The following is a 60,948-nucleotide window of genomic DNA, read 5'->3' on the forward strand; positions in this document are numbered from 1 at the left end:
CTGCCGCCCCTGCACTCCTCTGGATCAGCTCCAGCCATCCCGCCTGTCTCACAAGAGCATTTAGGTGTACGTAGTACGGTGTATTTACACTCCTCTACGTCTGCCGAGGTATCTTCTATGCAGGCAGCACAATGAATAAAACAAACAAGGCACGCAACAGAGGGTTTTGCTGACGTGTCTTTGGTGCAGTCGGGGCTCCCATTGCTGTGTACCAATACCACTTTTGCCCATGAGGAGATGTAAATCTGAGACCAGCTTCACCTGCTCAATGTTTTAAAGATCTCCTTTCTTAAACCACCATCATATTTTTTCATCACAGTTCTTCTGCAGATGCCTTATCTTTTTTCTTTCCAGTAGTGTTCATGTGTCCAGCTCATTCAAGATAAAAAGCTCAGAAATAGCTCCTTGATTAATTTTAGTAGCTTAGCTGAAATTGCTGTTTACAACACAAGAGTGACACCAAGAAAACAAAGGCTGGGGAATGGCAGAGGGGTGGCAGCAAAAGCATTGCCCTCTGCCTCTGCCATCTCTCCTTCACCCCCACCACCCCATGCAAGCCCACCTGCTGCACCTGGAGCCATGGTTTTTGCAGATCCGGTGCTGGCCATGGCCACAAGCCTGACCTTCTGGACTTCAACTACGTAAAAGAAAAAATATGGATTCCACACCCTGATGTCTCTGATGTCTCCGAGGCTGCAGACACAATCCCGCTGCAGTTTGTATTCATAATTCAATGGAGTTTAGATTGTCTCTGGGGGAATTAAGGAAAATGGGGTTACAATGAAAGATCCAGTTTTATTTTCAGAATGTGCCTTGTGAAATCTCTCCCAGGATTCACCTTTATGCATTCCTTGAGTCAGGAGTGAGTAATGTGATTTAGCTTCTACGTTTTATGGGATCTGCAGCTGCAGAATCAGGAACCAGAGCCAAAGTAAATAATAAAAATACAAGTGACAGAAAGACACTATTGCCATTCTAAGCAGAAGGCAGCTCCTGTAAATGGGAGTGCCAGGCAGAGCCTGCTGGGATTCCTCAGGGAAATAACAGGACAGCGTCTTTCCATCACCAAAATCATCTGGGAAACAGTCTCTGTAGGAAGGTCTCTACAGCTCCTTGTTTCTCGTGCTGTCTTAAGTTAGGTCGGTCATTACTCAGTGACCTGCCGTGGCTTATAGTTTGGCAAATAAAGGATCATGTGTGCACAGAGCCGAGCAGCTGGCAGTGAAGCAGATGCTGGCAAGTGTGAAAACGGGCAGCGATGGCTGGTTTCTGGCCACACACACTCTCCTTCGTGGTGCACAGGGATCGACACTAAGCAAAGCCTGAGTTAGTATTTAGTTTTTTGTAAGTAAAGATAATACGAAAGCCTCACCTGATCTTCTGGGAGGGAGGGAGTTAATATTTTAGGAGTTATTTTTTTGGAGGGGAACTAAATATCAGAAAAACCCTTGTCAAATGCCAAGTTTTCTTCATTGCCTCTTCACTGGCTGGTGTGATTGCTGTGTGGCACAGTGCAGTGGGGCCAGGGTGCATCGCTCCCACCGCGCGGGGAAAGCACTGGTACAGGGCCGGAGGACACACGATACAGCCAACTCAGCCCTCAGCGCAGCAAACAATTTTAAAGCAGATGGTCTGAAGTATTGTACAGTTTTAACACGTTTTAACTCTCTTTCTTTCCTTGCCTCCCCCTCCAGCCACACATCTGTAATAATTTGATGGTTTTGTTTGATAATGGAGTGAAAGCAACTGAGAGCAGCAGCTCTAATGCTCAATGAAACACACCTCCCCTGGAGTCCAGAGTGTGTGAAGCAGCACAGGGGAGCGCTGAAAGTCAGGTTGGTGTTTCTGTAAGGGACCTGTGCAGCAAACTTGAAGTCCACGGCTAGAAACATGTGGGCTGACTGATAATATCTTTTCCTTCTCCCTATCACTTTGCAATAAAAGTCTGAACAGTTTTAGTCTTTCAAATACCAATTAAATGTATTTTTTAACAGTTTGGAAACTTCTTTCTGCTTTTACTCTTTTTCCCAGACAAGGACTGCTCTTCTGTTGGGTACTTACTGGAATTGATTTTTAATTCAAATTACTCCACCTCTAGGTCATCCTGTCAGCTTGAGATGTGCAGCCATTACATTTCTGCCTTCTCAAGTTTGGAACGTATGTTTCATTTTGCAGCTATAGAAATCAGCTCTCTTTGCTCCCAGAAGAGCAGCAGTTACAAGAAATGTACATCTTGAGCATCAGAAAAGCAAAAAGTGGCATTAAGTGAAGCCCTGGCAGAAAGCCTGGGGAGTGCACAGGTGCCCCACTGCTGTGTTTTGGGGCAGCTCGTTTGTTTGTAGCTAATCGGGCCAAAACTCCACGAGTTCCCTGGGAAGGGGGAAGGTGGCTGTAGTGAGGGGAAACACGTCTGTAAAGGTGCAGCTGAACTGAAGAACGATTTGCTGTGATTTTCCTTTGGATGCAATTATCAGATCAATACTTTGATGTGTTGGGGCAGGTAGTTCCACTTCATTTTTATTTTTGTTTTTTCTTCTAATCCAGTCCAGTCCAAATTTTCCATGAAAATCTAATTTCTATTTGGGATGGAAATTTCCATTTTCCATCAGTTCTGCTGAACTGATGAACTTGGAGTTTCTCCCTTTTTTGTTTTGGAATGTGCGCAGAGCGCTGCCTCTCCAAATGCTGCATGCTTTCTCCTGTCTAGCTCCCATTTATCCTTCAGCCTCTGCGCGTACTGGTCACCTTTCACATTTTGGAAATTGCTTTAGATGCAAATAAGCCCATTTGTGGCTCTGCACTTAAGATTTTAAAAGTAACTAGAAAATTCAAAGTAACGTGACATATCTGAGCCTTTGCTGCTGATTCACATAATTGTTTTTAGGGGTTTTGGTTTTCTCATTTTCTTCTTTTATTAACAGATGTTCTCTTCCATTTTAAAGATCCTCAAAATGTTAATTGTTTAAAATACCAAGCCTCATCATTCTTTATCCTCTCTCTGTTTTTCTGTTTTTTCTTTTAGCAAGATCACCAACCAGTGCATAGTGTATTTAATTCACTCTGTAGACCTCAGATATGGGTTAGTAGACCGATTCCTTTCATACAGCATGCTGAGATTTGGAGAAATAGAAGTAAGTAGAAAACATTGGACTTTTTAAATAGGGGTTCAGGTACAAAACCAAGTTACTCTGGCATGTAAGGCTTGCAAGGAGCAGCTGGGCTGAGGGAACTGTCTACTCTATGCCTTTAGCATGAGCCAAACAGGAGAATATCGATTTAGTTTTGTCTGTAAGAGGGAAGGATGAACAAAGTCCAACTATCTGGTATTTCCAGCGGGCTCAGACCATGCACACAAAGCGTAGGCACAGTTCAGCTTGGGCATGGCAACTTCTTCATCTACGGCCCCATTTTGCTGCCCTTGAGCTCAACACTGTCATTGACTCAGATGGAACATTGTGGATGGGCATATTGTCTTAATTGTCTTAATTATCATTAAATATACATTTGTGCCTGAGCTTCCTGTCAGTTTCTGGGCAGGTGAGCACTTCGACGCTGAAATCAAGTAAGGTGCTTTGAATGATCACCTGGAGAGTCCTGGCTCCAAAACGTGCCTCCAACCACAAGCCCCAGAGCCCCAGGACACTCTGTCTAACTTAGAGCCATGGGAAGGTACCTAAACTTGAAGAGGATAAATATCATCCCCTCCTTCCAACAGTTACACTTCCCAGACCCATTCACAAGGCCCAGAGCACAGCAGAGGACAGGCCCCAGGGTAAAACTTACACAGACATCAACTTCTTCCTACTTAAGGGTTTTTCTCTAAGTATTCAGAAATCACTTGAAGAAATGTTTTTGGCCATTGAAAACTGCTGAAGTTGGCCCAGCGAGCAGACAGCAGTAATGCTGCTTTGCCCCTGTATTTCCCTCCTGCTGCCTTCCCTGCTCCTTAGACATGTCTGTCATGCAGCGTTGGAAAATGAAGGGGTTTCCTCACCCCCACAGACATGTTTGTGAAGCTCAAATAAAGGTTTTGAAAGACTTGCATGGAAAGCACTAGAGAAATTCAACATCTTGTCAGTGCTAGGCACAGGTTGACTGAGGATATGACGCACAGCCCTGGGGCTGCCTCAAGGAAGGGTTTCTTGTGCCCTCATTCCTGTCTCTGTCTATGTTGCAGCTCCAGCGAAGAGCCCTGGGATAAACACAACGTGGGCCTTTAATAATGCACAGCTTACAGCAGGCAAGACAGCAAACTTGTGTGCTGTTTCCACTTCAAACGGTGCTTCTCCTCTGTTTTCTCCCTCAAGTTGAGGGGCAGAGGCAGGCTCAACACTTCCCTTTCCCTGGCTGATAGCAGGATGGTTTGGTGATGGAGAGAGGTCAAGCACAAAGGCTCCACACCCAGTGCTGGGGACAGCTGAAGCAGTATTAAACACAGAGCGTCCTGGGAGGGTGGCACAGAGAGGCTTGGACCTGCTTCCTGCAGTTCTGCCAGTAACTCACTGTTCTCATTTTGGAGTGAAAAAATTCGGCATATGATGCACTGGTGTCTTATCTTAGGAGGCTGCCCCATACATCAATGATATCAAGGGCTCCTTTCATCTGCCGGAGGGGTTAGTGCCATCTGAGGGGTGATTTGAGGAGCATCTGAGACATTCTCAATGCAGATGTGGCACAGGACCCAGAGATACCCACCCAGCTGAAGGCATAGCAGTGTGCCCCATAGGGCATCTCAAATGGCACCAGATACCCGTGTTTAAGCAGCTGATCTGAGTGGCCACCTTGTGGGTGTCTGTCCCACTGGACTGTAACATGGGAGCACAGCTCCAAAAATGCACATTTTGTACCTTAACATGATTTAGGAGTCACGTTGGGATACAAGTTACAGATACAAGGGATGACTTCACCTGTCACTATTCCCAGGCAAGACCTTTCAGCTGGACCAATTTCTGGTAACTGCCTGCAAGCCATTTCTTTTAGGATTTCAGCAACGGGCCTGGCTTCCAAGTGACATTTCTGAGCACTTTTTCCTAAGCTGAGGCAGTCTCTGATGATCCAAGCCACACTCTGAAGGCATGAGCAGTAATCTGTTCAAAGACACAACCCTCCTTTTCTCTCAAATGTTGTTGGCAGTTTGTTTGTTTCTGAAGGAAAACAGCAAGAACTACAATGTGATATATATTTTATTGCTATTAATTTTTGGGACATTTTATTTATATAGATTCCTATATTTATAGAATATTTATTTATTCTGTCTCTCAAAGTTTTTTATTAACTTGAATAATTTTCACTATTTAAGAAAAACTGCATGTTTAATTGTAGGGCTTTTTTCCTAGTTATTTAAACTCCAAATTAATTTCACTGTTAACTTTCCTGATATCCGTTTGCTTAGTATGGATAAATGGGACAGATGTCCTGTCAGCTCTGCCCTGCTGCTATAAAACACATGCAGCTTATCGTTGTAACAAGGACCAGTTCACACCCTCTGTAAGGATGAGGAGATATCTGTAAGAGGATATGTCTGAATAAGTGAAAACCAAAAGCTTTCACTGGCTGTCTCTAATCACCAGCACTGCACTTGGTCAGAGCAGAGCTGGGAAAGAGGCAGATAAAAACGAAAAGGAGACTTAACCAAGACACGTGTTCCCAGTTTGAGGCCTTTGTTAAGCAAAGATTTCTCCTCATGCAATGCTTTCCAGATCACCTTTTCAAATAAGTTGGAATGGCCAATGAAACTTCTTAGAGAAAAATCTGGAGGCAGAATAGGAATTACTAGAAATGCCACCACCAGACACCTTGTCCACTGCTTGTACCTGCACCTGAGTCAGCCCACTCCGTGGGCTGTGGCATCAAAGGCTACAGTCACTTAGGATGTTATTTCAGCTGGCTGAAGAGAGGGAAGTTCAGAGACAACTTTTCCAAATTCTTGAAGTGATCAGGTGTGAAGTTTGAGTCTGTTTCATAGTTGGGAGAGGGCAGAATAATATATCACTTTCCTTCTAATTCTGCATAATATAATTTTTCTATCTCATTCTGTCAGCTACAGCATCTCTCTTCATTGTCACTGCAACCCAAGAAGTTTTTGCTTTATGTGTTCCCCCATCACTCTTCTCTGTCGAGTCTACACCAGCCTATACATTATTGCAGGACTTCATCATGCCTCACACAATGCTACGCATCTCCTCTCATACTGTGTTCTCATTTTATTTCACATCATTTATTTTACATTTCCAGGCAGTTACCATTTCTGTTAGTCCCGCTATTTTACATTATCCTCCTGACTTGGCTATAAGATCATCCTACTGATTACATTTCACCTTCTGCTTTCCACAGTTCTTACGTTTTCAACAATTTTATTTTGCTGGCAAGGTTTTGGTGGCCATTTACCAAGTAATTCTTGCTGCCACCACCTGCTATTAACATGGGTTAGACAACGACACACCTTTGAGAACTTGAGCCCTAACTTACACCAGTTTTAAGGGAAAACAAGCAGCTCAGGGCTGACCTGCCAGTTTGGGAGCCTTAATGTCTTCAAAGGATGCCTGTATCGGACTGGGTGGAAGAAATCTGCAGTATCTTGAATGAGGAAAAGAATGAAAAGTGCAAACATATCTTGTTTATTACAACAGTAACAATATCACAGCCAGTATATGTTGCCTTATTCCAGATTCATAGCTGGGATCTGTGAATGCCCCAGGGCTCAGCAGGCAATCCCAAAGACACTCTATTTACATGTATTCCGCATTCTATAAATAAAAAATTGAAGTGTCAGAGAAGCATTTTAAAACACTCTTATTAAGCAGTTACCGGCAGATCTTGTGCTTTTCAGTCATTAGTCTTCTACAAGCTTCCCTGTGTGTTGTGACAAGCTGTAGATGTTCTAGCTTTGGCACCAGAATGAAAACCAAAGCAAAGAAAAAAAAAAAAAGGAGGAGGAAAAAGTAATCTTTAAATCTGTGTGCCTTAAGATAAACTCCTGCCTGCAGACAGACCCAGCCTGGCAGAAGGAGTGATGGTTAAGCCCCATTTCCTTCTGTGAACAGCCACTTCGCTGACAACCTTAGACATGCAGTCCTGTGCACCAAGGGACACTGATAGTCCATGAAATTTGAGCCTGTATCAATGACACATTTAATTTCCCATCCTTCACTCCCATTCTAGATAGACATAATTCATAAAGGACAGGTTTTGCAGTTAGCAAACAGAAACAAAGCTGGTGTTAACACAAAAAGGCTAATTTTTTACCCATCCACTGTTTTCCTACAGAGATTCAGGACCTGAGAGATGACTAAAGCAACACAAGATTATTACTCAGGTACAAAGCACAAGGATATTCGTTCCCTCTGAGGTGTAAAGCATGCAGAGCAAAGAGTGAGACCTCCGAGGTCTCTGAGCAGCGTCCTCTCCACGCCTCCCTCTCCTTTTCAAGCTGTCTCTGCCCTCCCCAGACCAGCTATCTCTTACCTCTGACACAGGACCATCACTCCTGCAGCACATCTCTGCTTCCCCAAAAGCCCTCAGGAGTGGACTGACAAGCAGCTCTCCCTACCTCTTCCTCAACACCAGCAAGGTTGAAGCTTAACATCTCCTTTCATCGGGGCTGCCAGCCTGGAGGACAAAACCAAGCGGCCAGGAAGGAGGTCCCTGCATCCTCACTGATGTCCTCCCCATGGTTACCTGCCACCTGAAGCTGTCCACTGCCAGGACCTGTCCTCTACTTTGCTGTCCCTTTTTTTGCTGATTTCTCTCTTACCAGGATCTTCTGATTTCACTTCTGGGCATCACACAGGTTCATGTCAGCTAGATAACCCAGGGAAATATATGATGTATTTAACCACTACAGCCAGCTCCCTTACTTTTCACTCTCTACAACGTAACTTTTATTTTATTTTTTCTTTTCAGCAGAAGGCAGAGCATTGCCATGCAATGACCTAGTAGAGATGAGTAAATTTATAGCTCTCCTGCCCCTGCAAAGGCAAAAGTGAAAATTTAATTTGCTTTCCTAAAGCAGGACTCTTCCCACTCCATTATGTTAGCACTTACCCACTGTCAGGGCTGCAGTGCACGGTGTTTAAGAAAGAAAAGCAATTCCACAGTCACAGGAAAGAAAATAATCTGTACCTCAGTCATTAGGTAATTAATCTGAGTTCTTTTTGTGTTTGAGCTGGAATGGAAGGATGAATCCGACCTCAGTAAGAGCTGAATGTTTGTATACCCCAGATTTGTCCCCCATGCCTGCAGACGTTTCACCATTAAGGGTCACACCTGACACCTACACAGGTAACAACAAACACCAGCCGGCACCTGTCACCTCCCTGCTGTTTCTGCCAGACTTGGTGACTCAGTCGAGATCTTGCTCTTAACCAAGTGTCTTGAAGCCGTAGCCCCCAAAGCTGAGGTGCCAACAGGGAGATGAGCGAGTGGAAGGAAACTTGTCTCTAAGCGTCCATGGGCAATCCCTCCACTGCTATATCCCATGTCCGAGAGCTTCCACAGTTTGACACTTTCACAGCCTCTGCCCTCCCCTGGGGATGGGGCTGCAGCTGCCAGCTCTGCCCAGACAGATGGGTGACAGAGCTCATGGTCTCAAGGAAAAGCAGCTGAGCCCGAAAGCCAGGAGTCAGGCAGGTCCACCACGCAAACACCTTAGCAAGCTAAGTCCCTTTTTGCAAGCACACCTGGGACTGGGTAAACATGACGCATGAGCTAAATCTGTCCCTAAACTTGAGCTAAGCCCTGGGCTTCCCAGAGCAGGTGGTCACCAAGTGGGCAAGGCCACAAGTGGAGAGTTCCAATTCCCCGTTTCCCCAAAACAAGAAAACAAGAATTTCCCTTCATTTAAGCAACTTCAGGAGCCAGTTACATGCAGAGGACTGCAGGATCAGCACGCTGCAGCGAGTGGCAGGGGAGAGGGGAGAAAGGGGGAGTTTGCAAACTGCCTTTGTGTTTCATACACGTCTTCACACTCATTTTTTTCATGTGTCAGTAGAGGGTCCTACCACATGTGAAATTACCTGCACCCCCACAATCATTTTCGTGATTTATTATTGGGTCATCCCAGAAAAAGCACCATCGTAGATGAAGCTGCGAGTCTGAAAATCGCTGGCTTGGGCTTTTTGATTATTATTCTGTTTCCTCTGTGAGAGATGAGCTGCACTCCCAGCTCTGTGTTCTTTATTTGCAGGTGATTTTTACTTAACTGCGCTATTGATCCCAAGATGGATAGGAAGCCCAGCAGCTTAAGCCCTGTCCCCGAAGGTGTGAAAGCTTCATTAGATTTATGAAATTCTCCAAGATACACTGAGGCTCTGCAGTCCATCTAGCAAAAAGGCTTTACATTTTACTCACGCTCTCATGATTTGTATGCCTTGTTGAATTATTACTTTATTATTATTATTGTTGTTTAGACTCAAGGTTTCTCCTCTAGCTCAACTGCACGTGAAATGCAGTCAATTAACAGATGCAGAGAAGAGCAGTCCACTCCCCATGAGTCTCAGATATCCCATCTCTTCGCCTCATCCTAACGCTATAATCTCTCCTTCACGTCCTTTCTCTCTGGCGGGACAGATTTGGCATTTTCCTCCGAGGGAATTAATGAGGCTTCAGGAGTTCCTGTATTTTTCGCCTGGGATAAACGAAAGCGTCTTTAGAAACAGTCAGAGAAAAACAAGAAACAACGACCTAGAGGTTAAAGATGCAAATAAATACTGACATTCTCTTCTGGCAGCAACTGGAAGAACACTTCTGGAGCATCACCCGGCAGTGGAGACAGAGCCACGAGGCAGCACGCTGCACCCAGGGCTTTGTGCAGCAGCAATGCTGTATATGCAGCCCAGGGCAGCAGCTCCCCAGTACCCTGCTCCGGCTTTCTGAGCAAAGTATGGGGTTTAGATCGTAGTTACTTATTTAAGAAAAGGAAAAGGACTGGCAGGATGAGCTACATCAATATTCTGCCTCCTCTCCCCAGCCCCCAAAAGAAAGAGCTGCTGCTCTCATTGTGTCTCCAGCACTTGCTGGGATCCTGCAGAGGGTAAGATATCCCTGGGTTGTTTCATTGCCTCTTATTTAATGCAATAATACTGACTAAAGCATTAGTGGGGCACCAAAGGGACCGCTTAGGACCAGCATTATTTAGTACATTCCCTCACCATATGACTGTGGGAGTTAGTGGCAGATTCATGACACTTGTAGAAGAGACTAATTCAGAGGCTGAGAAGTGCAGAGAGGACAATGAAGTTAGATATCAGCTAAGTGAGAGAGGAAAAAGGCCACCTTGTATATACAGGAAATATAATCCAAAATGTGGGATTTTTATTCAGAAAGAAAATGAAGCCTGGAAAGCAATAACACGGAAGTAGCCCAAGAACAAGAACGAACAATAAATAAAGTAAGTGTAAGCAGAAACTGGTAGATGTCACCAAAACATGGCCATAACTCAGGGCTGCTCCCTGAAATAGCCACAGGCTTTGCAGACCCACTCGGAATACAGGCAGGTGGTACCAACACTAGACGGACACACTGGCAGGACTGGGGAGGATGGCAAGGGCTGTTGAGGACCAGCAAGAGCGGCCTTGGAGGGGCTACGCAGGAGGCATGACACTGACATGCTTGAAGATTTTGCAAAATGAAAGTATTCAAAGAAATGCAAGCAGGTTTCGATATAGTGGTGCCTGGAGGGAATGTAAAATAGCCAGCTGGAAGAGCAGGAAAGCCTCCCTAACAGCCAGATCAGTTTGTGTGTGAAGTCCTGCAGCTTCCAAGAGGTGAGATGGGAGCATCACGCACCCATTTGTGATGAGCGTGAGCCATCTCCCCATGGGTTCTGACACTGGGGCACAGCCACAGCCCTGGCTCGCCACCTCCTCTGGGCTGCCGCAGGGACAACCTCCCACCCCTCCCAAGGCCGTGCTGCTCCAGCAGTTTCCCACTTATCTCATGATAAAATGAAAACATTCTTGTTTGCCCTTTTCCACAGTTTTGGTGAAGGTTCAGCGTGAAAAGTCCTTACAGAAATGACACCTTTTAGGCATTTCTAGTTTTTGTCTGTAGCAGGAAAACATGTTTTTCTTCACGAAAAATAATGATTGTCCTCACTGCTAAATGGCTGTTTGGGTTGTCATTCCATTTCCTACTTGCAAAAGCCATTGGACATGGGCTTTTTTTTTCAAACTAGCTCTATCAATGACAGTAGCAGCAGTAACAAAAATGGAGCTTTAGAAGACTCTTTGCAGCTCTTTGATTTTCCTCATTTCTGTCCTTAAAGCATCAAAGTTTTTGCTTGTTTGTTTTTTCAAGGCAGTATTTTTTCAGAACTACTTCCTGTATATTTTGAAGGAGACATTTCACAAGCAACATCCCCAGGTCCCAGGCAGTATCCGTTTTGTGCAAGCATAATTTTGGCTGTACTTGGTGGTACCCCAGAGCAGCCTGGATCCTTTAAGATCAAACAAGTGATGCCTCGTTTCTCTCCCTTGGCTGCAAAGGGAGCTGGCATGGGGCACCCCAATGTCCCAACCCCACTGCAGAGGGTGACATTGGAGAAGACAATTTCCCCCCACTGCATCCCCTTTCATGCACCCGTGCCCTCCTTCTCAGAGCACGAGGTCACGCAGGTCAGTCAGTCCCATCACAACTTTATTTAACCACCAGTAATTAGCTGGTGGTGAGTGGGGATGATTCGTTAGGCAGAGAGTTTCTGGAGCTTCTCAGACCAAAAACACCATCAGATGTGCAAAGAGTTACTGTAATTAAAACCCCTTTGCTGCAAAACAGTTGCAACAGGCTGTCCTGTGCTAAAGGACCACTTCCAAATGCAAACCTCCACGTATGATTCTGGCTGACCTTTAAAGAGCCTTCCTGCTGTGCCCTTCATTTTCACTGGTCCCTTAGGTGGGCACTTACTTAAGAGAGGCTTCGCTCACGTTGCGCGCTGCAGTTCCAGGGTTATGCTGTTCCCAGACATTGCAGCCAAAGACCTGTGAAGGCTTATTTTCTAAAATGGCTATTTTTATACATCCTCTTAATCAAATATTTGGCTGCAATCATCTGGATTAATGAATGTGAGCGAGACCCCTCTTTGTTCAATGGCTGGGTCCTCTACGTTTCACACCCACATCACACCATTCCTCCTTTAATATCAGGACAGATGTTTACGGCGTCTTGTCAGAATCTAATTTATTATTTCTAAGAACCACTAGAATTTATTTCTTCCTCTTGAACTAGAATCTGAAATAGTGAATCATTTTCCTATAAGGTAGGCTACCTAAATGATTAAACCTGTGACCACGTTGTTTATTTAAATGTATCCTTTTTAAAAGCTATTGAAAGAGGTCCGCATGTCTTCAAGACCATTTTTCAAGATCTTGCTTTATTTAAAAGCATAGCCCTCATAAAAAGCTCTGAATGAAAACGCTAAACATATTTCAAGGCTGTCTAGGAGTTGTTTGGGCTGATTTAACAACGTCCATGCATTACAGCTAATCAACGTGAACACTGGAAGGACAAAGCCAGGCCAGCCAGGTGAAGGTCCTGCTTTGGAAAATCTCCCCACAAGCAGCAGCCCCGGCCCCAGAAGCGCTCACAGTAATTATGGCCCCACAAAGGGCGTAATGGGACATAATCTACTGCAGTCTACCAAGTTCAAAGTACACCCGTGGTGCGCCACAATTCTACAACCAACTATGGCAAACATTATATAGCTCTGCTTCGGGGACTAGTGAAAATTATATACATGGGGACTGGAAATCTATTAAGTTGTTCAGCAGGTAATAATTCCTGCCAAATCAGGCAGTTATGTTAGCTGCTTATTAGCTGTATTAGACACCCGCAGACAGAAGGCATCTGACATTGTTCTGTGGCACAGCGTTATCCTCTGATTTATTTTCAGGCCACTTGTATTTGTCACCACCACCCCCCCTTCAGGAAGCCACCACCTGAAACCTGTGAGCTGTTGGTTTTGGCTCTGTAAATTGATCGTTGTGAATTAAGGCAGTACAAGCTGTGGGCTGAATTACACCCACCTGTCTACAGCGTTGTTTTAAGAGAAGATCGTACTTTAAACTCAGGTGAGCTGAGTGCATCATATTCAGAAGGCTTTGCGGTCTTCTCCAAAACAGTGCTGCACAAAAACATGTATAGACCAATGACCCAAACAGTATCAGCATTCATATCTGGCATAAGACATAATAGATAAAATAGTCTGTGCTCCTGCAAGATAAGAGTGGAGAGAAGATGCATCGATAGACATTTTATAGACATAAAAGGTAAAAATTGGGTTTCTGTAAGTTATGTGGCTTCTTGATCAATTATTGTGTAGTAATCTTGGGGAGCAATCTAATTTAAATTTCTATTTGTTCTTACTATTTTATAGTCACTGAGGACAACAACAGCCCATTCCCTTCCCTCCTTTGCTCCTGATTGCCCTCACGATTTTACTGTGGAGCTGCTTATCTGAAACTCCATCTCAAATCCAGCTGATCTGGGAGCCCTTGGGCTGTTTTGGAACCTCAGGTGAGTTACTCATCCACTTTGTGTTGGGAAGCTGTGCCTTCCTCGCTGGTGGGAGAGTGGAGCAGCAAGCACGGGTGACCTTGGGGAGCTCTTTTTTATCACTAGCAGATGTCACTGGTGATGATGTCTCCTAATTTTTTAGTTGAAAATTTTGTCAAAAGCAATAATATGAAAGCAGATGAAGTGCTGGTGCCAGCAATGCACTCTCCTTGGACAGATCTGCGTTGTAAAAACTTAAAACCTGGTTGTGATGCAGCATAAGAGGCATTACTGAAATTTCCAGCAGTGCTGCTGGGACACAGGGTTGCAGCACCACTGTCCATCCTCTACACTGAACAACCGAAGAGTAAAACAAACAAAAGTCGACTGGAAATGCTGTTGAAATACTTCAGAAAGAACTGATGACCTGGTTTGGGCTTTTCCCAAAATGCTGGCTTTTCTCAGCATTTCCTCCCAAAAGACCTCAAGGTGCTGTTCGATACTGGGGCCAGGACACATGCCAAAGCAGGGAGCAGGTCTCTGCTGTCGCTCGTGGGGGATGAAGCTCCTGTCACCCCTCTGAGCGTTTCCACCCATAGATCCCTGTGCAGGGGTAGTGACACTACCTGCTGGAGCTATGGGCTGGGCGAGGGGAGGAGGATGAAGGTGTGCAGCAGCTGTCTGTCGAGGAAAGCCCCCAGGCACACAGGCTGTAACCCCTGGGGCCAAGAGCCATCCACACTGCAGGATGTGTTAGCATCCCCACTCATGTCATAAGTGACCCAGTCCTCTATCGTATCACTTAAACAATATACTGAATTTTAATTATCATCTTATTTCTATGCAACACCCAAAAAATTATGGTAGAGAGGCACATAAATAAACATTATGCAGCAAGTCACAGAAGACTTATGCTCGTCATAGAAAGACCTGGCTGTTTAATAGTCTTTTACATCACATCTTTTTAATTTAAAAGGGCAGGTACAGCATTATTAGAGTCGCTGCTACCTAAAGTCTAATATACACGACGAGCTTCATGGTGTGTGATCCAGCCATAAATGAGCAAAATGTCCTTTCACTTCAATACTGCCTGGATGCACTTTTGTTTTCATATCAATATAAAGACAATATTGAAAAGTCAGCTTTGTTTACCTAGTTAACACGTGCATTTTTTATGCTCACTTAAGCCAGCACGCTATTTCAGAAGCAAGCCAAAGCTGTTATTAAGATGAATACAAGTACTAGAGAAAAACTCAATTCAGTTTTTATATCTTTGCAGTTGCCTCTTTTTTTCACTCTCTTACTCCTTTTTTATTCCCTATGTGAAGCATCAAGCACCATCCCTCCACTGAACTATTGACACCTTTAGTTATAACTTCCCTGCACCAGAAAAGGCAAAAGCCCCAAGAAAGTGGTTCTGGATCTTGATAGTGAAGTGGTGGCCAAGAGGATGGAAGGTGATGGAAGCAACTGGGTCAGGCTGGTGGCACCACGCTGACATGCTGTCAGAAAGCCTGACGTGCAGTTTGGAATGAGAAGTATCCAGCCACACAGCCCCTGCCTTCTGCTTCTTCAGCAGGTATTGATCATTCCTCTGGTATTGGAAAAGAGCCTTTCTTGATCTACCATGCCAATCTGGGTGAGCAGAAGCCACTGTACAGTTACTACCTTCCTCTTTATGTCTAGACATTTGTTTCCCCTCTCAGGATAGTCTCTGGGAATTCCCAGTCTCCCTCTTCTCTCCTCTGCTGCTCAAACACACCCAAAACAAAATATGTGAAGTTCTCCCTCAAGTGAACAAGGGGAAAACCAAACCAAACCAAATTAACCAGTACTCAGTGTAAATCAGGACTTAAAGATAAAGACAGAAGATCCCAGGGGCTCCCATCGACTCTGCCAAAAGAGAGGGAAGAGTAAGCACACGAAGAGTAAGCGTCACCTACAGATCCCCAGCTCCTGCTATGTGCTGCTGCCCCTCCAACCGAACCCAAACCAATTGCTCACCTGACATCTCAAAAACCTTCTTAAGCATCCCTTCTTTGGCTTGCAGTTTGCACAGCCTGTCTTCATAGGAGAGGTGCTCCAACCCTCAGATCGTCTTCATGGCCGTCCTCTGGAATCGCTCCAGCAGCTCCATGTCCTTCTTAAATTGAGGGCCTCAGAGCTGAATGCAGTACTGCAGGTGGGTTCTCACGAGAGCAGAGTAGAGGGGCAGAATCACCTCCCTTGACCTGCTGGCCACACTTCTTTGGACGCAGCCCAGGATACGGTTGGCTTTCTGCACTGCCAGTGCACATTGCCGGCTCATGTTGAGCTTTTAATCAACCATCACCCCCAAGTCCTTTTCCTCAGGGCTGCTCTCAATCCATTCTCTGCCCAGCCTGTACTTGTGCTTGGGATTGCCCCAACCCATGTGCAGGACCTTGCACTTGGTCTTGTTGAACTTCATAAGGTTCACACAGGCCCACGTCTCCAGCCCATCAAGGTCCCTCTGGATGGCATCCCTTCCCTCCAGTGTGTCCACAACACCACACAGCGTGGTGTCATCAGCAAACTTGCTGAGGGTGCACTCGATTCCACTGTCTGTGTCGTCAACAAGGACATTAAACAGCACTGGTTCTGATACCAACCCCTGAGGAACACCACTTGCCACTGCTCTCCACTTGGATATTGAGCTGTTGACCACAACTCTTTGAGTGCGACCATCCAGTCAATTCCTTACTCACCAAGTGCTCCATTCGTCAAATCCATGTCTCCAATTTAGAGACAAGGATGTCATGCGGGATGGTGTCAAATGCTTTGCCCATTTGCCCAAAAGCTATTCCAACTCACTTATATGAGTTCCCAACACCAACCTGTCCTAAACAACAAGAATTGTACGACACTTAATAAATTGTTACTCAGCTATTTACCAAAATTAAATGCCACTCCTAAGGACCAACAGCCTGCATGTGTAGCAGAAAGCGTGTATTTGGTCACAAAAGCTGGCAGGCGAGATGCTCGGAAGGGCTTGGGAGCGAGCAAGTAAAGCTGCCCTTCCTTCCCAGTGGCAATCACACCCTGCAACCTCCCAGCCTTGCTTGAACTGCCGGGCAAACGCTGCTGGGACCAGCACCTCCAGGGCCATGTACATTTCTCATTTAAAGGATAATTAACCTTTTGGGCAAAAGCCAGGGGCCGTGCTGCTCACAGCGGCTGCGGCCGGGAAAACTGTGGAAACCTTGGCTGCCACATCGAAACAGGGTGTGCTGGAGCTGTGCAGCCACGGGGCTGGTGATTTAAATCCCATTTTACTGTATACCAGCCTCTCTGTCTGCACAAACTCAAGAAATATTTTATCTGTCCTTCTAGCGCACCTGTTTACAGCATGTGTACACTTCCAGGGCATTGGAAAAGATCATGTCATTCAGCCTCTCTGTCTTTTAGAGGCTGGAAAAGCCTCCACTGCATTTCTCCTTCGGGTTGGCCTGGGGCACAGAGTGTGGTCTCCAACAGCTGTTACCTGGAGAAAGTATTTAAACAGCCCTGAGAGCCAGTGGGGTTTTCAGCCGGGGTAGGAGGTGGGGAGCAGACAGGAAGGGGAACGCTGCGTACAGCCATCGCGCCTGGCCGGTGACCACAGCCTGGACCTCACCACAAACGGCACAGAGCCCCAGCACCATCTCCGGTTTCTCAGCCTGGTGCTCAGCTCTGGTGCCATTGCCACAACAAGCCCACCCAGCTCATTAAGGTACTGATGGGCACACAGGAAGAAGACAAAAAGAAAAGAGAAAAACACAGAGGAAGGCATTTGCAGAGCGCTACAAAATAAGACATTGACACCCCAGGTCGTGGAGCGTCATCTCCTGTCATTCCTTCGATCATTAGTTCCGACCTATTTAGCTCTGTAGGGCAAAGACAATAAATGAGACAGCCTTTCCCCGGGAACGACAGGGGAAGGAGTGAGGGACTGTAGGTATTTAATGGGCAGTATTTGTGCCAGCAGGCAGCTGCCATCGCTGCACTTTCCCAAGGCACAAGCTAAGTTGCTTTTGCCGGTGCAGCACGTCCGTGCAGGGAGGAGCTGAATTACCAAGTGACAAGTCTACTGGAGAAGCCCCCACGGGCACCCAGAACCACCAGCATCACCCAGGGAAACGTACAGGGTGCGCTATGGGATGCAGCTCTGTTGGCACCATGTCCCTGCTCCGTAACCCTGTGTTCAGCCCCTCCAGCTCAGCTCCCAAGGCATCAGGCACTGTCTCAGCTTTACCTTCAAGACAGACAGGTCCCCTTTCATCTCACTTTGACAGATTTTAGCGGCTTCCAGGGTGCTGTAGTGAGCTGTGTCCTGCAGGAGGATGAGGAGGAGAAAGGGGAGCAGAAGGAACATCAGTTGGATGTGATGGCACAGACATAGCAAAATCATCCCCCACCTCGAGGTGTTTCACAGCTGAGGGAAGGTGCATTTTGCAGTTTCGGACCTCGTTGTCAGCTTGCACAGTTTGGCAAATAAACCACGTTTAACATTCTGTAAGTGAGATGGGTTAATGGAAGCAAGAGAGGAGCTGAAGGTTGTCAGGTCACAACTTTGACAAAATGAAAGTGCATTAGGCAATAATTAGAGGAGGAGTTCTAAAAATATTCAGAGGTCCATTAAAGGCAAGAGGCATGCACGGCTGCTGCTCAGCCCCAGCCCAGGACCATCTTCATGGCGTCTGCTCAAGTCAAGAGTTGCAACTACACCAAAACAGCCTGGCAGCAGCTCAGCTCCCCAAAAGAAGGCTGCAGGATGAGGCCTTGGCATGTGGCTCCTTAATGCCACATTTCTTATTGAGCAACTCCTAATGTATTTTGGTAGACCTCTGACCCTCCTGCCCTCCTCCAGGACCTCAGTGCCTTTGCTCCAGGTTGGCTCCCAGGCTTGTGAGACCACAGCTGTCCAAGCTCAGCTGCAGGAGGGCTACCAGCGCCAGCTCCCCCTCACTGCATCTCCTCCCTGCACCCACCAGCAACATGAGGTCTAGCCATGGCTTTGCAATGGCTTTGGCAGCAAGAGAAGAGAACAGGCTTGAAAGCGATGGGAATGGAGATACCTACCCCTCATGCTCATGACGTCCCACTCAGCAAAAATAATTGAGGTGGTGGTGTGGCTTAAGCAGCAGGCAGCTAAACACCACACAGCCATTCACTCCCTCTCTCCCCACCAGTGGACTGGAGGAGAGAATTAGGAAGGGGTAAAAAAAAAAAAAGTAAAAATCATGAGTTGAATTAAAGAGTTTAGTAGGATAGAAAAGGAAGGAAAAATAATAATAATAATGATAAAAAAATATACAAAACAAGTGATAACACAATGCCATTGCTCAGCGCTCGCTGACTGATGCCCAGCCAGTTCCCAGCGGTGGTCCCACCCCTCCAGCACACTCCCCCCAGTTTATATACTGAGCATGACATCATATGGTACGGAATATCCCTTTGGCCACTTTGGGTCAGCTGTCCTGGCTGACTCCCTGCCAGCTTCCAGTAGGACAAGCGTGCAGGCAGGCAGGTGCCTCCTGGCCTGGGAGAGGTTCTTTGCAGCCTCTGCAAACCTGGGAAGCCTCACAGTTGCCCCACAAAACTTCTCAGGCATTCAGAGAAGACGTTTAGTCAGAAAGAAAACAAAAGTAGAAATGACAGGTTCCCCACCGTTGCTTGTCAGTCTGAATGAAGCAGCACGGGGTCAGGATATGGGCCGAGGAGTGCCCTGAGCCCAGGCTGGGGGCTGCGCTGGGGATGGATACTGGCAGGAAACTTGACTGAGCACCAGAGAAACCTTTCTGACAAAAACATCATGCTGACGATAAACTTCTGCAAAAACATTCCTCTTTTACAGACCAACTCAGGTAAAACCACTTTTTGCTCAGAAACACGTGACGAGCTATACTGACAACAACGCTGTGACATCCATGTGGCACGTATCATCACATCAGGGGAATAATATCATCATCTACACTTTGTGGATGACAAGTACAACACGCTAACAGCACCTCATTACAACAAATTTCTATCAAGACCCTGATGAGCAGAGCTCTGCCTGGCTTTATCTCTGCTTGTGGGTGCATCAGGTCTTACAAGACATCGGCATTGCCCACAGCATCCCTGGGCTGTCTCCTGTGCCCTCCCTATGACCAGGTGCATGGAAAGATTGAGTTAATTCAGAACTTAATTGCAGTGAGAGTACAAAAACCTCATAATTATCTCTTGAAGTGGCTTCATGTAGCACGTGTGACGTCTCCTCGTACATTGATTCCTCTCCAACGCATCTCTGACACCCTCTGCATTGAGGGACTGGGTCCAGCTCAGCATCCATAGGTAATCTCCCACCACTTCTGCTGGCTGGAGCATCTCGCAGGGGTCTGCACACCCACGTTTGTAGGGAGACACTGATTTATTTGCTTCAAATTGGAAGACAAGGCTCTAGTCTTCCTCACTTTGATGTGACTAGAAGGCATCAGCCCTTCCATGAAGGTTTGCCATCAGAAGCTTTCAGTGAGATGCTTTTCTTTCCAGGCAGGTTGTGCCAAAGGCTTTTGCAGGCTGCAGCGATGCAGGATTTCTTGTGGGAAAGTGCCATCCCGTGGCTGAGTGTGAAACCCTGACTGCACCGAGCCGGGCAAAGCCTCCTCAGACAACCAGAGCAGAACTAGTGAACACAGATTTAAGCACAGCCATGCTGCAATAAGGCCAGTTGCCCACCTCCCATCCCCACGGTGTTTCAGCAGCAAATCTGCACTATAACACACTCTTGCATCTTCCTTATTTTCTGGCTTCCTTGGAGTTTTACTGGATGCTTCATATTTGTTATCTCTTCGTTATTCTTTGGGGCACAACTTTAGTTGTTTTTCACTGTTAACGGGGCCTGGCTAAATCCCAGAGCTTGGAAGCTGGAGAAAACAACAGAAACAAACCAAACCTAGTCAGCACCGTGCCAGACAGAGGGTTTCAGGGGTTTCCATCTCTGACCAGAGCTGCTGAGGACAGACTCCTTGCTGTGCCGTGGGTGGCAGTGCCTGGCCTCGGGGCTCTGCTGCAAGGGAGGGATGGGGAAGGCTTCTGGTGCACCTGCCCAGGTACACAAAGCTGGACACTCGGGCACGTTTTTGCCTTCCCAATTCAAGCCAGTTTAGAAACTCCTCTTCCCCTCAGGAAATACATCGTCTTCAGAAAAGGCAGACTGTCATTGCCTTGAATCACTAAACTTTAGACATCAGCACATGAAAAATATCTCTTGTAAGACACAACATCTTGTGATGGTTTGATGTGGGGGGGGAGGTTCTGGTGGCAGGAGCAGGCCACCAGATCGGAGTCCCATCCCCCTCGGGGTTTTGAGCCAATCGGTGCCTCTGCGAATTGCCCTATTCAAGCTGGGACAAAGGACCTGGAAAGGTGTGCCTTTGCCCAGGAGCGCGAAGAGAGGGGAGGAGGGCACTGCCCCCACTCCCAGCGCCCGGCCAGGGGCTGCCTGCGCTGGGCCGGTGCCACCCGCTAAGGATGGTGGCGGTGGAGCTGCTTGGGGAACTCGGGGAGCGCCCTGCTCCCGGGGTGCCCACCAGGACGAGTTCACCCAGAGAGGACTGAGATCTGAGAGAAACGGCCACACTGACACCAGGTCAGTGAAGATGGAGAGGGAGGAGGTGTGCCGGAGCTGAGTTTCCCCTGCAGCTGGTGGTGAGCTGGCAGGCGGCCCCCCTGCAGCCATGGCAGTCTTGGTGGAGCAGAGACCCACTCGCAGCCTGTGGAGAACCCACGTCGGAGAAGAGATGCCTGAGCCTGAGGACAGTTGTGAAGCATGGGACGCACGACAAGGCAGAGAGACATTTAGAGTCTATATGACGACCCATGCCGGAGTGAGTGGCAACAACACCCTAAGAATCCGAGACTGTGGTAAAGCCCGCAACAGAGCAATCCAATGGGGAAGGATTGCATCCTGCGGGTAGGACTCACGCTGGAGAAGTTTGTGGATTTTCCTCGTGAGTAGGGGATCCACTAGAGCAAGGGAAAATGGTGTAAGGACTCCTTCTCCTTTCAGAAAGGAGCGGCAGTAACAACATGGAATGAACTGACCTGCACTCCCCCATTCCCTGCCCCCTGTGCCGCTGTGGGGGGAGGAGGTAGAGCCGGGAAGAAAAGGCAAGGGGGGTGGAGAGGTGTTGTTTTAAGATCTGGCCTTGTTTTCTTTTTATCCTTTCAAGTAACTGGTTTTGCCTGTCTTTATTATTTTAAGTAGCTGTTAATAAATAGTTTTGCTTTAAGAAAGCTGAGTCTGTTTTGCCCAGGACCATGGTTGGTGGGTGCTCCCTCTGTTCTTGTCTCGACCCTCAGCTCTTTTATTATATTTTTCTCCTCTCTACTTCACTGGGGAAGGAGTGAGAGAGCAGCTGTGTGGAGTTTAGTTGCCGATCAGCCTAAACCACGACACACCTCTATGCTGCTGGGGGGTATTGAGCCCATGTCTACAGGATTTCCATCTAAGAGTTGGTCAGGAGGATGTCATATTCTAATCTGACCTCTATGTTTATTTAAACCTCGAACCTACCTCCGCTTGGAACAATTCAACCAGCAAAACGCACTAAACCATCCCAAAAACAACCAGCACAGACCCTTTGCCAAGGGTTTGGCAAAGTCTTCATCAGAGGCTGGCAGGACTTGCTAAAACACAGAATTTCCAGATGTACTTTACAGGAAAGAGAGACCACATCCAGCGTATGTGATCCAAAGAGGGTGGAGGTTTGCTGGGAGGGTGCAGCAGGAGCAGAGTCCAGCTGTGCAAGCAGAAGGAGGTCTATGTGGGGCTCTGCAGCTCAGGAAGCAGGGTTGAGGCCAGGGTACCAGCAGCAGGCACAGGGAGAGGTGGAGAGCTGCTCCCACCATCCGTGTGTTTCATTCCTTGACAGAGGAGCAACTGCAGCGGTGAATGGAGTAGCTGTGGGTTGTTACTGCTTCTGCACGCCCCAGTTTTTAGGTGCTGCCCCACAGGGGAATTTGGGTCCTTGAGGACCTGCCCAGGTTCATCCATCCCCACCAGCAGTGCCAGGCTGAGGTCACTGAAGGCAGCAAGGGGAGCAGGGAGGTGCCTGCCCAGCAAGCTGGGGAAGGGCAGAAGGAACAGCCAGTCTCCCAGTTCAGCAGTGAAAAGGGATTAATCACTCCACTCAAAACCAAGGGAGACACAATCCTGGGCGCTGAATCATGAGGTGACCAGGGACAAAACTTATCACAGACCTTAGTGGTCAGGGCATCTACCCGGGCAGGAGAGATGCATTTAAGCTCTTCCTCCAGTTAGTGTCCATTCATAAAAATTGGAACAACTTCAACAAGATGTTAAAAAAGATTAGTCCTGGATGTCCATGAAGCAGGGAATCCCCTGGGCTTTGGAGAAGTGAAAACAGCTTCTTCTGTGCTGGTCTGTCTTTCAAACAATACACCTTGCCTGATCTTTCTTGTATTCACAAAAAGAAGGAAAAAAAAACACTAACCCCACACACAACACCACAACTTGATTTTTTTCTTTTCCCAACTGTATCAGTGTTACATGTTCTATATCAAGCACTACATCTTCAGTTCCCATAAACTCATTATTGTTGCATTCTCTGGGTATCTCTACAGCATTGAGTTCACTTGAAAACCCCGCAAGTTTGGGAAAAAACTGCAGCCACTCTCCACATTACTGTGAAGATAGAGCAGAGCGGCTTTCCAAACCACTATGGTAAAACAGAAATCCCAGGAAACACCTTGAACCTTCGCCCAAAACATTATTCACAGATCTCCCTCTCTTCTGGCTTCAGGAAAGATGCAGAAAGACGTTTGCCAGTTGAACTAGCACCACTTGTGAGAGACATTTATGAGTAATGCACACTACAATTAACAGAAAATTCATACAATCTATATAATACAGGAAAAAACAGCTGGGGTAGGGAGAGCAAAATTCCAGAAATTGCCGTCTATCTGCTGGTACGGGGATTCATAACTGAGCAGTACGGCCAAACACATCGGGCATCACTTCTTGTGCAAGTGAGGCACGTGCACAGCCAGCGCTGCTCAGGCCCTGCCTTCCCAGTGGGGATCGAGTTTTCCATAAGAATTCTAACAGATTACAGAGACACCTGCAATATCCACGTAGCACAGAGCGGCCCAGCTCCTGTTGAAAACATGAGGGCTTATACTAAAGCAGGGAGAGTGACTGGCACTTGGAGCTTTTGTTCAGTAGTTAAATCGGAAATGAAATCTGGGCTACAGAATTGCTACCCTACAGCATTTGCTACTTCGGGGGGGTCATAAACTGAGTGATGCTAACAACTGACATATTTCTTTTAATTTTACTGCCACGAAAGTTTTGAAAAAAAAATCTTGTCTTGCCAAACGACCGACCAGATTCCCAGGCTGGAAGCTGGAACAGTCCTGCCCCACCGGCCACAGCACGCTCAGCTCAGTGCGCCCAGCAGTTGCATGTGGTCAGATGGCAAGTGATAACTCACTCGTCCCAACAATACCGTAGTGTTTGGTCACAAGAGTTTTCCCAAAATGAAGAGAGGAGTCTAAACTGACGTGGCAGCGACCTTCGATTTAGTCTAAGTTCAGCTGCATGAACAGGTTGGATATTAGGAAAAAATTTTTTACTATGAGAGTGGTAGAACACTGGAACAGGTTGCCCAGAGAGGTGGTGGATGCTCCATCCCTGGAGACGTTCAAGGCCAGGTTGGACAAGGCCCTGAGCAACCTGATCTAGTTGGAGATATCCCTGTTTGTTGCAGGGGGGTTGGACTAGATGACCTTTGAAGGTCCCTTCCAGCCCTAACCATTCTATGATTCTATGATTCTAACACACAAGCTTTTAACCACACAGAGCCAACTAAACCTGGAGTCCTGCTTTGTCTAGCGGAATAAATCAAACTCCTGGAGACCAGTCGGTGAGTTTTCAGTGCCCCTTACAATTCTCCGTGCTTCTGCACTGCACAGCACTGCTCCAGGTCAGCTGGCAGTCACCAGGACAATAAAAGCACGAGCCACCTTCATGCTGCTCTGTACCATCAGTCCCGTTAAATCCTCCATTACACAACAAGCACAGCATCCTGGCGGTATGTTTGATGATTTGGAAGAAACACCAATGTGGGGTTTTCGCCACTGCACATTTCTACACGTGCATTTTGGACACTTCCTCCAGGGTCAGCTCAGTCGCCCACCACATCCCATGGCCACAGCCCTGCCCCGCTGCACCAGTTGAGCGCTGCCAGGCCAAGGGAGTTACAGCTGCACGCTGCATCCATCCCCAGACAGGTTACCCACGTGTGCTTTATCAAAACAGGGAGAGATTAGGGAAAGGATTTGGTGTATTCTTGGGATGTTAATCAACACAACAGGATTTTGAAACCAAGAGGGGGGAAAAAAAAAAGCTAAATTTGTACAGGAGTACAAATTGTAATCACCTTCTTTATGTAATCTCCCCAGTAGCAAGTCTTAGGAGACAAAAAAAAGATCATTTAATTCTAACCTTTTTTTCTTTAAAAAACAAAAACAAATGAACCACCTGCCTTTGTGACTAACCTTTTGGATGCTTTACACCCAACTCAGCACGGAACAACAACGGGAGGTACAAGTGTAAGGAGAGCAGAGGGTTTTTCTGAAGTTGCCTTTTATTCACACCGTACAGTGTCTGTTTTACACGATCCCCGGGATGTCTTACTCACAGGCTGCTCAGCCCCTCCACCACCTCACCAGCAGCAGCTCAGATTCGGACCCAGAGTTACTGATGCAGAACGTGGATGTGGATCATTCCAAGATTTATTCCCAGCGTACAAGACCGTAATTGAGTATTATATCTGCTGTGTTTAAGTATTGATGACTCTCTGTTCAGTCCAAGTCATTCATGGGAGCTGCTCATAGATTTTTAGTTTCCCAACACACCAGAAACCACCCATGGCTGTACTTCTCTGAAAGCAACCTGATCTTGTGGAATGTGTCCCTGCCCACCGCAGGGGGGTTGGAAATAGATGGTCTTTAACGTCCCTCCCAACCCAAACCATTCTGATTCTAAATGACCTCTACGGTATTAAAAAAAATTAAAATAAAAAAAACCTCCACAAAACATCCAGAAAACCCCACATTGTAAAAAACTTCCAATTCTTTAATTCTATGAGAAACTTAACATCACTTTAAATTACAGCTACAAGCAAACAAGTGCTGTGTAAGGGTACAGGTACTTTCCCCTCCTTTCTCTTCCATACAAATGACTAATAGAAGTTTAGAAAAACTTTCTTGGAGCCATGGGAAGATGAACACACACTGGAACAAACAAGTATAATGGAAGACTAAGCTCCTGCATCTCTGAATGTGTAATTAATGTGCAGGTAGCTAGATAGAATTGTACATGTCTCGTCCAAGCAAGCCAGGGAACATACAGGCTGCTCAGCAGCACTTGGGATACATGTGCTACCTCCTCTTCTGAGAGCTGAGACCCATCAGCAACAGTGAGACAAAGTTGAGACAACACATCTTCTCCTTGGAGCATGAGATTTCTAGTTCCCTACCCAGGATCAGGAGTTTGGTGCAGGAGGTGCCTAAAATCACACCCCCCTGGGCTGCTTCAGCTATTTTTATTCAATTTTAGCAGCAGGCATCCCTCAGCCTAGGAGAAAACCTCCTGCCCTTAACACCTGAACATATATTAACAATGAAAACCCTGGCAGTACCTGTGCTTCCCCTCATGGCTACAGCTGAAATGCAAACCCATGCACTCGGCAGCAACTCCTGCTCTCAGCCTGGCAGTTTTCACACTCAAATGTCAACTCTTTCTTCCATCAAAGAGCTCATGTAGGAGCTGGCTTGTTTCCTTGACGTATAGGCTACTTGCTAAACTAGTTATGATTGTGTCAGATACAGAGGCCAGCTCTAGAGAGCTCCCCACCGCTTGGAAGAGCCTGTTTCTGCAAAGTATCAACCTAGCAGACCTGCCTGAAGCAGCAAGTCTCTTGGACACTGTTCTTTCCTGGTGCAGTTGTTTTTTTCCTATTCCCATCTCCTCTCTCCTGCAAGAGCCCAGCTGCTAAAACACAGGACTTGAGACCCACCTGTCTCTCGTTACCCACCATAGCCAAAACCAGCCAAATTCCAAACATTTGGATGTTACCATGCCCTAATCCAGAGAGCTGTTTGCAGAGCAGAACCACCCAGCACCCAAGCCCAGGGCATCTCTACAACTTGCAGCCTGTAAAGGATCTGTACAAAATGAGATTTGCTTTAAAGACAGTCCCACTTGCAGCACCTCTCACAGCCTCCCCAAATTGTCCGTTACCACTCACTCAGCTCCTGCACCCCAGCTCCCATCCCTCAAGCTCCTTCCATATTAACTGAGTTCTACTGGTGCCTTTTCACTGACTGCCCCAGCTCCTCCAAGATGCAGCAGCGGAGGCCTGAACACAACAGTGAAACAAAGTGGGAGAAAACATGTCCCACCCAGGTTCCAAAAGACCCAAAAGCCAGCGCTGTAACTACCTCTAGGACTAGCTGCAGGACAACTTTCAGCTCCTACACACCAGGCCCGTCCTTCAGCTATCTCCATACCCATATATTTTGTGCATCTTTGCACATAATCCCAGAGATACACACATAGCTCTGCGTGACAGGAACCGGCACTCACTCTTTTTAATTTCCTCACCATGCTACATATCGATGTATGAGAAATTTTTTAGTTTTTCAAGTGAATTTTTAAGACTCTACTTCTTTCTAGAAGGGAGAAAACCCCACAACCTTGCCTTATCTTCAGGCCCTTGCAGTGTATCAGGAAATCCAGTCACTAGAGTATGATACAGTTGTAGAACCAGAGGACTGTTGGAAAAGCACAGCTTAAATTAACTTCTTTATTTTACACGTATTTATCTATTGGTCTTTCTTACCACACGAATCAGTCAGTAGTTGTGACTTGAAAAGTCACTATCTTAACTCTCAAAAATTGTATCATTGATAGGGAGAAGCTAATAATATAGTTTTGTGACACAATTGTAACACTTTGTTTGCACCAAGGTTCTATTTGATTCCAGCACATGAAGTTTTATAATGCTTACTGTAAAAATACTTTCCCATTTTTAACCTCATTTTGGAGTTTCATTGATCATGCTTTGAAGCAGCTAGAAGCTCTGGCAATTGATAAGCTTCTCTGAAAAAAAAAAAATCTGAGCAATCTTTACAATTCAGGAGAAACCAAGAGATCTCCCTCTTGTGGTCTTTTATGTAAACAACCTTAGTTACATTTGTCAGTTCTGAATTGTCTAAGGAAGAGTTTTCTTTCTTCAAATATTAACAGAAATTGTAAGTAATTCCAGTAATTCCATTCAATATATGAACCGTTCTTCCTAGAAAGAATGAGAAAGAGATTGTTTTCACTTTATTTTTATCTACATGGTATTTTCTTGCAGAAAAACCACAGAGATTTAAAACGCGGTGCTGTCTCCTGTATACCACCACTTGAAAGAAAGTGGGGAGAAAAGTTACAGAACAAAGTAGATGAACAAACCTAACAACGGAGGAGATGTTAGGTTTATATAGATAAGTGCTATCTAGATGAACATATAAACTGCAGTTCTAAAATGCTCACACTTCAATTTACACAATGCACATAATGATCTCTACCTTACAGACCAATCTTACTCTTCAAAAACCACAGCGGATATGTAGGAACCCATGCTCACAACTTCCCATGGAATGAGATTAAAAGTCTGACACAAACATAAAAAGAAATTTTGTGCCTTTATTGGAATGGTGTTAGGCTTTAAATACACCAATTTCGATAACCTGATTATTTGGTTTTAATTAGAAATGACACTACAGAACTGCAATACTGGTCCAACAGTCTTGTCTTTACTTCTTTTTTTTTTTTCTTTTTTCCTTTAAAGCAAGAGATAGTATGAAAATGCACCAAGTAATCAGAAAGCACTAGCAGGCATCGGTTAATCCAAGATACTAGCTTCTTAGTTCCAAAAGCACTCGCATTGTATGGAACCCAGGATTTAGACTGGTCATGATTTGCAAGAACTATCTGCACGAGTCATGACTTTTTCTTTTTTTTTTTAAATTTACTTTCAAGTTGGTCACTGGTAGGTTTTTTTCCTCAAATATTACAGGTTTTTTTAATTCATATTTTTCCTCAAAGTATAAAAAAGTATGAAATATAAACAAGCTCCTGCATTGCACCCATGAAAGGGTACAACGGAAGCATTAGAGAGCTGACTATCTACACACCGTCAAATCCCATCAAATCTTGGATAATTCATTAATATACAAAATATCAGGGCACAGAAAGAACTAAAATCCACTTTTTTTTGTTTTGTCACGCACAGGTTCAAATAATCAATCTAAAGAGAAAACGTGATCATTTTGGCTTTCCACTACATCCGCATGTTGAGACACTTATTAAAATAATCCTGCTTAATTGCGTTTGGTCTTTTTCTTATTGTCAAGTCATGTTTGTTATCTTAATACCAGCCATCAGACAAACAAGTAATCAGAAAGACTCCTGCTCCTCCTCCCCACTCCCTGTCCCTGACCCCTCCAAGGTCAGCTTTAAGACATGACTCCAAACACAGGGTTGTGACGACAGATGCTAGGACCAATCTCTTCATAATCTTTTTTGGTATGGCATACTTGGTAGAATTCAGGCTGTAAAGGGAAGGACAAAAAAAAAAAAAATCTGTCAATGGTACACAGACCTTATTTCAACAACATTAACATTTACATAGCAAATGGAAAAAACCAAATACGGGTTTCAGAAATCCTGAAATAAACATTACATCACACACAGCTAAACACCAATGCAAACGATGTATTTTACCACGAAACTACAGTGCACTATTTAACAACTCAAAGCTGTAATTCAGCTCTCATTTGCTCTTTCAAAACTTCAAAGTCTAATGCAAAAATTTCAAAGGAGGAGGGGAGGGTATATTTGCTACTTGAGACCTTTCAAAAATGCCCCAAGTGCATTTATTAGAAAGTGAAGGAGACAAGGGAACTCCAGAGGCGTAGCCAGAATGACCCAAACATGCTCAGCTTTGCAGCTAACTTACTGTGGAAGCCAGCATTGATCCTCCAAACCAAACAGCGTATCTCTGCATATGGTGTGTAATGACTTGTACGTCAATGGGCTTAGGCTATAAAATGAAAAAAAGGAAAAGAGAAATATATTAGAAGTCACTTTTGCTGGTAAAAAATAGATCTTTTTTAAAAGGAGTGTCTATTCCAAGCTTACTTTCACAAATCAGTATTTTCTTAAATGCTGGGTATGTAAATTTACAATTATAGCATCAGATTTTCTCTTGTACAACCCAGGCTAAGAAATAGCTCTTGCTTATAAATCACCAGTTACCGACTTATCAGACATTAAGAGATACTTGCGTTCACACCAATTTCCTCCCAAGAGCACCAATACAGTGTTCCTCTCCAATTATCCACATTCTATTTTCCACTGAACTTCTTGAGGGATTGTTTATTTATGCAGTTGTAAGAACCCATCCATGCTACTTACCCCTTTCAAAACAAACACTTAAAAAATTAATTTTCTAAGTTTCATGTCATTATTTTAACAAAGTATCAGTTGCAGACTGATTGAAAGTTTATCCGGGACTAACACAGTCAGATTCATGCTTTTCAAAACTGCACCACTCATTCCAGTTAGCCCCTTTCCCTCTATATCCACACAAACCTTCATTCCTCATACTTGTGCTTATCAAAAATGACAGTGTACATAACAGTTTCAGAAAGAAGTAATTTGTTTGTTCCGGTACAACTGTCAAAATATGAACAATCTGAAACAGTATCCAAAAATCATTTGTAATAGATTAGCAAAATTCAAGCCAGTGACTACTTGTAATGCCTAGCACTCTGAAGAAGGAAGAATCGCATCAGATTTCCTTACTCATATCCTGCTTCCTTAATAAGTGGTAAAATCCAATAAGGAGAACTGAGAACAAACTAGGTTACTTGAACCAGAAGACTGTATGTAATTGCAGAGTTGTCTACAGGGCATATTATGAAGCTATAATGCAGGTTTTCGAAACCGATTGAGCTCATCTGGTTAGATTACTACTGAAAAATAAATAAGGAAAATCACTTTAATCTTGCCTTAAAAGGAAAAACCACAAAATACGTTTTATCTCTGCTGATATCTTACGTATGCAAAGTCAACAGAAAAAAAAAATGCAGAAGTTAGATTAGAGGTCAAAAGTAGAAAGAACATAAATTAAGGATCATGCAGTTTAGCGAAAACATGGGGTCATTTCATAGGATCACAGGATAATTTACGTGGGAAGGGGCCTCAGAATGCTTTGAGCTGGAGGCTGAACTAGAGACAGAGTCAGCTGGATAAAACTCCAAGAACTCATAACTGAATCTCAGAAACCTTCCATGGATGGAGGCTGCACAACCTCTCTGGGCAGCCTGTCCCAGTGCCTGATTATCTCCACAGTGAGTAGGTTTTTCCTTTTACCCAAGGTGAATCTCTGTTGTTCCAATTTATATCTGTTGTCTCATGTGCCCATCACTCAGCACTGTTAAGGGCCTGGGTCTACTTTCTCCATCATCTTCCCACACATACTGAGGGGCTGCTATTAGGAACCCCAAAGCCTTCTCTTCTCTACACAAGCCAGTTCCCTCAGCCTTTCTTCACAGGACAAGTGCTCCAGTCCTCCGACTACCCTGGCAGCTCGACAATGAGCTTGCTCCATCTCTTACTATCTTGAAATTCAAAAGACTGAGGATGATGACTTGCAACTAATCAATAAGCACTAAGCACAGAAAAAGCTGAGGAGTGACCAACTGCTTTTAGGTAACAGGTGTAAGCCCCGTCCTTTCATCAGCTGAATAGTAAGAGACAGGCAGCACAAGCGTACGCCAGGGGAAACAGCACTGCTGCTCCCTACGAGAGGATTACATAAACATTTTCCAATATCAGCCTACAACATACCAATCTCTGAAAAGCTCCTATAAGAACTTTAAATGAAAATGAAGATGTTTCAGCAAAGGAGAACATCATTGCAATATGCTATTTTCGCATTTCCCAGGTAACAAGGGAAAGAAAGATGCTTGCTAAATGCATTAGCTGCAAGAACTAACCTTCAGTCTGCCACCACTAAGTTCTTCACTAAGTTTCAGTCGGGCATCAACAGTCCTTTTCAAGTCTCGCTGTAAACGGCGACCGAAGTCCCTGAACATGGTTGAGCCTCCAGAAAGGACAATATTCTGTTTTGAGAAACAAAAATTATTAACCGCCTCAAAAAATGTAAGTCTCCAACTTCACCCAGTTCTTAAATTCTAAATATCTAAACATAGTTTTTAGAACTACGGTTGGCAGGTATGCTTTCACTTTAAGTTTTAAATTATCTAACACTTAAGCGTGACAGAATATGAATTCACAAAGAGGCTGTCACATTAAAATTGGCTGTGCCTTAAAATCCAATTATGTCTTAGCACATCTTGCTTCTTTCACTCAGATTTGTTTCCCTTATTTCTTTTTCTTTAAAATAAGAGTTTCAGTAAGGAAATACCACATTCTGAAAAAGTGTAAGTGAACAACATAAAGCCTTCAGCATACCGGACTCACTTCTAGAAAAATGGTTAATTTTGGTTTTGGTTGTTTGTGGTGTTTTTTTTAATAGAATTTCAAATACGTATTTCAATATAAAGCACAATCCTTTTAAAACAAGTATTAAAGAAATTCATTATAGCTACTGACCTTATACAGAGGACGTCTAACATCAATGGGACAATTCTGAATAACTTCATCTACTACTTCTGAGATTGGTTGCGTAAAGTCAGGATTAGCAAACTACAGTCAAGAATAAAAACAGATGAGTCAGCGTGTAGGACTACATACTGCAAAGGAAAGAGAGTAAAGAGAAAGAACCATCCTCTTATGCCAGAGATAACACAACTATTTCCATTATTAGTTTGCATGACATGTTAGCTATTTTGCTGCCCTTTATGAAAGGTTTGAAAGAATTGTAAACCTAAAGGATCTATTTTGCCAGCTAGTCTCTTAGATAGTTTTTATTAACCGTAACAGGTCAAAGAATGCATGCCCTTCCCAAATGCCGAGCACCAGAGCAAAAGAGCATAACATGAAAAAAGCTGCAACAGAAGAATGTAAAGAGGGATTCGAAGGATAAAAAAAAAAAAAAAAAAAAAGAAGCCTTTATTGTCTTTCAATTTTTCACAACACTGGAAGAGAGACTGAGGGTATAAAGGCAAGAAGACAGAATATTTAGAAACTTGACTTTTCACCAGACACGTAAGAAAACAGAGCACGGTGTGATGAGACCTGGAAATTCTATTAAAAATTGCGAGAAGACAATATAGGTTTAGTAATCCATTTACTTTAAAAATTTCAAATACAGTGTTTTGTTTAGATATAACCTGAATTTGTACAAAGATTACTAGCAATAAGAGTCAAAAACATGTTGACTTACAGCAATAGCTGGTATCTCTTTGCAAATAAGGAGAAACAGAAGTTGGGATAACCACTTCTTTAAAAGTTTGCAAATACTATTTATATGCTATCATCTAAAACGCACCTAAAACAAAAAGTGTAGACAATTCAAATCAACTTACCTCAGGATGGAAGAAAATTTCTGGCCCCAGGAATCTCTCATAGCCAACATCAATGGTAAATTCTTTCTTTGAGATAGCGTTAATTCCAGTATACTGTTTAATCCACTTTGTACCATCTGTGTCATACTTGTTAAATTCTTTTACTAAGTCAGGGCAAACATAACTAAAGCGTTCCTGAAAATTGAACACGTAGAGTTAGAATTCTTCTATCTTCTTAAGTATAGCAGAAAAGATGGTATGAACTTTAGAAAACTGTGGTAATTTAAACCTTTAAGAATAAGTTTTAAATTGGCAGATACAGAATAGGCCCCAAAAAACGGCTGAACTGACATTTACTGTACACAGTTAGATAATGGCTCTGCTACTACAAATCATTTCTGTGCAGCACTGAAAGCAGCAGATCTTGCTGGGCTAAATTACTTTTCTTCTATTTTTCCTCTAAACTTCTACGATGGTGAGAAATGAGTTCTGAAGTATACTGAAGAATTGCCATAGAAACAAGGTTTAAGTGTACTTTAAGCTGAATGTCTTTCAGAATAGCTTTGTACTACAAAAAAGAACATATCAACATTCAGAAAGAATAAAAGAATAATTACAGCTCTTTACATTGCACATCCCAAGAACATTTCCTACTGAATATTACAATAATAATAATAAGGGAGGGGAGGAGAAAGGGAAGACTCCAAGTGAAGCGTGAAATTCTAGGCCAAATTGAGTATAACCCAGCTGTATACTGTAAGTATAAGGTATTTGGTGTTATTATATTATTTAAACATTTTTGTATTATACAGAAACAGAACACCATTAGTTGGAAGGACAATGATTTTAAGAGATTACTGTATTTTAAAAGTAGATATCAAGCTCTGATCTAAAATAACCTTAACGTCTGCAGTGTTCACATTACCTTCACTGCTTTAGCTGTTTCCAAGGATTGTTCAGGAGGAATTCCTACTTCTCGCTCCCTCAGCAACTGCTGAATGAAGTATGTTATATCTCGCCCAGCAATTGGAATGTGTTTGATACAGCTGCCAATCACGTATCCTTCAGCCTGTAAATAAAATTAATTGGGAGAAAGACATTGGTAAGAACTCATTTCAACAAAGCTCAGGAGGAAGAGGGAAAGACATGGAGTCTAAATTCCTGTTCCCTACCTGTGGGAGTGAGAGTGAAGCCCTTTAAGGCTGGTTCATTCAATTACCAGAAATCCCAATCTTCAGTAGCCTTATTTTACTTGTTAAAGTGTTTCACTTTGCATTGGTTCATAATTCTTACAAAGTCAGGAGGAACAGAAAGGTCACTAGTACATAAGGCAGACAAATAGCTATACTCACTATTCCTTGGCCTTTATTTTCTCTTCAAAATGAGGTTACTCTTACCAAAAAGGTCAAGGAACCTTGTATCGTGAAATATTATTTTAGAATAAATGATGTGGCTCTGCAGTCACAGCCACTGATGTAAGACGTTACAATCCACATGAACCAAAATTAATTTTCTGAAAGCAGGGAGAAAATGTATCATTTCAGCACATTAATTGAGACGGCTTAGAACATCAGACCGGTCCATACTCATCCATCAGTCTACCCTTGTAAGTCACGCTTGTCCTGGCAGCCAACATTGGGGCATTAAAAATATCTGATCTAAACACAGAAATCAAAAGTGTTCAAGACCAGCCTTCAACCTCACCCGATCTGCTACATCCAAACAGATGAATCCAGGTATCACACTAGCACTAAACGTTTAAAATTTCCTCCATACGCCTTACATTCAAACAAAATGTTCTAACATAGAAAAATAATAGAGTCATAAACAACGTACTATTATTGTTAGCTTCACTACAGAGCTGTTTGTTGATTCCTTTTTATCTATTTTATTATAAAAGTGGTATACTATTGGCATCAATTTGTTCAACATATTCAAAATTTCCAGAAATCAAGAAATTGTACAAAGGAGCTTAATGCTTCAAGTGATATAGAATACCTACTCTTACTGCAGTTAAAAACACAAAACCCACAAATCAGGAAAAGTTCAACTGTTTTAAACAGCAATTTGAACTACTCAGAACAATTAAAAATGTTTACCTATAAAAGGTTCAAAACATCAATTGTTTCCTACATCTTATTAAAAATATGCCATCTTGGACGAACAGTCTGAACAAAGATTTAGCCACCAAGATTAGTAAGAAATTGCTACATCACAGGGTACGTTTGATCACCATCAATGCTACTACTTGGTATAACAAATAATTTTTTAAAATTGAGGTTACTGTGGCATGATAAAGCTTTGTATACATTTTAGTTTCAAGAATTGAAATCTAACTCATTTTGAAAAGAAAAAAATGCATCTGGTGTCTAGACACGCATTTAACTTCCCCAGGAAAGATGGGGAGAGCCACTGGAAATAAATACTACTATTAATTGTTCCAGTTATAAAATTTCAAATAGGCAGCTTTGTGAAAGGAAATACATACCTACAGCAAAACCAATACTTTGACAGTCAAGAAACTGCAGCTGTAAGTGTTAGTTATTTAATAAAACATCATATGATCATATCGGTTTTTGCTTTTAGCAATTTCATGTATCAGAACAGATATTCAACATAAATTAACCTTGGGGGTTGGGTTTGGTTTTTTTTCCAAGTCAGGTAAGAGCTTTTTTCTTTTTGCTTGTATCGCTGATGCATGATAGCATACTATTAAACACTGGTCAACAGATGCATAAAATTGTAAGCAAAACTACACCTATCCTCAAATATTTTGTATTATTTCTATTTCATATGTGAATTGATTGAGTTAAACAAAAAAAGTTTCCAAACTTTTTGGACTGACTATTGTAAAGAGCCTATTCACTCTTACCAAGAAAACAAACTGGAAATATGATAAAGCAACCAAATTTCATTTATCACTTCGCATGGCCTTGGCAAATCACCTTTTTAAGATAAGCCACTGAAAAGACAATATGCCCTGACAAACTCAGGGTGCAGAAAAGTTCTCCAAGAGTTTCTGCACTACAAAATAAACAAAAAAAACACACGCACAACCCTGGAAATTATCCAGTGTTTCTCAAGATTCCTAGCTATACTTCAGTCTCTGTAAAAGTAAACATCAGAGAAGTTACAGGACAAACCGTTCTCCAGTTAAATGGTTTCCATAGTTTTGATGTATACTTACAACAGGGATAACATGAGTGACACCATCACCACTGTCTATAACTGTGCCAGTCAGTGTTCGTTCTCCTACTTGTCTTGACGTCCAAGATGCAGCTAAGGCAAGGACAGCCTTGTGAAAGAACACACACAAAACCCAAACCTCAATAAAAGCACATCTTCCACCACCCCTCCCCACAACACCCAGACTGACTCTCACAGCCATTTACAGTATGGAAACTGATTCAGTGACACTACACACGTGTACACAACAGCTTACAAAAAAGAGGCTGTACAAACGTAGTTTTTTACTCCTGCCTGATGCTTTTTTAGCCATGTTCAAACATCTTTTTTATACTTCATATTGAGAGGGATTCAACTCTTGGTCTAATACCATTGTTATGATGTGGTGCATTGGGTTTGTTTTCTTTTTTTTTTAATTTATTTATGATGCAACAGATGTTATACTCTACTGTTTAGAGGTGGTCTTCTATAACAGGTAACAGAGGAATAGCACCTAGCCAGCAGACGACAGAATCAACGCATATCAAACATTTAGTGGTGAAACTGCTAGCCAAAGTCCATAAAAGTATTTCAAACACCACTCATACAATTTTCATAGTGAAATTAGTTTTAGCTCAAGGAGAAATACTGCAGCTTTAACTTTCAACAGCCCTGTCCTTACCTGAACAGCTATATATAGCCCTGGAACATTGAAAGACTCGAACATGATTTCAGCAGTATATTCTCTATTTTCTGGAGTATTTAATGGAGGCTCAGTCTGTGAGACAAAAAAAAAATAGTAGTTTTACTTATGTTTGAAGCAAACACTTGACTTTCAAAATTTAGGATCTGGTGGTTCATGTTTTGGTTTTGGGTTTTTTTTTAAGGATGAGTCATTCAACAATAGCATGTAAAAATAGCAATGTTCAAAGGGTGCTTTTAAAGGCAAATGGTGCAATTAAGAAAATATAGAGACTCTCTGACGATAACAGAATTTATGCAAACTGCATTGCAAAAACATGATGATTTGAGTGAAAACAAAAACAGTGTGCAATAAAAATGTTATAGTAATTACTGCTTAAGAATTCACATTGATGGCCCCCTTTGTGGGTTGATTAGCTCACTACAACTGTTGATTTCACTGAAACAATCAAGTACTATCAACCTAAAAACGTCCAAGGATGCAGTTTAGCACATTTAAAGAATGAGTTATTTAAAAAAATCTCAGTGATTCATTAAAGAAAAAAGCTGTTTTTCTTCAGAACTAAATCACTATAAAACAAGTTGATATGATCAGCTGTAGATATGTACTCGGCTTCGAGAAGTTCGCAACAACAATGTGCTATAATAGCATGCTATAATTTTCATTAAAATGCCAAATATACTTAATATTAAGTCTCTCCTCTGAAAGACCATTTGGATAGTGCTACAGAATATTTGAAGGAGAAAAAAAAAACACACCAAAAAAACCCCACACTCTTCCACTGTATCAACTATGTATTAGCAGGGCAAAAAGAGGAGGGACTCTTGACAAAGGTGAGAGGACAAGGGGTCATGGAGCAGAGTGCAAATGAAATCCTAAGTAGGTATCTGCAGCAAAAAAGGTAACATGAGGGTGGTCAAATATGGGAAAAGAGGCCCACAGTTGTCATGGCATCTTGATATTCCAAGCTTGGCTGGACACAGCCTTGAGCAACAGGATCTAAATAGACTTGCTTCGAGAGGATGGTTGCATTAGATGTTTTTTAACAAGTATGGCAAACACCTCTAATTCCAAACTTCCTCTACAAATATCACACTAAAACAAATTGCCTATTTCAATGGCCTTAAGTAAAATACCAAGGAATAGCAGATGCTTCAGCATAACATTGACCTTTATTCAGATATAATCTGTCCAAATACGATAATCAATTCTTCTGATTTCACAAAAGAAAGAAAATTCCACTGCCTAGACACACCATCCAGGTGGCAGCATTGTAAAAACAAAATAATTGCAATTATGTCAAGCCAAAACACAGGTACTTTTTTGTCTCAAAAACATAGACATGATTTTTGAATTCAAGGGTAAGTAATAGAAAAAAAAGGGATGGACCAGATGCAATATGGAGGGAAATGAGAAAATAACAGAAAAGGTCTGCAGTTCAGACATTCTGGTATCTTTAGAAAATTAAAGAACCTGGATGTGATAAGTCAGATCAGGAAAGTTTCAGGTAATTTATGTTTACTTTAGATTTCAGGATAAGTATATTCGTATTTAAGAATTATTACATAAATTCTTACTACAGATTTTTACTAGTCATATGCAATTTCATAAGTAGGACATAATTTTACCTACCAAAAGAAAATAATGGTCCTCAGGTTCTGCCCTTAGATACTTAAAGATTACTTGCTCCATAAACCTCTCCATCAAGTCCCAGTCTTCAACTATACCATGGCGGATGGGCCACTGTTGCACAAGACATAATTGGAAACAAAAGAGAAAGAAAAAAAACAAAACAGCGTTTTCAATTGCAGTAAAAGCATATGATCGACATACGCAAGAAACCTTGCATTAGGCATTCCTTATCTCCATCTGAGACCTATTTGAAATTCCGATTAGAACCTTGAATCGTGGAGACAATGCATTGATCTTTTCTCAGTAGAGCAGAATAGTGGCACTAGGATAAAGTAAAGGTTCCCCCTAGCCCAGCATCCTGACTGACACTGCTAATGGAAGATGTCAAGGAACATGAAAGAATGTGATATTTCTGCTTAATTCTTTCCCAGCCTCCCTTCACTTCAAAAGAAATATATATTCACATACTTTTTTGAAAATTCCCACGGGCTCTTGAAGGTCGACAAAACTAATACCAAACCTTATTTTCCATTAAAACAGAGTTAACAAGATTAAAGTTAACCAAAAAGCTGTTTGCTTTTCTTACGCAAACAGTGTAAGAAGTTGTTTGCTGCACAGCAGATGTTTTCTACAAAGAGCATTGGAAAATTATTTTAAACATTTCTCTTAATACCTTGGTTGCATAAGTTGGTTTTTCTATTGCTTCATCCCCAATAAAGAAGTCTAGATCGTCCACACCTTTCAAAACTCTCCTTTGTGCTTGATCGACCACTTTTGCTGATTCTTTGATAGCAATACCTTTAACAGAGAACACAAACAATATTGTAGATTATATATCCTGCACAAAAAAAGGAGAACACAGACACTCAAGAACAGGAACTCACTGTAATTGTATTCATCCTTTGTTTCAGGCATAAGCACAGAAAAGCTAAATAAAACCACAGATAATCTGAATTCTAGTCATAGGTAAACATAATCAGGATTTATGAAGTAACATAACACAGATCTAAATACAGATTTAGATGTTAGACAGTCAACATGCAATCAGGGAGATAAAATATTAAAAGAATCACTAAGAGTATCCCTACAGATCTCATTTTACTCAACAAGTGTGGTAATTTTCTGCACACTGCTAATAAAAAAATGCACTTGTAGAAGTTGTATAAAGAGCAAGAAAGAAAGCATGTTGCCATTATACAAATGGATGTCTTACTTCACTTGTATCAATTTGATTTCTGGACATATTATGAAAGTGAGATATGGCACATAAAAGGGGACTGAGTAGCGACTAAATAAGCCAAAAAATGCACAAAAGAAGGCAGGAAGGAAGGTGTAGGAGAAAACATAAGACAAAAAAAAATTGGACGGATATAAAAGGAATATTTAGAAAGACAGAAATTTGTATGGCATGACATGATGCATCTTTAGATGCTTTAAAACAGATTTTCATAAAGTCGACATTAATTTCTTCCTTGAAATCCTATTTGTATCTTATCATTAAGAACAGGATGGAGAATTTCATTTAAAAACAGGCTATAAATCTCTCCTTCACTTCAAGGAGTAACTGGCAAAAGTTCAGAGCTTGTATCTTGGTAATTTATTCCTTCCAGGATAATTACTCATCATAGAGAAAAAAGTTTTTATCAGAAAAATACTGGCTAAGGCTAAACACAGGATCCTGGAATGATGGATCAGTGATTAGATACCACGGGAACACAGACTTTCCCCTCCCCTCGCCTTTTGTGTCAGCCCCTGGCTACCAGGGTTGCAGTGCCAGCAGTATCTGCTGTATTTTTTTCAAGTCTGACTAATCGCCTTTAAACACAATCCTTTACACAAATGAGGAAATTCATATATGTAAGAAGTGTTACAATCAGCCTCACTTATCCAAAGGTCATGATCCAAAAGCTCTTTCAAAGGCAGAATTACTCTGCTAATTCTCACCTTCAGTAGAAGTTCTGTTTGCTCACAACTAAGGTTAAAAAAGTTATGAAAACAGTTGCTGCAGCCTCAAGGCCACCAAACACAGGGCAGCACAGCTACAGGATTTGGAAATTACTAGCCTGCTAGGATAAAGCATCGTTAACTCATTGATGCCCCCATCCTTCTCCCTTCTCTTCTCATAAAGAGCAACAGAAGTAGGGCTGTGCAGTCAGACAAACTAAAAAAAAAAGTTAAATCTTGTGAAAGACTGAACAGGATAAACCAGAAGACATTATTTTGAGCTCTTCAGGAAGAAAAGTGAATCATATTGTAACTTCTGTAGCAGCTTACAGGAGAGCAGAGAGGAAGCCAAACAGCATGAGGGGTAGATCGGAAGTAGAAGCTAAAATTGTGGGGAAGGAGATGTCGCAAGGCTGGCGTTTGCTGCAAGTGAACAGAAGAATCTTGCCAAGTATTTTTCACATCATCATTACAGAACTTGCACATCTGGACAGAAAAATTTCCTGAAATGTGTGTTATCTCCAAGAAGTTTCAAGTAAAATACCATCACTTGCCACAGGATTATAGAAACTTTCAAGCCAAAGTGGTTTTATCCCGTTACAAGCCTAACACAAGACAGGAGCTCTCAATATTTTGCTGACATTGAGGCTATCCTGTTCAGTCCTGGATTGGAAAGTCAGAAATGAGAAGGAAACAAACTGAATCACGTCTCATATCCTGAAAAAACAAACAGGAAGATAAAACTTGCTGAAATCAGAGATAGGCTGGCGTGGTGTCTGAAGATGGGCAGCACTCCAGTGGTATCTCAGACTGTTTGCCTTCGGTTTGCTTGGCACAAGAATTAAGAGCTTTTAGAAAAAAAAAAAAAAAAAAGAGGACATACTTGCACCAAATCAAGTTTCGTGCTTAACAGCTACTCGAGCCATTCTTTTCTTTTAAAGGTAAAGAAAGGGCCATATTACATGCAAACTATCATAGATAAACTGAAATAGATGACAAACCAAGAGAACCACTAGGTAAATAAGTTGCCTCCTATTTCAACACACAGCAGGAAAAAAGGATTAAGTGAATAAAAATCAAGCAAAGGAAATGATCAGCCAGATCTAAAAAGCAGCCAGGGAAGATAGCACTGAACCCAAGTCTCGTCAAGAAGCTTGCCCAATATATTCTCATTTACTTCGCCTTTCAAGCAAGCATTTGTCATCTCTACAGAAGTATATTCAGAATTAAATCAAGAACACGAGAGAGGAGTGGGAGATAAAAATTTGCTAAGATGAGGAGCGAATAAGGTAAGCAGCAAGTGAACAAGGCAGAAGGAATGCTGCTGGAACCTGTTTAACAGCAAACACTTTTAGAGAAACAAATTGATAACATGCAACTGCCATTGCTGGAAGTCAAAGGAAAAACCAAACTATTTTTCCTCTGGAGATAATATTAACGAAATTAAAGACACAAAAGTGCTTTGAAAAGAGCCACAGTTTTTTGTAAAATTTTACTTTAAACCAGGTACTGCTATATCCTACCGTCATTCCTCTAATGTCGATTACACCAGTGCTATTTTATTTCACTTGAGGCAGAGGATTAATGCAAACTTGTGCAGTTAGTGTAATTACCTAACTTGGATTACAGAACAAATGAGGAAAATGCCTTTTTCGTTAAGAGACTTGCAGTCAAGGACCACTTCAGCAGTAGGAGCATCTAGACTAGAGCACTTTTTTTTTTTTTAAATACACCACACTATATCAAAAAGCTGTCAAAAAACCTCATTTCCCTTCTTTCTCTTCTACTTTAATAGCATTCCTGTTGTATAAATTTCTCTGTTTAATGATCTGAGAGGTCACTGAATTCCCAGAATTTGTTTCAAGTGTCATGATAGCTCTTATCCTTTTTTGGAACAAGAAAGTGATTTTGGAATTAAATAAACCAAATCTGATGATGCAGAAAAAGTACATAAGCCTTATTTATCTGAAATTAAATAAAATAACCATTTGCCCATTTTTAATTTAAAGACTGCTATGAAGTTTAAAGAGCAACATAAGGGTTTTTCCAACCATTCAGTAACATTTTAAATCTGATATTAAAACTAGTTTTTGTGTGAAAAACAAACCTGTAGACTATATTTTATATGTCACCGAGATAAACCAAATGAAATTCATTTGGAAAACCAAAGAAATTAAGAACAATATTTTAGAAGCCAATATAGAAGAAATTGAAAGGATACTCTCACTTGAATGAAAACAGGGGAATGCATTAAGTGAATTAATTTTAGCTTTCCATTAAAATTGCTTTTTGAAGTATGTTTTCTAGAAAAATTAACATAGAGTCTGAACTACCAAGTTCTATTTTACAGTTACTACGCTTAAGTATTTAGTTCTGGCTCTCTTCCTGTTGGATTCACAAGGAAAACTCGGTGTACTAATTATTCCTTTTTACCAGGATGTAATATGTGATTACTTTGGCACAGACGAACAAGGACAATATGTCAAGTGGTGTAAGAGGTCAAAAGGTGAAGCATTTCTAAAAGGATCTGATTGAGTTCCACTCTCTAACGCAGAGACATATCACGTCAAGTGGGAGAAACAGTTCTGAAGACAGGGAGCAAGTAAATATGCAATTACACATAGAAAAAAATGAAATGTTTTCTTGTTCTATTCGCAAAACATAGAAATTAAGTAACACAGCTGTAATACTGAAAAAAAAATAGTAAGTATAACATTTTAAATTCTAAAGATGTTAAAAAATCTAATTTTTTTTCTAGTTATAATCAACTAAAGTTTTAACTGATAAATCAGTAGCAGAGGAAGAACCTTCTAAGAAGTAGCTACAGCCATGCTACTGTATTTTAATTTCCAACAAATTAACTTCACTTCAAATAGGAGCATACTATTTTAATGAATGTATCTTTCTAACTGAGCAGCCACAGCAAAGCAGAACAGAGCCATGCTATTGCTCTGTGTCACTCAGCAGAAATCACTCGTTTTTAACTACTTTGTTTACATAGCATGTTACAGAAACTGTTAAGTGTAGCTTCAGTATTCAGACACAAGTAACAGATACTTACATGAAGGAATAATGAACTGGGGTTCAGTATTACCGGCATATCCAAGCTTTGTATACCTATTGAGGCAAAAAAGATTAGGTTATTATATTTAATACCACAAACACCAACGATATTTCCCCTTTTTAATGAACATACCTCTCCTCTCATATAAAAAAGACCCATTGAATTTCCTTTAAAACAACAACAAAAAAACAACCCACCACAAAAAAAAACAAAGAACTTCTCTTTTTTTAAAGAGTAAAACAATGTTCCCTACCACACATCAAGCATCACTGCTAACTTCTACTCTAGTAAAATTTTACTACAGAACACAAACTATGTAATTCAATTTATCAATGCTTAGGAGGACAATTTCGAGTCAGAGTGGCTCTTCTCTGCTCAGCAGTTAGCATTTAGATAGAAATAGTTTCATATTGTAAGTGTTAGTGGTAAAAGCAGTAAAGGGGAAAAAATTCCCTTGCCCATGGACTGCCAGCTGGGCACATGGCAGGACTGGCCATCATTACTTCACAAGTGTTTCCTAAGATGCGTTATCATACGTGGTAAGTACTGACAGCTGATAACAGTGATAGCAAAAGAAATTCCATTTAACAAATGGAAAAGAGTCTTGAAAATGTGTTTAATAAAACTAAGGAAAGCAAGTTAAAGAGAACTACACACCTTCACCCACCTAATTTCCAGAACGTGCTATGGACATATATGTCATCTCCATTGTCAGGATGCAAGCAAACTGAAGAAATTACCACTGTATTCATGAAAAATAACTACAAAACTCACAGTATTGAAACTATCCAGCTGCTAGAGATGTCGTTACGAAAGAGTTAATTAACAACAGCATAAGCAAATTCTAAAACATGCAGACCAGCATGCATGCTACATTCAAGAGCTACAGCCTACGCGCAAGTTTTTAACAAACACAGACAGGACAAAGTTCTCATTTTCTACACACAGCCAGACAGCTGTACTACCTAAATCAGCACCTTGAGCAAAAGCATGAAACGCTGTAGTAGCACCTCTACAATTCTGAGCACTCGACTACAAATGTAGATGATCTTACGTGGTATAAGGCAGTACTAACTTTAATAATCCATAAATTTATGTCAGTAACACCGCAAAATGCCTGACAACAATACAGTAAGAGGCTGGGTTTTACAGGCCAGAAGAGGGGTGCTGCTGCAGAAGGTTTTGCTGCGATGCTACTGATGCAGTGGTTCACAGTTTGCTCACATGCCCGCTAACACCTATGCAATTTTTAGCGCCAACATTAATTGTGCACATTAGTGCTGGGCCAGGAAAAACGGTATCCTCAAAAGGAAGGTATATTTCTCTCTAAATAATAAAGTGGTTAGCACAGGAGCTCACCTAAGACCAAAAGCAAGAGAGGTATTTTTAAAGTTGTAAACCTAGTCTTGTCTGTAACACACTAACAGTTGGGAATAACCATGCAAAAAAACCTTGACTTCATATTCAACGACAAGAATGTTTACTGAAAAAAGAAAACTTCACAGGCAAAATAAATAAATAATGGGAAAAAAGGAAACATCAGAAAGAAATTTACATCTCATTAAAAGATCAGCATTTTGCACTGTATACGCCTGAACTCAAGACATGCACCCAGATTTTACAGATTCGAATCACAAATTTAAAAAATTTTCTTCTTAAATATCTAGTTCCTAAAATAAATATCAAGAATTCCACTAACTGATGCTTCTATAATCTGTCACGCAGACTCAAACTGTTCACTGCACCTACATTGTTTTAAGAGGCTTTTAGTGCCACACAAAAATCACGAAGAAAACCAGCAAATACTGACTCACTCCCTCTACCTTCCCCTGCAAATCCACAATTGTGGCACGTAGACTTTAAAGCTAGATCTATAGAGGAACTTTGGAGCCTGAAGGCTACATAAACCTACAACTAGATCAGAAGTGCCTTAACAAGCAAAAAAGTTAATAAGGTTTGTTTATTAAACTGAGTATTTCAAAGAAAACAAGAGATAAACTGTTTCAGGTTAACGGGCTGCTGAGCTGCTCTCGGTGTGGGAGGGTGCCCAGCACACACACGGCCAGCAGATTGAAAGAAAAACAGCCAAGTGAAAGACACATTTTACTTAAAAAGGCCGTATTCAGACATAAAATCAGCATATCTAAAAATACTATGGCCTACTCAGCAAGAAGTCTCCTGACTCATAAAAAGTCCCATTTTTAGGCTTCCAAAAAAGAAAAAAAAAAAAAGCAGAGGGGAGGGGGAGAACACACATGGCTTCTGGTCTCTGAATATTAAAACATTATAGCCACAAGACTCCAACTGAAGGCTTCCCGTCTCTAGTGCACCAAGGCTTCCTTGCCACACTCTCCCTCCCACATCAGGAATGCCACCACTGCTGGCCCACTGGTCAGGGAAGGGACCCGCTGTTACCTCCTGTGCCTCAGACCTGCCCTCCAGCTCCCCGAGCACGCCAGCCCCTTGCTGTATTCCTATGGTGACCGGTACCAGGGGGCTCTGGGCAGGAGCCAGGGACTATGGGAATGCACGTAACAAACAGTAACCTTCATTCTCATAACTGAACATATCTAGAGATACCCTTGAGTTAAAATGGAGTTTAAAATGTGAAAGATAAAAAAGGTAAGTTAAAAAAAATGAATACAAGTTGATACAAATCTTCAGTTCTCCAACTGCACAACCTGATAACAGTGGTTTTTTTTTTAAAGTTGACTTTTGCAAAGAGAAGGTTTTATTCAGACAGATCAGATCTCCTCTTCAACTATCATTTGAAGTAAATATTTCAATCACATGAAGAAAAGGATATTATGGGCAAGCTAGACTTCACAAGTATACAGTTCCCACAATCAGTTCATATAGGACGAAGTGTGTCTGACTAATGTATGATTCACAGGGCAACAAGGCACACCCTGTCTTCTCCAGAGCAGCAGTCACTGCCACCACAGAAAAAAAAAATCATTTAAAGATATCATAAGGTAGCACCAATACTGGATCAGTTTTCCAGTAAACCACAGCTTGTCTTGCTACATCACACTGAGGAGTGGCAGGAGGGACTTCCCTGGAGACAGGCAGACACATGTCATTTAATGAGACATGAACTCAGCTTTCCCACACTGAATTTGGGGCACTCAGCAGTACGAGAGCAAGGCACTGTACAGATGAGTATAAAAGTATAAACAGATTTCTATTAAAATCTGTAACACAGAACTGATTTACAAAATCCCAAAGGTGAAAACCTGAATTCAACCTTGATCATTCAGATGTTTTCCTTTATTTCTCCACATTCAGCTACCTGAATTGTTTCTGTAGGCCTATTAGCTCATACAGGTAGAAAGAGAAGGAGACAAAAAAAGGCAAAAAGTGTTGTTGGATAATCATGACCTTCAGATTTACTTTAGAAGATAAGCTACAGAGTACCCAAAGCAGTCCACAAAGTCTCAATATATATGTGCCTATAGGTGGAGAACACATACATACACACACTTGCCCATACTATCTATCGACATATATATGGTGCTGATATTGCCCAGTGACTTCCCTGCAACATCTCTGCTGCAAAAGGCAGTGGAGTCTCACACACCGTCCTCTGGCCTACACAGATGTAACGATGTGACAAACAAAATCTCATTTTTTGTAGGGGACTTTCATACCACAAATGGGGTAGCAACTAACGAAAGTTTCTTCTAAGTTTACTCTGCTAACCCACATCTCCACTCTCAGTGGAGAAGCATCTTGAGAGTCACATCTACCTCAAACTCACACCCTGAAATTGTGAAGTAGCTCTGCACGGATCTGCCTGAGATCTCTGGAAGAACAGCCAAAAGGCTCTCCACAGTGTTCTCAGATGGGATTTCTTAGATGTGCTCTCTCACCCAGAATAGATGTTTCTGAGGCTATGACATGATAGCAATGTCACTTGAAGGTTATTTACGTATTAATCATGTAGACAGTTTTAAAGCCAAAAGGAAACAGCGCTTACGGTAAGAACTTCTAACAAGAATGTCATTAACAGAACCTCCGCCTGCAGACCTCAAACCATGACCACATGCCTCTGCTCCACTTCTTTCCTGTCCACAACAAATGCCATTCTGTATGCATTCTCCAAAGTGATACACAACTACAGTTTTAACAAAAGGATGAGGAATAGGGGGACAACTGCTTTGTAGGCAACATGTGGGATTAGCCACTCTGAGAAGTACAACAGAAATGGCGTGGCCCAACAGCAGTTGTATCCTTGTCATTTTGCTGATAGCTCCATGCAAAGACACAACGAGTTAGCCAGCAAAAGCAGAGAAGAGCACTAGATGGCAAATGTCACCTGATGGTCAGCTTCTGTAGAGCAAATCCGAGTTACATCCTATCCCTCAGCTACTCCTCATGACCTGGACTAAAAGCAATTTCATGCATACTAAACTTTTTTTTTTTTTTTTTTTTTAAAACGCACACACAAACAGGAGTAAGATGTACCTCTAATACTGACCCCACTGGAAAGATGCAATGCAACTTCAAAAAAAAAAAACAACCAACCAAACAAAAAAAGAATCATTTTTCTGTAGGAAGGGAGGAGTAACTGGAGTGGGACTAACGAACTTGAAATTCTCTGGAAAAAAAGCCAGGACTAGGCTGAAATCAAAATGGTCTCTTTCTGGTTTACCTTCAAGGTGCACAAAGTTAGAAACTCAAATATATATAGGAGGATAATTTTTTCATATCAGTTTTTGTTGGTGGTGGTTTTGCTCATCAAATTGCTCTCTCTTCTTGATGGTTCTGAATTATTGTCCTCCATCTGCACCACAGCAATCCTTCTGTGCAAGCTTTCACTCAAAATGCAACACGTTCATTGCCTTGTACCTTACCTTGCAGAAACAATGGTCTTCCCAAGTACAGTACATGCATTAACTTGTGTTTCCAAGTCCTAAAATTCTGCTTCAGTGTATACAGGAGGCAGGGCTGCACAGCCTGTGCACCAAGCCCAGCAAGGTTTCTCAAACTAAATACACCTCTGCAAAGTCCTACACAGAACCCATCTAAGGAGTTAGTTACAAAATTAAATTGCATTTATTCTTAGAAGTAAGCTGATACTGCCTTTTTAGAAGAGCTAAATACACAAAACACATGTTCAGGTGGCAGGAGATCCGTACTCTACATCGTCTTCCATCCAAAAGAGTTGAGAGCCATGTCTCCCATTTCCCATGAGAGCCCCTGGCCATTTGCTTATAGGTCTCCTGAGGCAAGAGTGCTTTGCATTTCTTTCCTGAAATCATGTGGAAAAGACTCCAAGAAACAAGGGCCAAAGACAGGAAGCAAGATGAGTGCTCAGTAACCAGAACTTATGGGTACGATTAGAGTTTTGATCCCTGCTCCAAAGACTACTTAACTATTTTATTCCATTACCATACAGGCATGGATATGGAAACTTTAGAGACATGCCACCTATTGCTTCCTGGAAGAAATTTTGAATTTTGCAAGTGATACTGTGCCAATAGATGTCAAAAATTATCATCATACTAACACAAGAGCATCCTGGCCATTTACAAGAAACACAAATGGATGGGTGGTTTAAAAGCAGTAATCTCTGCTAGTTTCTGGATGTGACACAGATGTCGGAGTCCAAGAGTTTCAAGTCTGGGAATCATTATCTGATTAAACTCTTCTCCTACAGTTTGAGCTCAGATGTCCAAGACCTAGAAGTTTTAAGTGCACCCTGGCATTTCTGTTGTTCTGCTTAGACAACTCCCACTTACACGCTAACTTCTCCAAATCCCACGCTGAGCAGCCAAATGCACAGACCTGGATTTCACTCCAGAGCACTAAATCTCTTTTGTGGGTCTCACCCAAAGAACATAACTGAGAAAAAAGCTGTGTGGGGCCATTTCTTTGGATCCACCAAGAGCAAAGAAATACCAGAGGCCTCAATTATGTAAAACAAAGAACAGTGAAGAATATTATAAAGTCTGTTGCCTTTGCACATGAATTGCCTTCATCAGCATGGTCTGCAAACCATCTCACCATTTAAATCCAATCTCATAACCACACTTCTCTCAAGACACTACAGCAGTAAATTCTCCATATACAGTACTTGAATATCAGCAAAGACTATTACAATATTAGTATGTGATTCTGCTTGCTAAAATAAACTTTGTTTATGCAGATCTCCTCCATTACAGCTTGACACTTTGCCATATCATTAATTTTACAAACAAGTAGTTAAAATGATTGCACAAAGCTACTTTTATTTAATATTTCAATTTAAGAAATTTCATGTATTATTTATATCTTCAAGTTACATTATTATGAATGGCTCAAGATAAAAGATACAAACCCAAGAAAAGTTATTTTACAATTCCACAATTTCACAGTTTCACAGCAGGCCACTGCACGAAGGCATGCAAGATAGTGCTGATGTGACTTAAGTTCGCTGAAGCATGGAAATTCTTTGTTGCAGGTGTGCACACCACAGCAATCCATTGCCGGCTAAGTTACCTTAATTCTAGGAAAATCACAATTAAGTGAGCAGGTTGTAAACGGCACTACAGAAAAGCTCAGAAAGCAGGGAGATTCAAAGGAGGACACACATGTGCAATGCATTCAGAGAGCATGAAATAACTCAAATGGCAAAAATTCCATGTTTTCAAACAGAACGGAAAGGGATTCTGCTCTTCAGTCCCCAGGTCCTTACAAATGGTCTGTCCATCAAAGACTTCATCAGAAAGGGGTTAGTATCTTTTCCTGTTTTAACTAGAAAAATTCTACGTAGACAGAATTTATATGGTAGGTACAGTGTTTTTACTCTCTCATGTCTTTTGATAACAAAACTGCTTCAAAAAGAAATGGAAAACTTCTGAAACATGGATGAGCCCCTAGTCTTCATAGGTAGAGCCTCATGTGACTGAAAAGCCTAAACAAGCCTTCATGGTTTTATTTGTTGCTTTTCTTCCATCATCCTTCTTGTACACCAGATGAGACCAAAAAGCCTAGGGAGTACTTACTTTTCAAATCCCCTTAAAGAGAAATAATGAGAAAACGATGGAGAAAGAGGAAAGCCATCGTGCCCCTTTAAAAAAGGTCCCAGCTCTAGCATCAGGTGCAAATTGGTTAAGTAGCAGCAGATCAGAAGTCCCTGAAGGAACTGATTATATTAGGAAAATGGGACTTGTATTAATAAATTAGTTTACTATCTCTTTTCAAATGTCCTTGATAAAACACAAGATAGCAAAAGACTTTGAAATGAGTCATGTCTTTCTTTAGCTAACATATATACTACCTTTTACACATCACTAGCTTGCATTTTTAAATAGCAACCGCTTAAGTTTTAAAACACTTGTTGATCGAAAACGTTTTAAGTAATCAATAGTGAAAGCCAAGGAATTAGCTCTATAAATGGAAAAAGCACACAAGATTAGAAGTGCTCTGAGATGAAGAATCTTGTTAAGCTGTAGACGAGACATGAAGGGATGGCAAAAGGGGCTATTTCAAAGACATATGGTACCCCAAGACACTAGAGATGTTATAAATCTGGCAGTTCACAATCTTGGCCTTGGAATTAACTGCATTACTGTGTATCTGAAATTATCTTCTTACAATATTTCCTCCTAAAAAACATCAACCCACTCAAACAAGAACTTTCACCTTGACAACAAATCCTTCTTCGCCACATAATGCAACTGTCACAGTAAAACAAACCATAAGCAGACGGAGTAGTGTGCAATGTAAAGAGCGAGCTCAAAAGCAGCTTGAAAGAGAAACGCTTCTAATAAATGTTTATTTCCTAAGCAGGGAAAAACATCTCTAAAAAGGGTTAACTAATCTTTAAAAAGTAGCTATATTTTTGTCTGGTATATTTATCCAGTGCTGCTTTTTACCAGCAGCTACATCTACAACTCAAAGCACAGGCACGACTGTAAAGCTTGCCAGTAAAATCCAGCTAAAACGTGTAACAAAAAACCGCAAAGTCACGGCCACAAACAGCCGGACCAGAGCCCTCCAGGTGTGTGACTAAGGGGAACACAGGCAACAGCAGCCTGTGCTACACGGCATTCCAAATAAATTCACGTGCATCCCCACAGGAGTCCCCAGGTGACAGATTTTACACCAGCCCGGAGAACAGAGGAAGCTACCACACCGTGAAGCTTCTAACTTTACTAACATTTAGATGGAGTAGAAGAGAATCTACTTTCAAATCTCCTCTATGTTTACTTACATCAAAACTTAAAAAAAAAATAAACAAACAGACAGCAGCATTGATAGCTTGACTCTGGAAAAAGTTCTCTTCTCCTAAAAGTAAACAGGAAGGAAAGATGCATTTATTACCAAAAGACTCTAGCTTATGACTGAGTCCTGAAAAGCATGCTTGAAAGCCAGACCATATTGAAGTGTTTAAGACTAACAAAATCCAATCTAGACATGTTGATGATACTACCATCTATATTTGTAATTCCAGTCAATTTTATTTATATTTGTAAAATTAATTTCAAATACTTTATGCTGGCATGTACTTTAACACAGAAAATAAAGTTAGCTTTCCTTTGACTACGCTTTCCTCAAAGTAAGAAGAGCAAATGGCTGTGGATGTTATCTTTGTATAATGAAAGTAGTTTATGTTGGCAAAAGCAGAATGCTCTCTTTTTACTTACTGCTTCCTTTGAGACTTCTAGACTAATTCATTTTAACTAGTGTCTCATCAGTGCCTCTGTGTTACACCATACCCACGCAATACTAACCTATACTGTTAGGTGTTCTAATAAATCTATACTTAATTTTTATGCAAGTTTTCTCAGCATTTTCCACAGCCTGACTACTCCATATGATATACTCAAATAACGAGGAAAGAATGCTCCCAAAGTTTGGAAGTCTGCATGATCAATTATTTAATAGTATAAATTACTTATGAGCAGCTTTCTACATCATTTGCCCAAAATAAGGTGAACATTGCACAAACATTTATCACGAAGAAAAAAAAACAAGAGAATAGATTAGCTACACATACTTTTCAACAGATAAAACAAGACAGGATCAATAGAATCAACAAATACATAATTTCCAAGCAAGCAATTTTGCACCTGAAGAAATGAAATAGGGAAAATCTGACTCATATAATGCAGAAAGAGCCATAGCTGGTATACACCTGACTTAACTGGGAAGTTTTTCCAAACAAATGCAATACAGTGGCTAAAACTGTAAAGTTATTCCACATGAAAAAAAAAAGTGTTTGTACTTACTGTTTGCACAGTTTCAGCACTTGAGAGCTCCAGCTTTGAACCGATAGCTACTATGCTATCAGCCCAATCACACCAATCTGAGCAGAGGGTAAAATGAAACCAGACAGAGCACAGAGAAGAGAGAAGGAGCACACAACAAGCACTGCAGGAGACTGTCTCAGCACACTTCCAATCTGTCCAGCACACACTGGTTACCACTTCAGCATTTCAGTAGGTAACCAAGTGTTTGCCATCAGGAATAAGCTCGCATTAAAACACCACTTTACATATTATCATGTTACAACATGCTTCTAATAAAAGACTGCTTCCAATGAGAAACAGTTGTCTTGTAGAAAAAAATATGCCCCACTAAGCTGTGGACAAAAACACACCACTGAATTTTGTTTCATATAAAAAGCAGGTCTCATTTAATAAGATCACAGAGATTCTGAAGTCTGACTGCAAATACGCAAGCAGTCATATTGTGAAAACTCTTGCAGATGATAAACAGCATGATAAACCTAAGGCAAGTCATGGCAAATAGAATGCTAATACTGAAAAAATAGGTAAGTAAGAAATACTGCATCAATTAAAGAATTAAAATTTGGATTCACTCATTGATAGCAGGGTACAATTAAAATAAAGTACCAACAGACAACCTCCTGTCTGCATCTTGTTCTCTACAGACTGAGGATGCCAAAACACATCCTGTGCACAGCTGCGAACACTTGCAATGACCACAAGAGAATAATAAAGAGAAAAAGGAAACTCCAGGAAAAAAAAAAAAATCTAAATTTATCTAGAGTTTTTTCCATGTCTAGTCTTAAAAATGCAAACTCATGATCAGAACAAGAAGAAAAAAAAATGAAATACGTTACACTCAGTGGATGAAATGATGACTTTTTGAATTTTGGATATAATCCCCGACAACTGATTAAAAAAAAACAAACAAGAAAGCAATATATCAGCAGTAGCACTTGGAAAGGACAGACACTTCACTTTGATGGTTAAAATAATCCTGCTATAGGCACTAACAAGTTCAAAATCAAATAGGCATTTTTAAGCATCTACCCAAAGATGATTTTTGTTAGATCAGTACACCTAAATATATCTTAGTTCAGTGACTAAAACAAACAAAAGTTAAAAATTAAAGCAATAAAGATCTCTTTTCCTAAGCAGAGCAGAAAAGAACTCATGAATGTTACTGGGGACAAACTAAAATATTACTTTAGTTATTTTACCTTCAAATTTAACATTTTCTCCTTAAAGTCTTTAAATGAAGAATGTTTGCCTAAAACAATTTAAAAAAAAAAGTTTGTTGAAATTGTCAAAGCCTTTTTGCATTTCTCACAGAAAGCCTGCAATGATGCAACTAAATGTTGAAACATTGTGTTGAAACTTTTAAATTGCATGAACTAAAAGATCAACTGCAAAGTTTCTTTTACGTGCCTATAAAACAACACAGAGGCCAGATTACTACCCAGGAACTAGCGCAGGACTTCTGAACTCCTAGAAGCTGTATTTTCAGCTAATTTAGATGAGCAGACATGTATCACACCCATGCACCCAACATACCTTCTGGGAAGAAGGTCCAAGCCAGGTATAAACAACCATCAAGAACCAAGAAGGGAACCTGCCCTCTCCCACCCACAACTGTGCCCTCCCTCAAACCCTTCTTCACGATGGGGGCCATGCTCTGCTCTCAGGGACTGCACAAGCATCCCCCACGCATGAGCAGGAGCTCTGCTCTACACAGGAGGTGGCTCATTTATCATTAGCTTTACAGACTCAACCCACAGGTGCAAGGGGGTTTGTTCTGGATTCAGGAATGCTGCTCCTCCCATCCCTTTTGTTATATATAGATATAAAGCATAAATGGGACAAGGGAAAAGAAAGGCAAAAACAGAAAGACTGGAAGGTGCTGTGCATCTTGCTCAGCTTCTGACACACACTCAAACAACATATAAACTGACTCCTATAAGGGCATTCCAAAATATATATGTGTGTATATAAATATATATATTCCTAAGTGAATTCCTATTATTCCTAATTATATTGTAAGCTCTATGCATTTAACGTTACAACACGGACTGTGATACACTAGAATCATTTAAGAGACACCACAGGTGATCATGGGTCTTCAAAATCTATTTGCAATTCTTAAAAAAAAAAAAAACATATAATAAACCACAACTCTCAATCTAGCACACCGTTTTCTGTGTTAAGGACAAGGTATTTCCCCCTCCCTCCCCAACCACCTCAGCTACTGGCAAGCAAAAGATACTCTAAAAATCCTGGAGGAGTATTTTTTCCATATTCCACTAAGGAATTACTTTGTTCATGCTTTCCATACTGAAAAATTACTTCTGGGATGACACAATATAGAGAAAATTCATCCCAAATGACAACGTTCTCATGAAGACTGGAATCCATGAAAGGTCATGACAAGATATCCAATTAAAATATTGACTGCAAGAACACCACAGTGCTGAAATATTTATACTAAATAGAAGCTATGATTTGAAAATCTGCAGAAATAACCCATGTCTGCAACGTTAGGAAAGAAAAAAAATCCAGTATAAGTTACTAAAAAAGCTGCAGAGCAAACAAAATACAGGCTGTTACTTCCCCCTACCTTGTTTTTATAGCACTGGATTTCTCATCTCGCATCCTTTGCTGTCTATGGAAGATTATTAGCTTTTCATGGATCTGGTGCTCATTTACGCTACCAGGTCAAAACCCAGAAGAGAAACAGAACGTCGTAATCCTGTCGTAACTACTCACATCAGAGAACACGCAACCCATAAATACTTCACTCTACTTAAGAGCATGAAGCTACCCAGGTGTTGCATGAAGATGCTAGAGAACTAGAGAAGCAGGACTTGTAGAGAAGTCTACCAATGCAAAGCTCACTCCGCTGCACACACCACTTGAGCACCGGCCACGAGTCCAGCTTCTCTGAGGCTTCACATGCCCAAGTTTATCCTTCCTTCATTTACAGCAAAACTGGTTGTAAGAACCAAACAGCCAAGAAACTCCCAGAGATGTGACTCATTCCAAAGAACAGTTTGCAACTTCATGTAAAGAAAGCTTGGAAATCCTGAGCAGCCTCAATTTTCCAGGCTCTCAGCTAAGAGGGATGTCAGACTGCAGTGAGGTTCCAAGGGACTCTCATGCTCCTACCATGAACAGCGGGTGTTCTCCAGTCAACTCTGAAACCTTTTGCTCCCCACTAGTATTCAGAAAAGGAGGAAGAGAAAAACCCAAACGCACTCATTTTCGTAACCTGTGTAAGGGAAGTGAAAAAGGGGCCTAGTTTGGCATATGAGAGGAGATACAAGAAAGCAAGATGTGTGACACAACAGAATTTTTTTTTTTTTCCAAACAATCACATAACCAATTTACTCAAGAGAAGGCTAACCAACATACTGACCCTACTGACAAACAACTCAGGTACATTAGAGAAGCTGGTCACCTATAACACTCAAGTATTGATTAGTAATGGATCCTCCCGACAGCCACAGAAAAACTGCACACAAACCTACAGAAAAGGGAAAGTTTAGGTATAGAAAATACAAATACTTTTCTTTATATCACTTTCGTTGCTAAAATTAAATTCTCATTTTGGAACTGCAGTAAGTTACACAGCCACTTACTTCAGCTCAGCTGAAGAGCCATTAATTTGAATACTTGCAATTATCTGCCATCCCAAATGAGCTAATTCAGTATTATACAAGTTTATACTAAGAAAAAAAAAGCATTCACATAGAAAGACACAGCTAAAACCTACTTGTCAACCTAATCAAGCTAAATTCTGAAGTGGCGTAGGAAGCACTTTTAATCATGACTTGCAGGCTGTGCCGCGTTTGCCTGTAGAACAGGCAGCAAGAACTAATCAAATACCCAAAAGGCACAGAGCAAAGACTGCAGCCTACTGAGATTAAAGTAGAAGTAAGAGCCACCTTCTTTCTGTGGTGTGTTGTTCATACACTTTATGGAAATAATTCCATGTTGTTGTTCTTTTTTTGTCTTTCTATTTTAAAATGCCTGTAATCCTTAGATATGCCAGTCTGAACTAAGTCTCATTCACAGTACTTATCTGCTCTTACTAGATATCCATTACCTTATTTTCTAGGTATCAGGTTTGCTTAAGCAAAGAATGCAAATTTCGAGATAACAAACGTAACACTGGAAGAATTTTTGCTGCACCTATAATGTGATCACCATACCCCTGACTTCACCCATTTGCCAGCTCCAGCTGTATGACACGTACTTGGATGATTCCTAAATAGTCTGACTAACTTGTTAAAACCTCAAAAGACAGGGATCACATGATCTCCCCAACCTCTTCCATGCTTTGGTCTCTTTATGCTTTGAAAGGGGTTCTTACAATTTGTCTGATTTGTGCAGGCTTATGCTGAAAAGCACGATTCTCATCCATCTCCTTCTCCTCTATCTTAGCTGGCAAAAATGAACAGACACACAAAAAAAACCCACCACTCAGACCAACAAACAACCTGTGGCTACACGCACAAGACATGTAGGAAGATACCCTTAATACCTCTCCTACATCTGCCCTTTTGCTGATTAAGGTAAATTCTCCTTGGGCTGTAAATTAATTATCATCCTGTCCCTCTAAAAACATCCTACTTACAATTTGTGCACTTTTAAAGTCTTGCCTGTTCTAAAGGCAGTTCCTTTCAACCTTCCTGCTTTGGTTGTATTTTCGAAACCTTTCTTTTCCGGTTTTCAGGGACTATCTTTAACTTGTCTGCTTTCTTTCATTTTGGTACACAAGATAGAACCCTCAGCAAGACCTCAACTGATCAGTACAGAGCACAAGGCTGACATAATTTACGTATCGTGCTCTCACTTATACACACAAAACGAGAAGGGCTGGGAGGGCTGCACTGATCAAAAAAAAAAAACTAAGAGCATGATTATGCTATCACATCCCACTGCACTACTACCCACCTGTTCCTAATTTATCTCAAGTATAAGATTTTTTCCTTCATAAATTCGCCACTTTATATCTTCACTGAAATCAATGAATTCCAACAACTCCAATGCTCTGTAATGTTTCCAACAGTAAAAATCTTTGCTCACAGTTTCCTGAAGCAGAACTTCTGGAAAGAACAACCTTGGACTACAAAGCGCATCAGAAAGAAAAAGCCTGAACAGCAGAATAGTTGGGGCTGTGTTAAAAAAATATATACAGGTGCACAATAAAACAGTATCTTAGAGAGATCTTTGAAGACTGGGAGGAAATACATAAATAAAACAAGAGAGATATTTGGTGAACATCGTATATAAGAACGTTACAGAGCATGTGCTGTGCACAGAAGTTGATTAATGGAGTACTTACAGATCTTCCTCAGGAACATTTGCTTTAATACTCAGGTCCCTTGGTATACCTCTCACATTAAGAAGACAAAGCTGTTTCTTATGCACCTATATGCTAGCATGTTGTTCCTGCCTGGCATCGCTGAAAGCTCTAAATGTATCTCTCTACTCCAGTGGTCATAACCTATATTTTGCAAACCTATAGAGACGCAACTACTGACCTTAATGGGACTACCTGCAACACACATACATGTGAGATGGAAAAAAGCCTCTAGTGGCGTGTGGCGGAGTACATTATAGATCTCCTGTTTTGAAAGATAACAGTGCAATATACATCATGTTAAACTTGCGTAAACTTCCATTACACTCAGCTACACATTCTCATTCCTGCTGTGTTAACCTTCCTTCATCTCACAAAATTCAAGGTTTTAGTTCTTGCTCTAACTACAGGTATGACTTCTTCATACAACTGCTAAACACAGACATTAGACACACACACGCCTGCTCTTCTTAAAGACCAATTTATTAGTGTCCTACACCAAATACATTCCAATAGAATATGAGTATGTGCTTTCAAAAAACAAGTGTCTGGATTTCAAAAGAACATGTTCTTTCAGGGTGTTGTAAATATTTGTATCCATTCTGCAGTCACTGAGAAATTTCTGTGATTATTTTTAGCAAGACCAATGAGAAGTGAAACAAAAAGACGAGTTAAAGAATCAGCACGCCATCAGTACTAGCTGAAGAGGAAGAGCCTTGCGATTACACTAACACTTTTCTTTCCAGTAAAGCTTGGTGCATAATGCCTAAAGTTAATTATTTCATCTTTAAATGACCGCAGACGGCAGGTCACAGAGTGGTTTTCACTTGCTGAGCGCGCTCCTGCCAGCAGTACCACATAACCCTTCCAGATCGGCTTCCTACAGCACCTCTATGGGCTCGTTCCCCAACCCAAAGCCTCCAGGAGCCATGCCACGGCAGGAAAGGCAGACTGAATCCCGAGGGCCTTCTCCCGAATCGCTTTTTACGCTATATATCACTGGCACCGCATTCTCTTCATCATCTGGTAGCTGCTAAATAAAAAGAAGAGTTTCCAAAACGGATTTGGTTCAGGTTTGACACTGAAAACTGCCTTATAAGGTATAAAAGCCCGAAAGCAGGAAGAGGCTTTGACAAAACTAAGGAAGTTCCTCTGCGCTTGCTCGCTGGAGGGGGAGGGGTTTTTTTCCTTCCACAGAGAGAAGTAACCCAGAATAAATGGCATTATCCACATCTTTAAAGAAAAAATAAATACATAAGAGGCTCCCAGACAGCACCCGACAACACCGTGACCCCTGCGAGCGAGGGCACTTCAGCAGTTCGCAGGCAGCCGCACACGGCAGCCGCGGGAGCCTTCTCCCCGCTCGCCACCCCCGGCCCCGGCAGCCGCACAGGCTCCCCGAGCCCCGGCAGGCACCGGCCCCGAAGCCGGAGGCGGCTGCTCCCGAGCGGCCCCCGCCAGCGGGGCGGCCCGAAGGCTTCGCGGGGCTGAGGGAACCGGCGGGGGGAGCGACCGGCGCGGCCCGGCTGCGGAGGCGCGGACTGACGGCGAGGGAGCGCGGCCGCGCCGGGACACCCCTCCCCGCCGGGCGGCCGGGGCAGGCCCGGCGGAGAGGGCGAGCAGAGGGGAAGAGCCAGCTGCCCTCCCCCACCCCCGGCCCTCCCGCTACCGGCACCGCGGAGGCTCGGACGCGGCTGCCCTGCCCGGCCCCAGCCCCAGCCCCGCCGCGGACCCTCGCCGCCATCTGCGGCAGCGGAACCCGCCCGGCCCCGCCCCGGGCGGCACCGAGCTGTCAGCGGCCGCCCCGGCCGCCGCTCACCCTGTGCCGCAGTCCACCACACAGGCCGGAAGCCGCCCTGCCATGCTCCTCGGTCGCGACGGTGCTGGGGACGGCGGGCAGCCCTGGGCGCGCTCCGGCGGGGCTCGGCGGCGGGGACTGAGGGCACTTCCGCAAGGCGGGCGCTCCCTCCCTCCCCCGCCCGCTCGCTCGCAGGCACGGCCCGGCGAGCCCAAGATGGCTGACCCGCCCCTCCCTGCGCGCGGCGGCGAGGGCGGGCGCGACAACCGCAGCCCTCGCTGACGCCCGATCTCGCGGCCTCGCCCCTGCGAGGCGGTGCGAAACGGCGCGGGCGGGAGGGTTCTTACCTACCGCCTCCCCCGGCCGCCTGAGGGGCGACGAGCCAAGGAGGCTGGCAGAAGTAGCGTTTGAGTGCTGAAAACCTGCGAGAAAGCGCGGCGAGGGGCTGCGCAGTGTGAGGAGGGTGCTGAATACGACGAGGGGGTGACTTCCTGGAGGCCCTGCCTCTGAGGGGCCGAAAGCCCTTCCCAGAAAAAGCGTCACCAAAGGGAAAACACAGGAGGCCGCAGGCCATGGTGCTTGTTGGGCGTGCCAGCCGCTAGCTGGGCTGGAGAATGAAACACCTTCTGGGAAAGGTGCCAAACACCCCTTAGCATCAGGCAGGCCAGCCTCCCTCAACACCCAATTCCCCTCTTCGAAGGAAACCCTCCAGCATCTCTCACCACGGGCCTCCACAGCAGCACCGACCCCATGCCTCAGCTGTTGTCAGTCCTTCGCTTGCTACCGCCACCTCGGCAAGGTGTGGATGTGAGCTTCACGGTGTAATCCCCTCCCAAACTGAAGACAAATTTGATAGCCCACCAGAAGGTGTAATTGTCAGGACTCAGCATGCCTTAATGGCCCTAATCCGCCTCCCCTGGGGCCTCCACTCCACGCTGTCTGCCCGAGGGCACAGGAGACCCATCTAAGCTCAGCCCTGGG

At 42.4% G+C, this 60,948-nt stretch overlaps 1 protein-coding gene across 1 annotated transcript; it reads right to left on the reverse strand.

The window, feature by feature from the left end:
• Positions 1 to 28,229: 28,229 nt before the first annotated feature.
• On the reverse strand, positions 28,230 to 60,086 carry ACTR3 (actin related protein 3). Its single transcript, XM_086615548.1, has 12 exons — positions 59,989 to 60,086; positions 43,587 to 43,642; positions 39,255 to 39,379; positions 38,582 to 38,692; positions 36,929 to 37,024; positions 36,269 to 36,376; positions 34,007 to 34,150; positions 33,103 to 33,276; positions 32,228 to 32,320; positions 31,609 to 31,734; positions 29,565 to 29,648; positions 28,230 to 29,157 (listed from the first exon to the last, which is right to left on the reverse strand). Exons 1-12 carry the CDS (start codon positions 60,030 to 60,032, stop codon positions 29,062 to 29,064), a joined length of 1,257 nt encoding a protein of 418 aa, XP_086471674.1. The 5' UTR covers positions 60,033 to 60,086; the 3' UTR covers positions 28,230 to 29,061.
• Between the last annotated feature and the right edge of the window lie 862 nt (positions 60,087 to 60,948).

Source organism: Tauraco erythrolophus, chromosome 8 (genome assembly GCF_009769465.1).
Source record: "Tauraco erythrolophus isolate bTauEry1 chromosome 8, bTauEry1.pri, whole genome shotgun sequence".
NCBI lineage: Eukaryota > Metazoa > Chordata > Aves > Musophagiformes > Musophagidae > Tauraco > Tauraco erythrolophus.

Bases quoted from the DNA above. Each gene is read 5' to 3' on its own strand.
- ACTR3 (XM_086615548.1), bottom strand. From the start codon at position 60,032: ATGGCAGGGCGGCTTCCGGCCTGTGTGGTGGACTGCGGCACAGG. The intron at 36,377-36,928 runs GTAAGGACAGGG...TTCTTTCACAAG, and splicing joins GGCTATATATAGCTGTTCAG to GCTGTCCTTGCCTTAGCTGC. The intron at 32,321-33,102 runs GTAAGTTGATTT...TCTTGACTGTAG, and splicing joins AAATTTTCTTCCATCCTGAG to TTTGCTAATCCTGACTTTAC.